The sequence below is a fragment of the Hydra vulgaris genome, chromosome 01 (assembly GCF_038396675.1).
Source record: "Hydra vulgaris chromosome 01, alternate assembly HydraT2T_AEP".
In the NCBI taxonomy this organism is placed as follows: Eukaryota; Metazoa; Cnidaria; class Hydrozoa; order Anthoathecata; family Hydridae; genus Hydra; species Hydra vulgaris.
In genome coordinates, this window is record NC_088920.1 from 5,857,061 (window position 1) to 5,929,149 (window position 72,089).

Genomic DNA, 72,089 nt, shown 5'->3' on the forward strand with positions numbered 1-72,089 from the left:
GCACTTTTGACTCCTGTTAAAGCCACTGTGGAAGCACTTTGTCGACGAGACGCAACTTTAATGACAGCTGACATTGCATTAGAGTTTATGTTGACCAAAATAAAACAAAAAAAATCTGAAATCGGGAATAAACTGTATGCTGCTTTGAGTCACCGAATTAAAGAGACGAGAACACCATTAAGTAGCTTAGTTTATTATCTTCATAATGGCCAGGTTACATCAACAAAAATTACAGATGTTTTTGTACCAAATACAAGTAATCAAAATAAAAAGATTATAGTAAGCATGATAAAGCGTTTTCATCCCGCAGATATAGCATCAGCAGCAGACAGCAGTTGTGATGTTCAGCTAAACCAGGTTTTAAGAAGCGACGAAGGTGATAAGAAAGTCAAAACAATTAGTGAACAATTAAACGAAGTTATGGAAAAAGGATTGATAGCTATACAAACAACACCTATAAGGGTAGAAAGTATAACTTCTAAGATTCTAAAAGAAATGTTTTTATTTGAAAGTGGTGGCACAAGAGGTGATCACCTTCAAAAAGTGTATAACTATATTCTATCTATACGACCAACAAGTGTAGAGTCTGAACGAGCATTCTCAGCCGCTGGGTTTTTATGCTCTAAATATCGATCACGATTAAACGATGAAATGATGGACGCTTTGAGTTTTTTAAGGTGGAGCTTTTAAAACGAATTATAACACTTATATATTAATGTATACTTATATTATTTTTAAACATTGTTGTTTTGTGTTTTCGTTTAAAGGTGTTATTTATAGTTTAAATTACTTTACTTCATCAGTTAAATTAATCATATAATAGTGTTTGATAATTAAAAGTTCTTCGCAGGCTTTATCTTCTATGATTGTAAGTTTTTCATTCAATCCCGGGATTTCCCGGGATTTCCCGGGGACAAATTTGTAATCCCGAAATCCCGGGATTGAGAATTTCCGGGATTTTCGCCATCCCTAATCACAGTTTTGGAGCTCCCCATTTAACTTTACTTAAGCTACGAGAGTTTTAAATTATAATAGTTATAAAAATAAAAAGAAAACAAAGTTACTGATCTAACATGTATAATGTTGCTAAAATGCTTTGTAACTAAGTAGAGAACAGATTTAGTTTCCATATATATTTATCATGTGTATTAATAATGAAAATATAGTAATAGTTATTGTGATATTAATATAATGATTGTGTAAAATATTACTCACTTTTCAATTTGTTCACTGGTTATACTGACTATCAAATCACAAGACACAGGTTCGTTTAGATGTTTTTAAGTAAAGTTATTTTTGCTTTAGGTTTTTTTGAAACAATTTTTTGTTCATCTACAATTTATATGTTTTTTATCTGTTATGTGCCAAAATTCAATTTGATGAAATCAATTATGATTATATATTTATAAATTATGACCTTGTGAAAGCAATTTATTTATTTATTTTTTTTTTTGTAATTTATCTTAAGCAGAGATAAATACTTTTATAAAGATTTTTTTGTTTTTAAATTAACTTGTGTGCCTCAAACAGATCTCAGTTTGACTTTTAATTTGTGTCTTAAATAAATGTTTTGGATCTGATCACAAACCATCAACTGCAAAAGCACAAATACATCATAGTTCAGATAAGTTATTCCTAATAAATTTGTCTGATTAAATTTGACAGAATATTGGTTTATAAAATTAAAAAAATCCTTTGTAAAAATATTAAACAAAAATGTTTTATTTCAAAATATAAATATGCAAAACAGATGCTACATTCAGAAAATAAGAGATTTTTTAAGCATTTTTTGTCAATTAAGACATAAGAGGTCTTTTATTGGATAAGAATAGTTTTTTTGATACTATCAGTGAAGCAATTTGTGGACCATGAATTTAGATGAGATATAAATTCTCCTCCAAATTAAATTTATTGAAGATGCAAGAAACCAAACTTACCAGACAAAGTCATACTTTTAAACAGAAATGTAACGCTATCAGTAAAGCTATAGTTTTACTGATAGCATTACCAGATTACTTTTTGTTTGAATGATTTTTATCAAAGTTAAAAGTTAAAAAGAATAAAACAAGGTGCATATGCTTTTGTAATATATCCTCAATCGAAAAAGTGAAGATAGATTCAATTTTTTAATTATTTTTTTTAAGTTTAAAGCTTTTATAAAAAAAAAACCATTATTATAAAGTTAGTTAATTTATTATGCTTTTTAAGCGAAAATATTTTTTTGTTTAACGTCAGGCTCGCTTTTACATGGAGTGTAAAAGCTGTATAAGGCTAATACGATACCTACAATAAATATCTCGGTGTTTAGGATTTTTTAACGTCGCGGTAAACGAAATATAACATTTTTAAAATTGTAACTGATTGTGTCGACACGCAATAAAAGCAAAATTTATGTCAACACACTATTAAAACAAACTACATGGTTTGAGTTAGTCATCAAAAGTTTAACTTTCTGTCGGGCGCACTTGATCGAAATGATACGCGTCAATCATTTTTATCTTGTACATGTTTTTAAGTAATGACTTAATGTTCTGCTTTTTAGTAGCTTAATTTTTTTCCTTCTTTTATTGTTCTTCATCATCAAACATGTTTAAATCACTTCATATGAATTGATTTTGCGCCATTATATGTTACATTTTATAAGTTTAATTATAATAAAAAAAAACTTATATCTGGTTATAACATTTTTAATTTTGTTGACATAATTTGATATTATATATTGTTCAATTCAACGGGGATGTATTTTTTTTTTAATTAAAATATCAAATTGATACATTGCGCCTTAGAGCATTAATGGTTAAAAAAGTCTTTATTACCAAAAGTTGGATATAAATCTAACCTTTTGTACATAAATTTAAAACATTTTTATTTATATTTTTGAATAATATCTTTTTTGTTCATTTTTTTTAATATATTAGTAATTCCTCCTATTTGCCTCTAAATTGGATGATAGAGTGAGATTGTTTATTCTTGAAAGTTCAAAAGATATAGCGGAATTTATTAGTCAAACAATATCTGAAAATCTAAAAAACAAAGTCTAAAAATCCATTAGTCTAACAAAATACTATATTTTCTCAACTTTTTGTTAGAGGAAATGTTTTCTTAAAGAGATATTCTCATGAATTAGTGATGTCTTAACTTATTTCAAGAAGTTCAAAAAATAATAATTACCAAAAGAACTCAGTGATATTTTACACCGTTTTAGAACAATCCTAAGATAACATAAGAAATGAAAATAAAAGAAAAAGATGCCAGACATTCACAAAATAAACGATTAACAAGGTTTAATGCCATCCACCTAATTATTTGACACAAAAAGCTATTGCGGAAATTGCGTAAAAACTGTAGCAGGTTTTGAAGTTCAAAAAGATATGTTCGAACATGATGAGAAACATATTAAATTAATATTATATAAATGTTACACTTCTTTTCGAAGAATTCAGAAACTTTTTTTTTTTTTTTTTTTTTTGTTATATATTTTTTTGTTAATTAGCTTTTTAAAATAGTCACTCGAAATTTATATCAATTTGATAAATGCGCCTCTTTTATTTAAAATAGCAATTGTGATGGAATTTTTTAATTATTGTAAATATTTCATATTTGTTTAAAGATTATTAATGCATTTTATAAAAAAAACGGTTACGGTTTAAAACTGATTTAAATAGGAAAACATCAAAAAAACAATAAATACAAGTATTTTACATATATATATATATATCGTTTGCTTGTCTTCGTTACGTTTATATAATAAGAAATTTTTTCTGAAATTATTTATAATATATAACTTTATATTCGCTTCATTTATAGGTATTACTAAAGTAACTGATAATAATTTACAAACTGTAAATTCTGTTATAAAAAAAACGCGTTTTTGCACATTTTTTGTGGCTTTTAAATTATGTTAATGACGTCAGACAAAATAACAGTAACCAAATCTATTTTTTAATTTTTTATTTTCGTTTTATATTCACATCAATAAAATTATTAGTTTATGATCCCCAACGAAAATATATAATTTATTATTCGACATGTTATCAACCTTTTAACGTGATTTAAACCTTATGGTGAAGCCTCAAATAGGGGAGAGTGGGGCCCCATGACACACATTTGGTTTTTGCTTCCTAACAATTTTTTTAATACACTTTTCTTTTAGGCAATTGGTTTAATTTGTAGAATAAATTTATGCCTACAAATTAAATTCTATAAAATACCAAAATATAACAGTTTAAACTTGTAAGACTAGTTAAAGTAAAATTAGAAATTTGTTTCTAGGTACCCCACTCAAGGGGTACCTTGAAACACACTATGCAGGGCCGGTCTTAGGCCGATTTGACCGATTGCTCCAAATAGGGCCCCGCGCTTGGTAGGGGCCGCGCAATTTATAGCATATCATTATAAATGGCAGTAATTTTTTTTTATAAGTTTCTATCAATCTTAATATAATTCGTACAGTTAACGTTGAACGTTTAATACGCATGGTAACGTCTATTGTTATTTTTAGTTTATCTTAGTTATTGCGGTATATGGTATAAAATATATTAGTTTCCAATCTACTTTCGAAAGTTCCAGAAGTACTTTTTTCCGAAAATTCACGAGGCAAGCAATGAACATGGCGGCAGCATTTATATTGTTAAAGATTAAGCTGTATTTACTTTTGAAATGTTTGTAATATATTTTTTGTTTGTTTATGCTATAAATATTTTTCATTTTGTTTACTATTAGTTTTATTTACTTTTGTTTAACGCAAACTTTTCTCGCTTTTCAGTAAATATTTTATATTTAAGACAATATAAATTTTATTGGATAATTTTAAGAGTACTTTTTTTCAAGTCTATAAAAGAATATTAATATTAAATGTTTGTTTATTTATGTTAAGATATTTGCAGTAATCAATTGCTTACATTTTTATTTATGTTTTAATTTGTTGAGCTGTTTAAATACTTAAGATTTATTTTTATTTATGTTTTAATATGTTGAGTTGTTTAGATACTTAAGATTTATTTTTATTTATGTTTTAATTTGTTGAGTTGTTTAGATACTTAAGATTTATTTTTATTTATGTTTTAATTTGTTGAGTTGTTTAGATACTTAAGATTTATTTTTATTTATGTTTTAATTTGTTGAGTTGTTTAGATACTTAAGATTTATTTTTATTTATGTTTTAATTTGTTGAGTTGTTTAGATACTTAAGATTTATTTTTATTTATGTTTTAATTTGTTGAGTTGTTTAGATACTTAAGATTTATTTTTATTTATGTTTTAATTTGTTGAGTTGTTTAGATACTTAAGATTTATTTTTATTTATGTTTTAATTTGTTGAGTTGTTTAGATACTTAAGATTTATTTTTATTTATGTTTTAATTTGTTGAGTTGTTTAGATACTTAAGATTTATTTTTATTTATGTTTTAATTTGTTGAGTTGTTTAAATACTTAAGATTTATTTTTATTTATGTTTTAATTTGTTGAGTTGTTTAGATACTTAAGATTTATTTTTATTTATGTTTTAATTTGTTGAGTTGTTTAGATACTTAAGATTTATTTTTATTTATGTTTTAATTTGTTGAGTTGTTTAGATACTTAAGATTTATTTTTATTTATGTTTTAATTTGTTGAGTTGTTTAAATACTTAAGATTTATTTTTATTTATGTTTTAATATGTTGAGTTGTTTAGATACTTAAGATTTATTTTTATTTATGTTTTAATTTGTTGAGTTGTTTAGATACTTAAGATTTATTTTTATTTATGTTTTAATTTGTTGAGTTGTTTAGATACTTAAGATTTATTTATCTAGACTAGATACTATATTATAGTATCTAGAATCACATAGTCTATATAGTTCAATACTTCAGTAAACATTATATTAACTAAAAACAAAAGAACTTTTATGTTTGTTTTCATGCTTCAAATAAAAAAAGCTATTTTTATGTTTTAATCTTACTATAATTCTAATGGATTTATTTATTTATTATCTCTTTATCAATATGTTTTATTATATTTTATCTCTATATTGTTTTAGCTAATTGAAGGGAAAATGTTTATATTAGTTTTGTTAATTTTACTTTTAATTTTGTAAGGGGGATTTTTTGTTTAATTTAGTTTAATTAAACTATTTTATTTTATTGTGCAATTTAGTAGTAAAAAAAGAGATAAGTTTTTAGTTTTGAAGAACACAAGCCAAAATATGAGTAAAAGACAAAGGGACGTCGGTAAAAAATATCTAAGTGGTAACATGAAGAGAACCTTAGCTAAGGTAAAGAAAACTGAAGCAGAAAAAGAAAAAGGTGCGTTAGATAAATATTTGAGTAAATCAGTAGATCTGTTTGAAACTGAAAATTCAGACAAACAAGTCGAGTCAGACGACATTGAAACAAATATTTCTAAAGAAATTACATCAGAAGCTAGTAGTAGTTTTCTTTCTGGATGTAATGCTCAACAAAATTCATCTGAATTATGTATAAATATATCTGTTAACACACACAAGGATGATGAGGATATTTCAGAATCAAGAGAAGAAAATTCAAACCCAGCACTATGTGATATTTTAAAGATAAAAGATGACCCTGCTACATGGTCAAATAAAATAAATCAAAATGTCAGAGATTATTTAGTGAACAAAGGACCCCCTAACATCATTGTAGAAAATTTTCCGCAAAATGAAAAAGGGTTACATTTTTCGAAATTTCATTGTAAAAGAAAATTAAAAAATGGGGAAGTTATAGAACGACCATGGCTAATATATTCTGAATCATTTGATAAAGTTTACTGTTACTATTGCAAACTTTTTGACACAAATTCTGATTCTGCACTTGCTACTTCTGGATTTGACAGCTGGTCAAATATTTATACAAGATTAGAGGATCATGAAAAATCAAAAAAACATTTGCAATGTACGCTTAATTGCTATGATCTGCAGCAAAGGTTATCTACTGGATTAACTGTTGATACATTAAATGAAAAATTAATAAGACAGGAAACAAAACGCTGGAATCAAGTCTATGAGCGACTTGTTGCTTCTGTACAGTTTTTGGCAGAAAGGAACTTGGCATTTCGTGGGTCTGAAGAACAAATTGGAAATCCACATAATGGCAATTTTCTAGGCGTCATTGAATTGCTAGGAAAATTTGATCCAGTTATGCAAGATCATATACAGAAAATTATTAACAAAGACATTCATGATCCCTATTTAGGCAAGACCATACAAAATGAAATTATTGATACTATAGGCCAAGCTGTTCTACAGGAAATTATTGCTAAAATTAAGTCGGCAAAGTATTTTGCAGTGATTCTTGACTGCACTCCTGATATCAGCCATCAGGAACAGATGTCAATGGTGCTAAGATATGTCGCTGATGGCACACACTCAGATGTCCCAGCAGGAATTTATGAACATTTTATAAAGTTTATTATAGCTGAGAGCAGCACTGGTGAAAATTTATTTAACACTCTTGTGAAAGAAATTGAAATGCTAGGACTAGATGTTGAAAACATCAGAGGACAAGGGTATGACAATGGAGCTAATATGAAAGGGCACAATTCTGGAGTGCAAGCACGACTTTTGGAAAGAAATTCACGAGCTTTCTATACTCTTTGTGTGTGCCATAATTATAATCTTGTTCTAGGAGATATGGCTAAAACGTGTTCAGATGCCATGACATTTTTTGGAACCCTGCAGCGTATTTACACCCTTTTTGCTTCATCTACAAAAAGATGAACTGTTTTTAAAAAGCATGTGAAATGCCTGTCTGTTAAACCATTATCAGAAACAAGATGGGAATGTAGAATGGAAAGTGTTAAAGCTGTACGATTTCAAGCCGCAGAAGTGTGTGTTATGCTTTAGAAGAACTAGCAAAAAGCACAAATTATGCTCAAGGGAAAAGTGAGGCTGAATCATTAGTAAGCCAAATGACAAATTATAGGTTTCTGATTGCACTATGTTTTTGGCACTCTTTATTGTTTCAAGTAAATTTTACTAGCAAGGAACTTCAAAGCAATACCATAAACATTGCCGCGGGGCTAACATCTTTTGAAAAATTGTTTGATTGGTTGAAGACATACCGAGAGACAGGCTTTGTAGCAGCATTGATTGATGCCATAGAGCTTGCAAATGAGTTAGAAGTTGAACCCATATTTCAACAGAAGCGCTGTTACAAGAAAAAGAAAATGTTTCTTTATGAATCTTCTGACGAACCAATTTCAGACCCCAAGACAGAATTACGGGTAAATTTTTTCAATCAAGTTGTAGACAAAGCATTGCAATCTCTTCAACCACGGTTTATGCAGCTGAAAGAACACCATAAACTTTTTGGATTTCTATATAATTTTCAAAATATGTCTAAAGAAGATCTCAGAAAACATTCAGCCTACCTAGAAATTGCTTTGACAGACATTACAAAAGATATAGAAGGGTTCATGCTTTCCGAAGAAATGGAGGCAATTAAGCCAATACTGCCCGTTCAACAACAAAAACCCAAAGAACTCTTTAAATATTTGGCTTGTAATGATAGATCGACTGCATTTCCAAATTTGTTCATAGCCCTAAAAATACTGATGACAATTCCAGTTACAGTCGCTTCCGGTGAAAGAAATTTTTCAAAACTAAAATTAATTAAAACCTACCTTAGGTCAGTAATTAACCAAGAACGACTAAACAATTTGGCACTAATATCAATTGAATCTCCTATAAGTAGAGAAATTAATTATGAAAAAATTCTAAAAGATTTCGCAAGCAAAAAAGCAAGAAAGATCCACTTTAACTTATAGATTATTTGTCTATTATGACAATAACAAGAACTGTTTTATTTAAATTCATTGTAATATTTTTATTATTGTTTATTGATTTGTTTGTGGAGTTATGTTTTTTTGTATAATAAACTTGTTTCAATAATTTTATTAATAGTAGTTATTGTATAAAAAAATGAGATGGGCCCCGTAAGCATTCGTTAAATTGGGCCCCGCAATCCGTAAGGCCGGCCCTGACACTATGAGCATCATTAAAAAAGTAAATAAAAAGTATAAAACATAAAAGAAAAAGCAGAATTTTTTTTTATATATAAACAAAATAATATTTTTAACCCAAATAATGCATCCAGTTGTCCAAGTAAAATTTCAGAAGACCAGATAATATATTGTTTTAAATGTCATTTTTAAGCGTCAATAAATAATGACTTTGTATTGAAATGGGATCTCTTAGTGTTTTATTTACATAAATCTTTTTAAAATTGGCTATAAATATTAAAAGAAATGATTTTAAAAACTGTTTTTGACACAGTGGAGTACTATTCTACAGTTTTAGGGCCCCCCACAAATGCTGTATCAAGTTACCCCAGACTTGCTAAAAGAAAACAGTTGCTTTATTTTTAGTATCAACTTGTTATTTTAATGATTTTGTTTAATAAAGTAAAACGCTTATGTATTGAAGTTTACAAAATAATGTTACTTACTGATAGACACAATAAATAAGGTACCTTAAAACTTATGAGCTTTAAAAAGTAATGAATTACTTTGTCATCAAAAAAACACAAATTTCGACCCCTCGCAGGCCTAAAATTGTCAAATGCTATAATTTTTTTTCGATACATAGCTCTAGTAGTAACTGTTTTACGATATAAAAGTGGTTGTCACAACTCTTAAAATGCCTCCACAATTACAATGTTTCGTGGTGCCCCATGTATCATGGTGCCCCACTCTCCCCTACTTTCTTTTCAAATATAATTAAACTAACAACTTTAAACGCTATAAATATACCCTAATTAATGAAATAAAACTGAGTAAATTAAATATACCATAATTAATGTAATAAAACTGAATAAATAAATATACCTTAAATAATGTAATAAAACTTAGCAAATTAAATATACCATAATTAATGTAATAAAACTGGGTAAATAAATATACCATAAATAATCTAATAAAACTGAGTAAATAAATACATTTCAAAAAATTCTTTTCAGAAAATATAAAAAATCTTCGTGAGACCTGGAAAGGCATAATTAGATTAAATTTGGTTCAGTTAGCTTATGTTTGTTTAATTAATGTATGTTTTGTTAACTTCTAAGCAATTTGGAGGTACATTATTGACATTTTTGACATTTATTAGACTTTATATCTCATAAAAACGGTTGCGATAGTTACGATATCATTCTATAAAACTAAACGGTTGATTCAAATTTTGTTCGAATTTGTGAAAAGATTTTTTTAAAGTTCGATCGTCGAGTTTTAAGTATATACAATCTAGCTTTTTTTTTTTCTTAAAAAGTTTTACGAACTCACCATCGTTTATTAAAATATACACGGGTAACAAAACTTCCTAAAATTCGTAAGTAATTTATATATAGTAATATATATTCGTAAGTAAATTATTCATTTATTTGTTTTTATTAAAAAAGTTTTTGTTTTTAAACTAAATTTTTATATTTCTAAAACAATAACTTAGGACGACTGTCTTTTGTATAGGATTGATGATAATAAGTATTTTTTTGTGTGGATATATTAGTTAAATTATATTATAAATATGCAAGATTAAATTGCTAAAATATATAAACCTTTCAATTTAATGTAACATTTTTTATAATATTTTGATTTCTATCTCTAAGCTTATTCTTTTTAATATAACATAGCACATAGATACGTGTTTATAATTTTCAAAGTATTTATATATTTAATAGTTATATGTTAACGCAAAGAGTTTTAAATTAATATGAAAATGGTGAAATATTTTATAAAAACGAACGGTTTTATAGTTTCATCTCCATTTGTGTATGAAAATTCTTTATAACAATATTGCAACTTGAAAATAACGCTTTCACGAAATTGAAGTTTTGTATTCGTTAATTTTTTTTTTTTTTCATCGTATGAAAATATAATTTTCCTCTTGAAAATACGATAATTGAGTATGAATAAGTAAGTTTTTCAATTAAAAGGTAGATTGTAAATAGATGTAAAAAAATAAATAAATATGTTGAAAAAGAAAACATAAGTGGTGCAAAAAAAAAATGCATATTTATAAACCTTAAAAAATTCTTAAGTTTTATCAACAATTGATTTTATTTCATCAGTAAATGATGAAATAAAATCAATTGTTGATGAACTTAAGAATTAAGTTTCATCAACAATTGATGAAACTTAATTCTTAATAAAAAACATCATCTCGCCACAAAAACTCTACACTGCAAAAAGTATGTTATCGTCGCGTGGAAAACATTGTTTTTACAAATTTTTTACTTTAAAAAATGTTTGCCATACTTTTGTATGCCAAAAACTAGTACATTATGATAAATATGTGTACGTATTTATGTCATACTACTTTTATAACATAATGAAGTATTATTCAATTGCATTTTCAACTGACTGTTTTTATTTGTTTCTTTTTCGTTTTATATGTTTACAACATTTGTTCAATATGGTACTGTTTTTAATGTAAGTCGACAGTTCGTCTAAGTTAAATATTCTGGCATGAACCTGTGTTTCTTTTGCAAAAAGTTTCAGAGAAATACTGTTTTTATGAAAAAGTTGTGAAGGAGGAATTATTTTCTTGTTTACGTTAAAATGTTTGTTACATGGACTTATTTTTTACTTTTTAAAACAATATGTCATTTGATGCGATTTTATGGTAAATTTTAAATTTAATCGATTATCGGTTTATCTAAGGTATGTTTGTTGCTTGTTTTTATATATTATATATATATATTACATTTTGTAGCTATGCTTTAATGATGAAATAATGTTAAATATGATGTGTAAATGTCGCTTTATTATGAATCTTTCTAATTTCTTTGTAATTCACCATGACAGCCTTTTTTCATGTCTTGCGTATTTCTGTTTAGACTTTAATCGCTCAGTATAAATCAAGAAACGCAGTTTGTATCGCATATTATATTTTATCTTATAAAATTTCTAAAAATATATCATTTGGAAGACAGATAAAATGCGAAAATGCGGGTATTTTGAACGGGTTAGTTATGTGAATAAAGTGCGAAATATTTTTCCTAACTTTATTTTCTGCATTTTATTCCTGCACTTGACCTGTTGAAAGTTGCAGTATTTTACGAACTCATTATAAATCGTCCTTAGAGAAATAAATTCGTCAAAGTTTTTAAACGTCGAAATCGAATGAACAATATTCTTTTTACAAAATTTCTTTTGAGACTTGATTTATAAAAAACATTCACTTGTTTAATAAAATGTTTTATGTTTTATTAAACAACCGAACGACGAAATTTTCTTGGAATATATGAATAAAAGAAAGTATTTTTAAGTTATCTAAATGAATAATTTTTGTTATGTTATTTTAAATATATTTAATTTATAACTTATATTTAAATTATTTCGTTTTAAAAATGTGATAAAATGTTTAAATTAACAAAATTTAAAAATTGTCTATATTTTTATAATTTTTTTTAAAGAATTATTTTATTTAAAAGTTTTACTATTTTAATATTTTTGTATATCATTTTAATTGAATATTTATTTGTGTATATAATATTATTATGTAAAAATAATCTATTTAATAAAAATAAATAATATATATGATTTTTTATTCAATCATTAAGTTCATAAAAATTAATAAAATTATATGTATGAATATGTAGAATATTATAATGTTATAATTTTGATTATTATTTTAATAATTTATTTGTTTATTTTTATAATTAATATTTTATTTTACTTTAGATCGTCTGAAAAGTAAAATTGTTCGAAAAAAAGTATTCATTTCCAAAGATTACCTTGAATGTCATAATTTTGATTATTATTTTTAATTTTTATTTTTATTCAAGTAAAATTTAATTTTACTTTAGATCGTCTATATAAAAGTTATGATATGAACAAATTCCGTGTTTTATTCATTGAATGTTTTTATGAAAGTCAATCATCATTTGATGAATTTACTGATGAAATTAAATCAATTGTTGATAAAGTAGAGTGGATTATTTTGATTAACAATGGAAAAACTTCTTACGAAACTTCTTGCGAAAATTATTTCGTAAATCATTACTTAAATTCTGGAAGAAAGTTAACGCTGTTAAGTGTTGATAAAAATATATTAAGTGATGAAGAAAAAAAACTTTTAATTCGATGTTCAACTAATGTTTACAATGTCTGCTTTATTAGTCCGATTAATTTCAAAGAATGGAAACCGAACGATAAGATTGAAGTGTTGAATTTAATTAAATTGTTGGAAATATGGATCCCAGAATATTTTATAGAAAAAAAAGATTTTGAGAATTTTCTTCCGTATATTAATTTTTGTAAAGAATTAGACCTTGACCTTCACAGAGACATTTTATTAAATTTTATTAAAGAAATTTATAAATGGATCAGTTGTTCGAAAATCAACAAGTTTAGGATCGCGTACCATGAAAAAGATATTAGTAACCTCGATGAATTAAAAAAATTAAAAAACACCATTTATATTTAATACCTTAAATATATTAAATAAAAACAATAATTACAAATAACTAATGAAATATTTTAAGTAATATTTTACAATAGATATTTTTTTAAATACACGAATTAATTTCTCCGGTTTATTTAAAAGTTTAAATTTTTATTAATAAAATATCATAAAATAATTCGTTTTAACATATATTAATAGTAATAATTATAATATAAATTATTAAATATAACTATTAATATGGTTTATAAATTTATATATATATATATATATATATATATATATATATATATATATATATATATATATATATATATATATATATTTAATTTTATTGCTATTATTATTAGTAATATTATACTAATAATTATAGTGATAAATTACGGTACATAATTATTGTTTTTTTTTTTATATTTTTATATTTTCAGTTTTTAATTATTATGTTATTAATAAATAATTTTTTCAATAATATTGTTAATAAATATTTGATAAATATTTTATGTATACTTTTATTTTTTATTATGTTTAAGAATTTTTACTAAATATGCAAATTAAATATATTTTTTTTAATTTTGTTATTAATTTCTTTTCAAATAGTATCGTACTATATTTAAGATAAAGTCATAAGTTTTCGATTTGATTAAATTTTGCTCAAACATAATTTTATAATTTTAAAAAAAAATGTTTTTATGTTAGATTTGCACTTTTTAAGCACTTTTTACACAAATTTATGTTTATAAGAAATAATTTGTTAAGGTTTTCGCCATTCTTTATTTAAGAGATATGTGTCTTCGAGAAAATAAAAAAATTCGATGGTTTAGAAGAATTTTTCTTTAAAGCTTTTTAGTTCGAAATTTCATGTTTCATCTGACGTTTTTACTTTATTTTAAATCGTCTTCAAATTTTACTTAATCGATCAAAATGTTATAAAATAGAAAATGTTTTTTATTTATTTATTTACACTTTTGCCGATAAAAAAAAATTTACAGTCGTAACTTATAAAAAAAGAATTACATGACCGGGGCTAGAAGAAGACAAATTTAGTCTTATCATTAAGCCCCAAAAAATGCGTCATTACTAGACAAAATATAGTTTGACAATAAAATATAGTTTCAATGTATATATCTCTGATATATATTATGAAAAGAAAATTTAAATATATCGCATATCGTTTAAAATTAATAGTTTTTCAAAAAATAAGATATAACAGTTGCCTTGTAAAATAAAAGAAACAAAATTTATTAAAATATTAAATTACAAAAATAACATTCAAGAATTGGTTTGAAAAATAAGAAGATATGATTTTATATGAAAACATTTTATTGGTAGAGTATTTTATAGTTTAACTTATTTAATTATATTTATAATACTTTTCATTGCCAATTAAGTAAAAGCAAATAAACAGTATAAAATAAAAGTAAAAGATTAATAAATAACGCAAAATAAAAAATAAATTTCTCAAAAAGAAGATTATCATTTAAAATGATAAAAATATATGTACAATTATTGATTAATTATGTATTAATAATACAAAGTAATTAATTAATTAACTATTAATTATTGATTTCTAATATAAAGAAGTTTTATTAGAAAAAATTTAATTCATTTTCAGTTAACAAAAGTAATTGCTTAAGTTTTGTTTTGAATTGGTTTAGAGAATAATTAGTTTTCATTTCATTATTTAATATTATGTTCCACAACTTTGGTCCTCTGTTTACAATAGAGAATTTAGTAGCGAAATAATATGTTTTGGATTGAATGTAGTTGTATTTTGAAAATCTGGTAGGGTATATGTGATTTATTTTTTCAAAAATTGAATAAAATAAGATTGGTAATATATTTTTATCAAGTTTGAACATGAAAATAAGAACTTGATAGAGGTTTAGTTTATATACATTTAGGATATTGAGTTCATTAAATAGTGTTTGTGTGTGTGAGAAGCGATCTACGTTTGAAATTATCCTTATAGCCTGTTTTTGTTTGCTAAGCAATTTTTTTATTTTCGTCGCGTTAGTGCTACACCAAGCATTGTTAATAAATATTTTAAGTTAATATATTTTTTTTTAAAAATGCTTTTCAATTTTTTTGTGAAAAGTTTTGTTTAAAAATTAATTTAAACATTTTTTTTACGACTAATAAATAGACCTTAAAGGCGCTTATACACTAGTCGAATTAAAGTCGCCATGCGCGATATTTGTCGCTGCTCCACATGCGCAGATGAATCAAACTTGTGTACCGCGAAAATGTGTCAATCTCCACATGAAAACAAAAGCTTTTGTTGCTTTATAAAAATTTGCGATAAAAAATAAGATGGAAAAGTTAAGATTTTTACTTTTTGTCAGAAAGTAATACATGAATATTTATATATGGCAAAGAGAAAAAAATAATACGTTTTTGGATAAGAAAGATTTACAAAGAGAGAAAGTTAAAGGGGGAATATCCGACTCTTTTTAATGATTTGACACTTTATAATCATGAGATTTTTTAAAAATTTTCGAATGTACCCTTCAACTATTGCAATAACAAAGGCTGTAGTCGCTTTACATAATTTTCTAATGACTGAAAATATAAATAACAATAATAGTTACTGCCTTTAAAACTTTGATCAGGAATGGAATGGACCGAATGGAATACAACTTGATGATTGGAGAAAAGAGGCGCCAAGTGTAAATGGTTTAGTTATAAATAGTACATCAAATTACTACACTGACACTGCAAAAAAAATAAGGGACTCCTTTAAAGAATTGTTTAATCAAGAAGGTGCAGTCGATTGGTAGTTAGATATCGTAATGCAAGTAAAATAAAATTAAAACTATTAATATTATATTATGTGTAAAAGTATTATATATTAATTTATAATAATTACTTTTTTGTTTTTTATCTTTGAGAGAAAAATAAGTACAACTTCTAAATGTCCTCATATTCGACTCCAAATTCTATTTCAAAAAAAAGTCGATTTATTTTTAACTTGGCTAATCTTGTCTTTTTTATCGGCAATCCTTGCAACACAGGAATAAGACTATTACAAAAAGATGACAGTTCACAGATTGTTTTATTTTTTTCTACCAAAGAATCAACTATGCGATTGTCAAGATCTTTCGTTTGCTTTAAAAAAAAGGTTATCTGATTTGACTATAAATGATTTTCCCTTCTTATTTACATGTATATCTATACATTTCTCACTTGAATTATCTGCAGGTATAAACGAATGAGAAATAGTAGGTGGGGTTGTCAATTCTGTAGTCAAACTAGTATTACTCTCAGTCAGGTTTTTAGCATTTGTCAACTCAGTAGTCAATTTTAAAATACTGTCAGTTGGTTTGTTGGAACTTTTTTCATAAAGGAAAACCATTTGATCAAAGTGTAAACTTTGGTAGGAAAGTGCTCCAGCTCCAGATCTTGTAAGAGCTCGTCTTCGATCTAAACATTTTTTAAGGTTATCTTTCAAATTCTTCAACCACGGCGTTAATTTTTGTTGAAGAATTTCCCTATCGCCAGTTTGCGCGTGTTTTCCCACTTACAGTCATAGTAAGTAAAAGCCATGTAAAATAACGGTAAAAATTTATTAGACCAATCAAAATTAAAAAATTTTGCAATTGTTTTCTATTGGTACAGACATTTTGCGCAAAACCTGAATTTTATTAGCAAACAAAGCGTATGTTTATGTACCTCGTCGTACCATTTTTTTAATTATATCTTGAGATTATACTTTCACATTGATAACATAATATCAAATTGATATTTACAGAAAAAATATTACAAAATGTTGGATACTACAATTATAATTGTACTTCTGAATAAAAGTTAATTATTAAAAAACTAAAAATCAAAATGTAAATATTATTTTTTAAACTAAAACTTTGTAAAACATCAAAATTAAACATCTCGAAAAAGAACTTAAAGAAATTATGAAATATAAGTTATCTGATAAGTAAATAAAATAAAGGGAAAATTCTTCTAAAAAAATGCTGCTATGAAAATTTTTTAAATTGGTTTGTAGTTGGAGGTTCTTTTGATTTCGTTGCAGGAAAGTAAGTTGTCAAGTAGAGCCTGCCAATACTTAAAAAAAAAACATAAGAAATTACTACTACCCTACCAATTTATCATACATGCTCTATTTTCATTCAATTTTTAAATTCTATTTCATAAATCTACGCACACTGTAGTTTGCATAGCTTGTTGAACAGCCAAGCTATAGATTTGTTGTGGTTGTAATAGCTAAACTTAAGTTAATCTTAAACCAATATAATAACTTAACCTTAAACCAATAAAATTATAAACTATAATAAAATAATCTTAAACCAATAGAACTACTATACACATCTACACCTTAATTTATTAAAAAAAAATCAAAAGCATAACATTAAGAAAGGTGTCATCTTATTGATATTTTTATAACAGATAATATTTATAAAAACTAATAGAAATAAATTATTTTCATATTTTGAATATCTTATCTTTTTTGTAAAGGTTATATAAAAATATCTTGAAATGATATGAATAAAATCCAAGTCTAAAAAAATATATTAATTAAATGAACAAATATAATTTGTTCAAATTATTTAAATTGAGATATAATTAAAATGTAAAAGGATTTTCAGAAATAAAATAAAACCAAAAACTTTATTGCTTGTAAATCCTTTTTAATGTTCGCCAGCACAAATTTTTTAATATAAAGCCATAAAACTGAGCAGCCTTGCAAGTCATTACATCTGTGATACCTATTTTGAAATTCACAATACTTGAAATAATCTTATTGTGACATACAAATCCGGAGTCCTTTTGGGACTCCACATCCCTGCTTGGATTATGGCTTTACTTAGATATCCTTAACACAAACATCAAGGTTTTTAATAATCTGATAACTTGCATCAGTTTACTATAACCTCATAATAAGTTTATCCGATACCTTGTATCAGATGCTTATCAACTTTGAAAAACAAACTACAAATTTCTTTTGTTTTTGAGCATGCAACATATAAATGGATATTATTAAATATAAATCAGAGAAACACAGTTTTTTAAAATATACATCAACGTTTGTATGAAAAATTATTATTGTAAAACATTTATATATGTAAAAATAAAAACTTTGTGAACACTTTAGTTCATTACTTATATAATGTAACATATTCAAATAGTCGTTTGAATATACTAATTATGATTCCTAAAAGACTTTTTTTGTAGTTGTTTATACATTATATTCGCATTAGTACCAGTCTTTACATTCCTTCAATAATAACATTGTTGTAATCAATAATAAACTTTTTTTACCAACTTAATAAGAACTTAATAATAAGTTAATAATATGTAACCAAGTAAAATATTTACCTCTTTATAATATATATGATAATAGAGTGCTCAATGTTATTAAAGAACAGAGCAATAATAAATTAGTAAAAAACACTTATCTAACTTTTATGTTCTACTTTAAGTTTCACCATTGCTGGATCATCAGGAAGAGTTATATTGTGCACTCTTCCTGATGATCCAGCAATGGTGAAACTTAAAGTAGAACATAAAAGTTAGATAAGTGTTTTTTACTAGTTTATATATATATATATATATATATATATATATATATATATATATATATATATATATATATATATATATATATATATATATATATATATATATATGTATATAATATATATATAATATAAGCCTGGATGAGCCTAAAGTCGACGCTGCTATGTTTAAATACTACAGGTCGACAGAATAAAATTTCTTTTAAACTATCTATTTATATTTTTTTTTCTATTTACCATTTTCTAAAGTTGATGTATTTCTCATTTGAAGAAGAATAGAGTGTTTTTTAAAAGAAAAATTTTGATTTGTCAACATAGCGTTTTGCATTGCACAATGTGTTGTCCTAACGTAAATGAAACATTGGATCAACCCTAAGTCGACATAATAAAGAATTTCATATTTCGTAAGCAAGTAAGTGCTGATGTCGCGTGAAAAATGTTCCTAAAAAATTCATATCCCTTAGGAAAGTACGTACCGAGACAAACTTTTTCCCCGAATATATATTTAAGAATAAACATTCTGGGGAGATACATTGCTTCTTCTTCACGCGTAATAAAGATTTCCCCGGTAATTTTTTCACTAACTTTTTTTTACTATAAAACATTTAAAGGCTACAGGGGAAAAAGGCACATGTCACACATTTCCACTTTAAAGATAAATGAAATTTGGTCTTTGAAAGTGTTATGTTTTTCTCCTGTATGCCTTTTATTTGGGTGTTTCTGTAGCATTAAATAGGCCTTATTTGGGTTAGATTTTACTATTTTGCTAACCTTTAGGCTAATATTTATATAGTAGGGGCCATAACTCAAATAATTGGAAAATGTAACATGTGCCCTTTTTCCCCTGTGGTTTTCATATGTAATTATTGTTACGCTATTTTAGCTATTTAAATAAATTATACTAAAAAGTGATAATATGCGTGGTTTGATGCAAAAATTTTCACATGGCCCTTAGTATTTTGATTAAAAAGATAAAAAATAAATAAAAACTCAATTCAGCAGTTAAAATACAGTTAAAAAATGTTGTTTAACTTGTTTTAGATGTTGATAATTTCCATCTCCTTCTTACGCCCATATTCACGTGAAAATTTACTTTATTTCATAAAACGAATCTCAGTTATATAAATTTATTTAACTAACCATAACAAAAAATACACACAGAGTTTGGATAACTAGTTAATAAATATTCCGAAAAAATACGTATGTTTTAAATGTTTTAAAAAATTAGTAAGCTTTGTTTGTTTTGTTAAAAAAAAAAAAAAATTCAAACACGTTTTAAACTTGTTTGCAGTTATTTTGTTATTTATCAAAAAAAACAAATTTAGTAAATTGTTTTCGGATTGTAAAACAATGTTTAAACTAATGTCTCTTTTCTTTACAATTGATGCATTTGATTCAATTGAAACTTTTTTTTTTATGAAGGTTTATTTAGTTAAGGTAGCAGATCCCCATAAAAATCAAAAAAATTCTGAAAATTGTTTTTAGTCAATTTTAATGATGAACTTAACAGAGATTAGTAGTGTAAAAACAGTTTGTTGTAGACTAATTTAGTTTTTTAAATATGTACACTATAGTTTTTCAAACTTCTCTAGCAACCGCCATAGCAACAAATTTGTTTATTAGTTTTTTAGCTTTATAGTCAAGTTTTTAGAGAAAACTTGTGAGACGAAATAAATTTGAAAGTAGAAAAACAACTAGAACAAAGTACTCCTCAATTTTTATTTCGAACCAAGTAATAGTTTTAATACAATAGTATAAGAAGATCAAATCAATTAATTATTCCTTTTGTAATCTAACAAAATTACGAGCTTTTGCTTTAGTGGTACCCATAAGCTAGCGCACATAATAAGAATCAAAACTATTTGGTGCTTTTTTAAATAATATTTTAATATCTTTATTGTTTCTGCAAAGCTATTAAATGATATTTTAATATCTTTATTGTTTCTGCAAAGGTTTTTTGTTTTTTTCATTTTTCTTTTAATAATAGCCCAGTAATTTTCAATAACTCTCAATTCTGGTCAATTTGGAGGGTTTTCTGTTTTCGGCACAACCTTCACATTATTCTTTTTATACCATTCCATAGCTAGTTTACAATAATTAGTTAAAGCTAAATCAGAACACAGGTCTGTTATTGTGTGATTTAATGAGAGGTAAAAGGCGTTTTTGTAAACATTCTTTAACATATATTTGACCAGAAAGTGTGGACTGAGAAATATAAGGTGCTGATTTTTTGCCACAACTGCAAATAGCTTGCCAAATCAAAGCTTTTTTAGCAAACTTGTCATGTTTTGTGTATTTAAATTTCTTAACTGCTTTTCCTCTATATATGGCAATATAATAAACAGCACCAGGAATTTTTTGATGATCGTACTTGATATTAGTTTAATCGCCTTCAATAAAACAGAAACTTTCAGAAATAAAATTGTCATACAACTTTCTGCCGCGGGTTCTTGCAGTTTTTTGTTGAGTTTCAGAACGGCTGGGCACTTTTTGTGCTTTGAAAGAATGAAAACTATGTTTGTTTCTAACTTTTGCCACAAAACTATGAGAAAATCTATATATTTTTGCGCGTTACCTTAGTGAAAGGCTTGGGTTATTCTTAAAACTGTTAACCAGTTTTCTAACTAGTTTTATATCTTTAAAATCTTCCACCACCAGATTTGCGTTTGATCGATTTTGTTTGAGAAAAACGTTGAATAACACGACTAACGGTGTATGGATGTATTTGCAACGATTTTGCTGTTGACTTGTAGCTACTATTAGGATTTTGTAAATATTTGTGCATAACTTTTTCTCTTACGTCTTCTTCTTTTGTCATTTTTAAAACTAATTTCAAGTTAAATCCAAAAACAAACATATTTTTTTGAAACCGCAACACGTTGTAAACAAAATACAAAACAATTAAAAAGATTTTCATACAAACACTAAAAAAAATGACGTGCTTATTCTTTCAGATTTATCCTGTCAGCCTAATATTTTACCAATGCTCAAAAAATTGAAGATAAGTTTCACAACTTAAAGTATACTAATAATACCACATATTTTGGTTATATTTGCTTGCTTGCTTAAAAACTATTTTTATTAGAAGTTTGTTTGTATCTTTCAAATAAAAAATAACTTCTTGCACAATTAGAAAACGTAAATATAAATTTAAAACAGTTATTACACATCAAAAAAAAAAAAAAAAAAAACTACAGCCTCATTTTCGATTGCAAGTTTTTCAAGTGCAATGAATGTTTTTTTGATAACGAATATAAGACTTTCACAGCAGGTATAAACAAAAAAATTTCTTCTGCCGATACTTTATACCAAATAAGGTTAGTAAAAGTTATGAAAAAAAGTGTGTTGACAAAAAATATGAAGAAGAGGCATCATACTTTGCTAGTGACTTTTAGAATAATAACAATTCTATACTTTTTTTTATTAGGCAATCTTTAGATTTTTTAGTAAATGTTCCTGGGGTTTGTACCACAATGAAAGTTCAGTTTTTATTTTAAGTACATTTTTTTTTTTTTATGGGAACTTCAAATTACTACTTTTTGGAAAAAAATTGAATAACTTAAAAAATAATTATCCGTTTTTCTCATACGTGATAGCAAACTCAGTTGATGGTACTCTAAATATACACTGAAAATTTGGAGTTTCTGGCATTTGTAAATCTTTTACAATCACGTTTGAAAATTTTTCAAAATGGCAGATTCAATGCGTAACTAGTCCTTATTTACTTTTTTTTTAATTTTATAAATAAGAAAAAGAAGCTTAATTAATTTAAAATAAAACTTAATTGCAACTAATGTTCCATAACAAAAATTTAAGCAACTATATTTTAAGGGGATTTGCTAATTTAATTTAGCATTTAAACAGGTTGTTTATTTATACAGATTTATTACTTGATTATCATTTATTTAAATGATCTATTTTATAATATTTAATTGCGCAATAACGTTAGTTTGTATACATTAAAGTATATATTACGTAAGTATTTAGGGGAAAATAAAGTCACGGAAAAAATTTCATTTTGCAGATAGGGGGAAAAATTATAAAAGGGGGAAATTATTTCAAAATAAATTTTTCCCCTAAAAGGACGTTTCCGCCCAGAAGAAATTTCATTATGTAATAAGCAATAATGGCTGTTTTCAACTAGACGAATATACTAGCACAAAGCGAATTTTTTGCAGACCCCTCTTCCCCTTCAAGCGTACGTACTTTATGAACGATCGCTTACCAAAGACTTTGCATAAAAATAAAATTAAAAAATTAAAAAAAGAAATTAAAAAATTGACTTTTGCGTACTTTTGAAGCATAAGATTTAAACAAGCCATTTGCTTGATTTTAGTAGTAGTTTCATTTATTTCGCCGTTAAGAATATATACAACGTACAAATATATCAAAAGGAAATGGCTGGAGCAAGAAGAAGGCATCAATTAGCCTTATCACCGAGCCCCATTACAATCGTATTTTACAAGACCGTAAAATATTAAAAAATCTTCACAAAACGTCAAGTATAAGAAGTTAAGAAACAAAAAAGTGCTAAAAAATTAAAAGTAAACCTAGTTAAAAAAGATATAAAATCTATAAATATATATGTGTATATACATACACACATACGCACATGACACATACACACATACATATATATATACATGCTGCCTCGTATCGTCGTTTTTATAATAAAATGAATAATATTCCATCCACAACAACATAAAATATATAAAAGTGTCAAAAGTAAAATAAATATAAGATAATTTACAAAAAGATGCATGTTTAGATTAAATGAAACAAGAATTAAAACTTTTTAAACTTCAAGACTAAATATTCAAAAGTAAACATTTTTAAAGAAGTGTGATAAAGACATTGATATTCATATTAATAATAGTTGATCTTCTTATTAATTTTAGTTTTTTGTTAGTTAACTTGTTAAAGTTCTTTAAGTTAATGTATCATTATAAATTTATTTTGATAACTTCAAAAAAAGACTGGCGATATTAAGAATATTACAATCCATATTTACTAAATGATATTTTAAATTAGCTTTGAATTGCGGAAGTGTTTTTTTATATTATGAACAATCTGTTTAAAACTTTTCCATAAATTGAAATTTTCCCCGATACTAAATAGAATAAGAACATAACTTAAGATTAAATTTTGGAGTTACACAATAGTTTCCGGATAATCTGGTGGGGTATTTATGGCTTATTTTACTAAAATAGTGATTAAATATTGTTGGAGATAGTTCGTGTTTTATTTTATACATGAATTGTAAGATTAAGTATATATTAATTTCGTACACGTTTTGATTTATTTGATTTAAACTTATTTTTTATAAGATGTTTTTTATAAGATTTTTCATAAGAAGATAAACAAGCCGAATGTACTTTATCTATTTTATGTCTTAACAAGCTAATATATTGTAGGACAGGTCAATTTTTAACTTTTTTCGGAAAATGGACATTGGACTAGTTGAGATAAGTGCACTTTATAACCATTAAAAATGTTATAAAAATTTTAGCTTCCCATTCTGCAACATTTTTTTGAGAAAACTGTAATATAAGTGAAAAAAAAATTTATACTAACTTACTTAAGTTTATTTCGCAGTTAAAAATGTTTACAATGTACAACAATATAAAAAAGAACAATTAAATATAGCCTTATCACCCAGCCCCAATAGTAACGCTTATAAATATCCGTAATACATAAGCAACACCATTAAAAAAAAAAACAGTTTTAATATCTTAAGTAACAAAAAAAGTAATAAAATAATTTTTTTAAGAAAAGAAATGATTAAAATAAAGTAATAAAATTATATTCAAACTACCTGGTCTACCTGGGTCTTAAAATATAGGAAGTCTAAAAAAAAACGGCCAAAAAAAGATTTTATTTTCCATTTTTAGTGACCAACAATATTAAAAAACCCAAATAGCTGGGCTTTTTGACATTGTTTGCCCAAAATATTGTTTTTTATTTGATAAAAACAATGAAATTGAATTCAGCATTTGATTTCAACGACTTTTTTAAAATCGGGCTGATTCGATTTAGAGAAATAATTACATTTACAAATCAGGACTTTTAGACTCAAAACACGCTAAAAAGTGAATTTCCGCTAACTGTATTTCCTATTTGTTAGATTTTTGATTTAACTAGAGTTACTTACCCGCGCATTTGTTTAAGTAACTGAGTTAGTTAGGACAAAATAAAATAAAATCGTTACTCTATGTCATTTTAAGTTCAAAAAACTTATCTATTTTGATAATCATTATTACAAAAAAATATAAAACATTATTAGTTAATAGGACATATATAAAAGTAAAATAAAAACTATTTTTATTTAAAAAATATTTTAAACCTTATAAATTTAAAAAAATTAATCTTTCAAAAGATTATTTTTAACGTGTTTTTATTTGAAACTTTTTTGAAAATTTTTTTATACAATAAAATGTATGAAAATTTAGCGTTCCTTCAAAAACTAAGCAATTGTCAAAAATTCCTTCAGAATGATACTTTAACTTAAAATAGTACAACTATATTTTTTTAATTTTTTTTTTACAATAATCATTATTATATAATTGAAAAAACCTGACTCAACTTGTCCAATAGCTCAGTTTGAAAATTGACCTTCCCTAATATAGATCTATAAATTGAACTATCGGAATTTATAGACTTACTTTTAATATTTGAAAATTATTGCTTGAAAATTCGTTTAGCACCATATGGTTACAACTTATAGGTCCCGTACAGGGAATAAAAAATATTTTTTGAAAAATACTTTTAAATTGATCTTCTAGTATAAATAGCAACAACATGTTAACAATTTTCCCATTTCTTAATATAAATAGTACAACAATAAAGTAAACATTTCAAATGAGAAAACTTAGTTATATTTTTAAAATTTAAAAACCTACAATACTTTAGATCCATACGCCATAAAAGAATCCCCTCGTTTAGCTATTTGGATAAAAATAATAATGGGAGAATTTATTAATAATTAATTGGATTTTGCAACTAAGTGGCTGCTCTTAAAATATGAAATGCTTTTTGTGAACCTTTTGACCATACTTTCCCTTTGTCACAAATCCTAACCTACTTCCCACTCTCCTACAACGTTATTTTTTAACAACCATAACCCTTAACTTACCCACGGATGTTTTTATATTTTTAGATTTTTTACAAGTTAAAGCTTCATTTTTAAAATTTTTTTCTTGTTTTTAGGTATAACATAAAAAATACATTTTTTAAAAAGTGAAAAAGAAAATACAAATACAAAATTATTACGGATCACATTGAAAAAGTATATTAATAAATTATTGATACAAATTTTAGTATTAACTTTGCTGTAAAAACTGTTGTACATATTTATTTTTCCAAAATAAAAGATTATTCAGAGAATTTAGGAGTATAATGCCTAAAAAAAAGTAAATAAAAGATTAGAATTATTTTGCATTATATTCACAGTTTTGAGTTTTAAGACTTTTTAAAAAAATAAAAGCTTTAGGAGACATTACATAATGTTTATGTTTTCTCCGCAATTTTTAATTTTTAATTTAGGTTTCAATACAGTAGAAAAATATAATTCTGATGACATCCTCAGAATTGTTTTACAAATCTATCAAAAATGTCTAAAAAGGATTATAGTACCATATTATTTTTATATTTAAACATAAAAATAAAAATCTAAATTATGTTTTTCCAAGTTTAACACTTTTATATTTGTCATCATTAGAAGGATTATCTATTTTACTTAGACATTGAATTGCTCTACAAGCATGGTTTTCCAAGCATTGCACTTTAACTAATTTTGTTTTGTGTGTATTAGCATATATTGTATTAGCATATGTGAGATGGATATGAATTAAACTGAAATATAGTTTTTTCTTGAAGAGAAGTCAAGAAATTAGGGAGAATCAAATAAAATACCTATTACAGTTAAGATTTTTATTTCATTGTGGCCAATATAATTTCTTCATTACAAATTTTTATTCATTTGAACGCCAAGTAACTTAGCAAATTTTCCCCATATTTATACATTAGTAAAATAGTTTTTATTTAGAATAATACTTTTGAATTGATCTCCTATTATAGATAGAAACAGCAAATAAAAATAATAATAACAATCTTAAAGAGAGTCATTTTAACAACTGTTTTAAAAAGTCATTAAGTCAGAGTAATGAGGTCTATCTAATCCTTAGAGAGGGCTGCCCTTGATCAAAAAAGAAATCTTCATATATATTATTTTTTCTCACTATTGCAATACCACATAGGTATTTTTTAAAAAAAATGTTAGATGAAAGGTCAATACACATATTTGAAAATAAACTTTCACTGAAAACTGCGGGCTTAGGCCATTATGAGGTTAGGAAAATTGCGTTTATCGCTTAAACTACGTAATTGAGTTAGACTATAAGACATACCCTTAATTTATTATAAATGTTTGTGTTTTTAGATACTATGCTAGACAAAAATGACAAATAAAAAAAAATTAATTTTCGCGTACTTTTGAAGTATCGAAAAGTATCAACTTTGTTCTATTTTTAAGCTGAAATGTTTTCGACACCATTTGTCAATATTTCTAAAATATTTGTCAAACTTTGAAGTCCAATATCTAGTGAACAAATAAATATTCTAAGTAATTTTAAAATATACCATCTTTTATAAATAGTATCAACATACTAAAAAAAAGAAGCAATTTTAAAAAAGACTACTATATATAAAAAACTCAGCCTTAATATTACAGAAAGTTTTCCTTAACATTATACCAAGTAAATTCAAAGTTTTTCGGTTTATCTCTCACCCAACTATATTACGCTAAACAAGACATTTTTTGGTGGTTACGCGTTGTTTTGTTTACGTAGTTTTTTTCAAATGTTATGGAAAATTTTTTATAAAATTCTATCTTTAATTGTCTAAGGTAGATTACGCCATCGCTTAGGAAAAGTGTTTTGCCTGTAAGGTGCATACTGAGGGTATTAAATAAAACAAAAACAAAGCAAAAATACAATATCATAGCAATATGCTTCTTAAGATTTACATTTTCTCGCTCGTTTATAATACGCATTCGAATGCGATTACGAGGAATTTCGTTCTATCAGCAAAAAGGTTCATTTCATAACGACCTAAAAATAAAATAAGAAATTAATTAGCCTACTTGCAAAATTATTATTTTCTAATACCATAAGACACATAAGCCTATTATACAGGTTTTACGTTAAAGCCTGTTATACGTTTATCGGTCTTTTATTTTGTGAGTTTTTCCTTACATAGTGTATAGTATAAACCAAACTGAACTATATATATTAGAATCCCGTTAACTCGGACTCTGAACCGGTATATATACTTTGTCCAACTTAGTGAATTTCTGAGTTGAGCAAAGCTTATGGTAGGTAAAGAGAATTCAAGGGAATTGAAAATTTGTCCAACTTATCAAGGGTCCGAGTTAACGGGATTCTACTGTAGTATAAACTAAACTTACATAAATAATTTTTTTTCAGAAAAGAGGAGCTGCAACAAATTTGAGATAATGTTGTTTTTTGCAAAAATTATATAAATTTATTAGGCAAACTAGTAAAATATATGTCAACATGATTTGAAAAACGTAAAGTTTAATAAATATATATTTTTATTTAAATAATAAGTTCTGGATATCCAGAAAAAATCAATACAGGATGTGATTTTAGAAACAATTCACCGCAAAACAGACAAAAAAAATTATATACGGAATTAATTTTCAAATGAGACAAACTTTTAGAAAAGAATGAAAATGAAGACAAAGAAGCAAAAAATAATTAATACGTCAATTATAAAGTAGACTAAAAAAAAAAATTCTCTAAGAAAAAAACATAATACAAGAGTTAATAAAAAATAATACAAGACCACAAAATTAATTAAGTTGCAATTCTTACAATGCAAATGAAAAATCCACAATCAAATAATAAAACATACTCGGGAATCCTTTATCGCGAGCAATGAAGCACTGAAAGGTAGCTGCAAATAATCTCTTTTGACATTCCGTCCATTCAAAATAAATTTTTTCTAAAAGTCAAAAATATTATAATAATAACACTAAAACATTAGTATCAAACATTAAAACATTTTATTTATAAATTAGTAACATTATTTAACAACAATTAACAAAATTTAATTTAAAGCACAAGTTACCAGATTCTTATTATTTTGAACGCTATGAATGTATTCCTCCTTTTCTTCCTTGTCCTCATCCTTCTCTTCCACATCCTCCACTTCATTTTTAGATAAACTAGCGTATTCTTAGAAAAATTTTTTAGATGCAATATAAATTACAAATTTTAGTAAAAATTTAAACGATTGCTTTGCTAAACATTAAACATTCATAAAGTAAAAAAAAATTATTTTACATGTTATTTCTGAGATTATTAAATAAGTTTACTTTTAACCTCTCTTGATTTTACTGGGTTTAAATCTGCAATCGCAGACAATTTTCTTATCTTTAAATCTCTATTCAGGGAACTAGAAGTATCAGAGAGACCTGGTTAGTGGATCTTCGAAACTGTCCTGAAGATTAAAAAAAAAAAAAAAATATTTTCAACAAAAACATTAATTACAAAAATCAAATTTTTTATAAATTTTTAATAAAATTTATAACAAATACTGTGTTTCCTTAAAATGAAATACCCAGTTTTAATCAAGCATGGTATTATATATATATATATATATATATATATATATATATATATATATATATATATATATATATATATATATATATATATATATATATATATATAAATATATGTAAATATATATATATATATATATATAATATATGTAAATATTTATATATATATATATATATATATATATATATATATATATATATATATATATATATATATATATATATATATATGTATATAAATATATATATATATATGTTAAAAACAAAAACCTGTTAGTCGTTAATACTGTTCGTTAATACTGTTCTGCTTGGGGCACTTGATATATGTTTTGTTTAGATCACCACTGTGTCCAAAGTGGTCATATAAAAGCTGTTGATTTGACTCTGTGCCAGTTAGCCTTCCGTCCACATTAGCTTTTTTGCAAGAAGAAACTAACACATGCCAGCCAGAAACATGGTTATCACTTACATTTGTAGATGGAAACAAGTATTGATTTTCAAAAGCTATTCCAGAACCTTTTCTTGCTGCTTATGAGCTTACAAATTTAATTGCAGATAAAAGAGGAAAAAACACAGGAACTAGCTTATTTCCTTTTCCTTCCTGAAAAAGTAAATCGATTTACAGTTGATATTTCATCAATGTATGATCTTCTAGTTGCTTCTCCCAACTATGTTCCAACGATAGGTTCCTTCCATTGGTAAATAAAAAGTCTAGCTGGTTCACCACCACAAAGACCATTAAAAATTGTTAGCCTCATACATGCAACATCTTACATCCACAAACACAGAATTTGGAAATTTTAAGGAAAAAAAAAACAACTGTAGTTTTGTAATAACTTTAATGCTTGATTATCAGGTAAATTTGCTGGTTTTCGAGTTGATTTTTTTTTTGTGAATTTGGTATAAAGCGTCGCCAAAAAGTTCTTGCTGATTTACAAAATATATTGATATAAAATCCCTAACCATCTCAGCCTCTTTGTTTCGAGATTCTACCATAAAAAGAACTCGTACCATATTAGCAACTCGTTTAATAACATTTTGCAGATGAACTTTTAAGCCTGACTTCATTCCATTTATACCTTCAGCTAGTTAACGTATAGCATTATTTAAATAACTAATGTTGTTTTTTTTAAACATATCCGATGCATCACATGATGAAACCAGTGAATTTTTAAAAGTACTATAAAGTCGAGCAAGCTGCCGCATAGTTCCCTTGACACGTTTTTCAACTTCAAACTTTTTCTCTTTTTTACACTCATTAGCTTTAAATATACGTGCCCCTATCATAATAATGATAGGATCACTTTTAGCTAAAGCAGATATATCATCCTAGATCATCTTATTGATAACTGTTTTAAAGTCGTTATCTAGACTGTCAATCTTGACCATTGCTTCAATTGGCATTAATGGAATCGTAACTTAGCCATTATCTTGACCACAACAAATTTGGTGTCTAGCCTTGTATGGTTTTGCATAACAACCCTTACACACAGCACAAATCACAAGATTATAACCATCAGCATTGTGATCGTTAGCTTTTCTTTCTCTAATAAATTTTGGAATCTCTTTTTTCATTTCGAGTAAATTATGGTGTATACTATTTTTGCACTATAATTTTTAAAAGTAGATTGTCATCTTCTAACTTAAATAATTCTTTAAGTTCTTAAGATAAAACATTTTCTACAAGCTCATTTTCAATCTTAAAAAATTTAACATTAAAAAAGCAAAAATCTGCAAGCAACTCAAGAAAACAAATCAGAATAATATTATAAAAGAAAAAGAAAAAAAGGCATAAAAAATTTTATATTGAAATTACCTCGCTTGAACTAACAGCAAAAAAATCAACATGAGACAAATTTGTAACTAGAAAACTTTCGATCTATGCAAAGTATGATTTTTAAATAAATTAAAAGCTAAGAAAATTTTGAAACTTAAGTCAAATAAAAAAAAAATGAATTAGTTAAAATATAATTATGTTAAATAAAAATATTTATCACAATCAAAAAAAAACCACTCAATATAAAGTGCATTTTTATTCAAAAAGTAATAATTTTCTTTTACATTATATACTACCTCAGTGCAGCTTGAGGATGGTTGTTAATTTTTAACCTATAAATTATTAACACTTTAAATAATTTTTAATATATTATAATCATTAAAAGTATGTAAATAAAGCGGTACAAATAGTTAAAACATAATAAATATATTAAATAATATTTTCTAGAAATGTGTTTAAAACGGTAAACATTTATAGAACTTTTTATAACACTGATAAACATATAAAATTTTATTGTGCACATCTTGCTAACTAGGTGGTTTTTTAAAACAAATTAAATATGCTGATTTCAACTATGCAAATCATTTTTTGCCATCACGTCAAGTTGTAAAGATATTTGGGTTCAAATCTTTAGTATTTAAGGTAAAGTCCCTAATATTGTTGAAAAAAAAGTTTTTCAAAAGTATGTCAACCTGGGTCTCAAAAGAAGCGTATTTTCATAGAGATTTAAGAAAAGATAAATATTTTTACTTAAAATTTATTGACAAAAAAAATTATGTAAAAAAATGCTTAAGACTTTTAAAAAAATTTTAACAAAATGTTTCTCAGTAATAATAGAAAAAGGACTTATTTTTATTACGAACAAATACCATTTTCAAAATCTCTATGAAAATACGCTTCTTTTGAGACCCAGGTTGACATACTTTTGAATAACTTTTTTTTCGACAATATTATTTAGGACTTTACCTTAAATACTTTACCTTAATTACGACTTACCTTAAATACTAAAGATTTGAACCCAAATATCTTTACAACTTGACGTGATGGTGAAAAATGGTTTGCATATTTGAAATCAGCATATTTAATTTGTTTTAACAAACCACCTAGTTAACAAGATGTGCACAATAAAATTTTATTTGTTTATCAGTATAATCAGTTAATTTTTGTCTTTACTCTACTTAAAGTAGTGCTCAATTAAAAAAATTTGGCTCGCTTTACCGATTTAAAAATTAGCAAAGCTTTTTAGGTAAAATTTAGGTATAATGTACAAAGCAAAGCAGTTATTACATCGATCTTGTTTAAAAAACATTTACTTTTCTTTTATTCATTGCTACTTAAGTTATGCGAACATTGCTTGGTGTAGCACTAACGCGACGAAAATAAAAAAATTGCTTAGCAAACAAAAACAGGCTATAAGGATAATTTCAAACGTAGATCGCTTCTCACACACACAAACACTATTTAATGAACTCAATATCCTAAATGTATATAAACTAAACCTCTATCAAGTTCTTATTTTCATGTTCAAACTTGATAAAAATATATTACCAATCTTATTTTATTCAATTTTTGAAAAAATAAATCACATATACCCTACCAGATTTTCAAAATACAACTACATTCAATCCAAAACTTATTATTCCGCTACTAAATTCTCTATTGTAAACAGAGGACCAAAGTTGTGGAACATAATATTAAATAATGAAATGAAAACTAATTATTCTCTAAGCCAATTCAAAACAAAACTTAAGCAATTACTTTTGTTAACTGAAAATAAATTAAATTTTTTCTAATAAAACTTCTTTATATTAGAAATCAATAATTAATAGTTAATTAATTAATTACTTTAGATTATTAATACATAATTAATCAATAATTGTACATATATTTTTATCATTTTAAATGATAATCTTCTTTTTGAGAAATTTATTTTTTATTTTGCCTTATTTATTAATCTTTTACTTTTATTTTATACTGTTTATTTGCTTTTACTTAATTGGCAATGAAAAGTATTATAAATATAATTAAATAAGTTAAACTATAAAATACTCTACCAATAAAATGTTTTTATATACAATCATATCTTCTTATTTTTCAAACCAATTCTTAAATGTTATATTTGTCATTTAATATTTTAATAAATTTTGTTTCTTTTATTTTACAAGGCAACTGCTATATCTTATTTTTTTAAAAAACTATAAATTTTAAACGATATGCGATATATTTAAATTTTCTTTTCATAATATATATCAGAGATATATACATTGAAACTATATTTTATTGTCAAACTATATTTTGTCTAGTAATGACGCACTTTTTGGGGCTTATTGATAAGACTAAATTTGTCTTCTTCTAGCCCCGGTCATGTAATTTTTTTTTTATAAGTTACGACTGTAAATTTTTTTTTATCGGCAAAAGTGTAAATAAAAAAAAAAAAAAAAAAAAAAAAAGCTCTTACTTCATAGGCAAGAGGTTTATAGATCGATACCCACCATAACCCTGGCAGTACCGCTCTTAACTTCTTTCAAGACGCAGCAACTGTGTTGGTCAAGGTTGTGCTAATTAGTTAAAGAGTTAAAAGAGAGTTGTAACTAAAATTAAGTAGCCTCCTTAGCTGTAGTGATATTCATGGCCTTGGGGAGGTGAATTAAAATTTAAAAAAATGTAGTAAAACAAACAAAATTCTTTTCAAATCGTGTCGTGTTTACTTATGGTATGAAAAAATAATATATATATTTTAAATAATATATTCTAGAAATTGTGACTACTTTAAATATATATACCCCATAGTTAAAAAAAAACTAAAAAAAAAAAAAACGTCAGTAATTGAAAGTAATGAGATAAAACTTATATTTACAGTGGTGTACACTAGGATTTTGGTCGGTCGTCCAGCGGGTGACTGAGAGTAATAATTTAGTTAATCTTGGTTGCCCGCTATTATGTTGAGTCGTCAGTTAACATTAAAAAAAAAAAAAATTATTTATCTTCTAAATATGAGTTAAATGAGTTTTTTAAAGTGTGTGTTTTCACTATGAATAAAATTATATTTTTATATTTGATGAATATAAAGTTACAAAAAAGATTATTTATCTTTTTTCAATTTCAGCGGTTACGAATTGTTATATTTATTATAAAAAAACTATAGTTTATAACTAGCATTTATAAAGTATAACAAGAGCATTTATAAACTATAGCATTTATACAGTAGCAATTAAAATGTATTGGTATTTTTATTTGCGCCACCTTTTATGTAATTAAACTTTAAATGAATGAGAATTGTAAAAAAACTATTGACACATTTATATAATAGTGTTTAAAATGTTTTGGTATTTATATTTGCGTCACGTATTATGTAATAAACCTTTGATTGAATGAAAAATGTGACTTAATGAACTTTTTAAAGAAACGTTTTTTGAAAAACATTTAAACTAGCGTTTTATCTTGATATTTTTATTGCGCACTCACTCTTTTTTAAAGAGAGAAAAAAAAGTGGCATTTGCCATCGGGCGACCGCAAGTGTACAATACTGATTTATATATGTATATATAAATATATATATATATATATATATATATATATATATATATATATATATATATATATATATATATATATATATTATATATATATATATATATATATATATATATATATATATATATATATATATATATATTCATATATATAAAACCATATATATTAATGAAAATGTCTACTAAATTAGATGTTTATACCACAAAGGTATACCTATGGCATATTTTGACATCTTACAAAAACAAAACGAACTATTTAACTTATTGTAAGTAGTGTTGACTTAAAGTATGGGAAAACAATAGTTATATGTGGATAAATATATTCTAGAAATTGTGTCTTTTTTAAATAAATATATATACCATATGGTAAAACAGAAAAAGGGTAATAAAAAAAAAAGTCTATATATATATATATGTATATAATATATATATATATATATATATATATATATATATATATATATATATATATATATATATATATATATATATATATATATATATATATATATATTTATATATACATATATAAATCAGTGGTGTACATTTGCGGTCGCCCGATGGCAAATGCCACTCAAATCTTCTGAAGGGCTACTGGAAACAATGTTTTGATGCATTAGATTTGTCCGGCCGGGCGACTTTTAAACTTCGTTCATTCTTTAACTTTATGTTACTCATTATTCAAATTTATTTTTTCCGCAGTTGGAATTTCTACATTTAGTAACATTTTTGCCACTAAAGGTAAATTTGTTCTTTTGTTTTCGAAAAACTATCACTTTTTATCAACGAAATATTAATTTTTATTAATGAAACAGCTTTTGATAATTACTTTTTAATTCAACGTAACAATTAAGCAATATTTTTAAAGTCTTACTATTGAAGTTTATTTCCATTCTTTTCTATTAACTTACGTCATTCTGTTTAAATTAGAACGCCAGTTTTTGTTTTTTATTAAGAATGAATAAAAGTTTGCAAGTCATAACTGCTGTTAATTATATAGCAAACATTTTTACATAACTAAATTATAAAAATTTCTTATGTTAAAAGTTTATTTATCAAACACTTTTAACTAAATAATAAACTTTTTTTATTTAATTTTGTTAAAACGCTTGTTGAAAACACCTTTAAATAATATAATATAATTTTAATATACAAATAAAGTTTTAACTAAATAATAAACTTTTTTTATTTAATTTTGTTAAAACGCTTGTTGAAAACACCTTTAAATAATATAATATAATTTTAATATACAAATAAAGTTTCTCTCTTTAAAAAAGAGTTATTATAAGCTCCATAATAGTAAACATTCCATTGTTACATTATTAAAAAAAGTTTAAAATAACTTCAAAAAAACTTTGTTTGAAAGGTATTTTATCTTTCAAATATTGTTCATTAAAAGTTTAATTATAAAAAAACTTTTTTTTCTCTCTTTAAAAAAGAGTCAGTGCGCAATAAAAATACCAAGATGAAACGCCAGTTTAATGTTTTTTAAAAAACGTCTTTTTAAAAAGTTCATTAAGTCGCATTTTTCATTCAATCAAAGGTTTATTACATAAAACGTGACGCAAATATAAATACCAAAACATTTCAAACACTATTATATAAATGTGTCAATAGTTTTTTCACAATTCTCATTCATTTAAAGTTTAATTACATATAAGGTGGCGCAAATAAACATACCAATACATTTTAATTGCTACTATATAAATGCTATAGTTTATAAATGCTATAGTTATACTTTATAAATGCTAGTTATAAACTATAGTTTTCTTATAATAAATATAACAATTCGTAACCGCTGAAATTGAAAAAAAAAAAATAATCTTTTTTGTAACTTTATATTCATCAAATATGAAAATATAATTTTATTCATAGTGAAAACACACACTTTAAAAAACTCATTTAACGCATATTTAGGTGATGAATACAACTTTTTTTTTTAATGTTAACGGACGACTCAACATAATAGCGGGCGACCAAGATTAACTTTATTATTACTCTCAGTCGCCTGCCGGACGACCGACCAAAATCCTAGTGTACACCACTGTAAATATAAGTTTTTTCTAATTACTTTCAATTACTGAATATATATATATATATATATATATATATATATATATATATATATATATATATATATATATATATATATATATATATATATATATATATATATATACTAAATTTGTATTATAGAAACTGTCTACGTAAGTTAAATTTTATTACTATAGGGCAAAAAAATTTATACATTATAAGTGTTGACTTAAAGGTAGTAATTTAAAAAACCCTAAATATTTTAGATCAAGTGCTTTTATCTAAGGTATATGTTGCTATCACATAAAAGAAAAACAACCTATATAACTTATTGTAAGTAGTGTTGACTTAAAGTATGGAAAAACAATTATTATATATGGATAAATATATTCTAGAAACTGTGCCTACTATAAAAATGCATACCATATGGTTAAAAAAAAACAAAAAAACATATCAGTAATCGAAAGTAGATAGAAAAAAACTTATATATATATATATATATATATTTAAAACTATATATATTAATAAAATTATTTACTTAAGCTAGATGTTTATACCGCTGGGCAAAAAAAAATTATATCAGTAGTGTTGAGAAATTATATCAGTAGAGAAACTTATTAAAAATCTTCAAAATTTTTAGAATAAATGTGTCTACATAAGGTATATTTTGATATTACAAAAAAGAAAAAGAAAATTTCTAACTTATTGTAAGTATTGTTGACTTATAGAATGGAAAAATAATACTTATATAATGAATAAATTATTTTAGAAATTGCTTCTTTTTTAAATAAATATGTATACCATATAGTAAAAAAAATATATATATTTTTTAAATAAATGGTGAAAAAAAACAAATTCTTTTTTAAATAAATATGTATACCATATAGTAAATAAAAAAAAACAAAAAAATAACATACCAGTAAAAGAAAGTAGCGATGAAAAAGTCTATATTTACATATATATATATAAATAAAACTATATATCTATTTATACAGGGCCGTAGTGAGATCAAAAATCCTTTTGTGCAAGGAGAAAAAATGCCGCCTCAAATTCAATAATTTTTTAATGTTTAATTTGATTCAAATTTTGATAAACCTACTTAAAGCACATTTAAAATCAACTTTAATTCGTGCTTTGTGGTTAAAAGTCATTGAAAAAATTACCAGGCATTAGTTTTTTTAATAAATAATAAAATTAGACACATTTAAACAAAATTTATTTTTCTAGTTTTCAATGATGCAAAGTTATCAATATTTTCATTGTAACACAGAGATTTTGCCAGGGGATTTTCAATTAAAAAAATGGCAAGATTAGTCAAACGTTCTTGACCTATGGAGGATCTTAGATAATTTTTCAAAAGCTTAAGTTTGCTAAAGCTACGTTCACATAATGCCACAGCGACTGGTAGTGTGAGAAAGATTCTAAGAGCAATTTCAATGAAAGGGTAAGCTTCAGTCAAAGGATATGTGTGCATAAATTGCAAGATTTTCAATTGATTTGCGTTTTTTAAATCTGGAATAGTACACTGGCTTGAAACTTCAAGCTTTCAATATCAGAGAGAAATTCACTAGCACTAAGATCACGAACATATTTTTGACAAAGTTTATCTCCACATTTCTTCAGATCTTTAACTGACATACTTGCAAGAGAGTTACCATTTAGAACTCAAAAGCTAAATTGCCGCCCATGGCTGTGGCCTCGTTCGCCACCCCTTCACTACGGCTCTGTATATATATTATTGAAACTGTCTACTTAAGGTAGATATTTATACCATAGAGCAAAAAAAACTGCGTCTACCTAAGATATATTCTAATATCACACAAAAGAAAAACAAACTATATAACTTATTGTAAGTAGTGTTGACTTAAAGTATGGAAAAACAATGATTATATGATGAATAATATATTCTAGAAATTGTGTCTACTATAAAAATATATACCATGTGGTTAAAAGGCATATCAGTAAATGAAAGTAGTGAGAAAATCTTAAATATACATATATAGAAACTATATATATTAATGAAACTATCTACTAATTGGTAGATGTTTATGCCACAGGGTGAAAAAAAATTATATCAGTAGTGTTGTGAAATTATATCGGTAGGGGTACTAATTAAAAATTTAAAAAAATTGAACTTTTTGAAGAATTCAAACTAATTTTTGTGTTTCTGCTTGGCAAAAAATAAACCAACGATATCCCGCCTTCCCTCCTTCCCATAACTTTCATTTTAAAATCAAGTTTATTTGAGTTTCCTGTAAAAAAATAATGCTTTTTTCAGTCAGCTTATTTTTAAAAATGCGTAGCCATTTTTAACAAATATTTTTAAAAACTCCTTAAAGGTGTAATAGATAAATAAAAATTCCTAAAAGATTAAAAAGAGATATAATATAGATAAAAAGAAATGAAAAAAACTAAAATAAATGATAAAAAAAAACAATGATAAAAACCAAAACTTTAAAAAACTTAGTTTCTGTGCGTCAATTAATAATTGCACTTCGGTTAACTTCTACATTTTCATGCGTCGCGTTAACAACTGAAGAGTACACGAGGAAAAACGGCATAGTTGCATTTAAAAAGTTTCAAGAAAGTATGAATCATTTATGAAAGTCTTTGTTTAATATCAGGAAAAAAGTTTTTTTTTTTTAAATTTACAAATATTTTATTAAAAATGTAAAGATGAATTATCCAAGAAATAGTTTTTTATAAATACACTTTAATCAAAGTTTGTATTTTTTTACAGTATAATGTGAAATTTTTGAGTAAACTCAGTTTTTAAAGTTAAATAGGTAACGAACATTATGTAAACTTATTTTAAAAGTTGAATTATTTTTTTATGTATATATATATATATATATATATATATATATATATATATATATAAATATATATATATATATTCATATATATATATATATATATGTATATATATATATATATATATATATATATATATATATATATATATATATATATATATATATATATATATACATATATATATATATATGTATATTTATGTATATATATATATGTATATATATTTCTCAACTTATACTATATTTCTTGACTATGATAAAAAAATCTAAAAATAGTGAATCTCAACTATTCGTTGTAGCGCAGTGGAAAGAGCGCCAGTTTTCAACTCTTTTCGAGAGATTTATGACCGGATATGATTTTTTACTTACTATCCGGATATATTAAATATTGTAGAAGAAAAGGAGGGTGAGTGTTTCTAGAGGTACCCAATAGGTAGAAATTGGTGCCGTGACTGATATTTTTAAATATAACTTATGTTTGAGTTTACCTTGTTAACTTATCCAAAGCTAAATTGGTTTAAAATAGCATCTCTTTGTAAAAGGCAATTTTTTGAATACACGAAATTCGCGATGGGCGCTTAAAAAAACATTTTTTTTTAAAACAACTTTATTTAAGATTTTAATAAACTTTTAATTTGCAAATATTAGGGGCCATCAATAAAGGACCTCATGCAAAAAGGGGAGTGGGTTGAGATAAAACGGTCAAAAAAGGACCAGGGAGGGTTAGGGTTATCAGAAAAAGATGTCAGCATAGAATTTTACTTAATACTTATTTTGTTTTAAAAACATGTTCGAAGGTAGTTAAAAATAGCATTTTAAATTTGCTAATAAAGTTTTATAACAACGCTTATACAACACTTTCTTTTAAATGACAATCGGCGATCGTCATTTAGGAGTAAGTGTAAGTGAGAATGCCAATTGCTATTTATTATATTAAACAAAAGTATTGGGGGAAACATTTTTGTGATATCAATTTAAAAAAGGGGAAGGGGTATGAGAAGAAAAGACAACCAGTGAAAAGCAGGGTCTGTTTACTCAAGAGGCATAAAAAAGCCGACCTTAACAGACGGAAAAATGGGGAGCATGGATCTTGAATAGAAATAAAAATTACAATAGTTTAAAATAGAAAAAAAAACTCAGTATTCATGAAAAAATATATATATATATCTATTTTCTAACTACAGATTCATAGCTTTAATACGCTCTTTTGCCGAATTCTCAGACTTTATCTTAGCGCTCCTCTTCTTTAGTCGCTCGTTTGTCAACTTTGTTCGCACCCTGCCGTATTTAAATGGTATTTCGCATTCGGATCTAAATTTTTCTTTATATCTTCGATCTAAGAGTAAAATAGAATTACGTAATATCATTTAGTTATAGATAATAGAAATATTATTACAAATTAATAAAATAAATTTTAAAAGGGTTATTTTACGTCAAGCGGCTACGCCAGGGTTTGACAACCTATTTTAAATAGAATCATTTTTCTTATATATTTTATAAAAATATTTCAAAGAGTTTAAAGGACGGTAGTATTATTATGCTTTATGATTATTATGCTTTTATGATTAAGTCTTAAATTAAGTATCTAATTAAGGTATATATAAATTATGTCAGTGTATTTCTGATGAACCTACTGATGGAGAAACAAGCGGTTAAAGATAAATAAAAATTAGATGTGTTTTTACTAAATAATTAGGATATATACAAATATGATAAAGGATGCATGCGACTCGTTTTTTGAAATATGTGCTATAACGTCACAAGTTGCCGAATCCTGGGTGAAGTGATCCCCTTGTATTATATCAGATTTTGATAAAATTTTCAAAACGTGGATAAGCATGTTCCATGAGAAACATTGATTATTTAAGATTACACTAATTCTGATATCGAACAAAAATAAACATTTGTGTGATTTTTTAATTTGGCAATGAAACGTAGCATAACTTTGAAAAAGTATTTAGCGAGGGGGCAGATTACGGAATAATTATTATATGCTAAATACTATTTATACATATTTTTCTAGTATACCCTTAAGGATAATATTCTTTATTAAAATGAACATTAAATTAGTTGAACCAAAGTATCAAAGTTTTAAAAATTCTTTTTATAGTATTAAAAGGATAATAAACAATTAAGATTTAAGTTACCAGGCCATTCACGTTCTTTGTCATTCAAAAAAGAAGCGAACCATTCCAGAAGATCATTGGTTTGCTTCTTGCTCCACTGTGTGTAAAAACGATTATTATCTATAGTGAATAAAAATGTTCACTTTAAATAGATTTCACTCAAACATAATAACTAAAAAGTTTTTAATTTAGGTAAAAACGTTAAAAAAAAAGTAAAAAAGTTCATTTCAGATATCGAGTTTTAAATAATATTATAAAACTATTTAAATTAAGGACAACTATTTTGATTTTATAAAAAAAAAATTATATAGTTTATTCTTATAAATAATTTAGTCTATAATTGTACCAAAATCATTAAGCGCTGTTGTAGATAGTTCTTCCTCCTTTTCATAATCACTGTTTTCATCTGGAAAAAAACTCTCTGAAAAAAATTTCCTGAAATATTTCCAATATTTCAGGAAATTTTTTTTCATCAAATGCTTTGATGATAAATCGTGATAACACTTTTATTTATTTACATATCTTAAAAATAGTGATTAAAAACCTCTGAAAACATTTTTACTTAAGTTAAAAAAAAACAATTTATAAAATCGCACACATCAGCCTAATAACGACCATTCGGCCAGCGCTTTTTTGTGCACTTGCATTAATATTAAATTTTCAACAATGACAATTTCTCACCACTAGACAATTTTAAACGTGTTTTGTATTTTTTTGCAGAAGAAAACTGAATATTTTCTTCATCCTCTATCTCATCTTTTTCCAATATTTTTCTCTTTTAAGAGTTTATCACTGGAAAATCAAATTAAATTTAAATCACATGAGAATGTAACAACCAAATGAAAGAATTTAAATTATTTCAACTTTTTTTAATATTACTAAAATCCCTATGGTTGAAGGGGCCACTAAAAAAGTTACTTTTTTCAAATATATATAAATATATATTTTTATATAACTTTTAAATTTATTAGTTAATGCAGATTTGAATAAAACAGTAAGTATACCTCGTTCCGAATATATTGAAGGTCCAGTTTCACCTGAATATATTGAATATAATATTGAATATAATATTGAATATAATATTGAATATAATATTGAATATAATATTGAATATAATATTGAATATAATATTGAATATAATATTGAATATATTATTGAATATAATATTGAATATAATATTGAATATAATATGAATATATTGAAGGTCCAGTCTCACCTGAAAATATTGAAGGTCCAGTTTCACCTGAAAATATTGAAGGTCCAGTTTCACTTGAAAATATTGAAGGTCCAGTTTTACCTGAATATATTCTCCTGAAAATATATACTCAAAGAACAAGGTTTAAAAACTATTGTATGATTAAAAGCAAATAAATAAAAAGCAAAGAAAGATATATAATGAAAACCTTCCCATCCAATGTATACTAAATTTGATATATCTATTTAAAAATCAATTTATTCACTGAGCTTTGAAGAATAGAAGAAATAAAGTTAAAAAATATTGAATACATGTTGAATGTTTCATTATTACCAAACAGAAAAAGTATTATTAAGAGTTGCTGTTAAAACTACAGCTGACATATTTCTTGGTAGGTTTAGAAGCTGTCTTTTAAATCTGCCATGAAAAATGAAATTAGGAATTTCATAATTTTGTTTTTTCTTAATATCATTTTTTTAAATCAAATTTAATTATAAAGGACAACTTGATACAGAACTCAAAAAACAAAGAAATTAATGTTTTTTTCCAATTTTTTTAACTCATCGTCCTTTCTTTCACAGCTGACTTTACATTTATATAGTACAGACTTGCTTCTCTTATGCACAGAGAAACAAGTTGAGTGCAGCAGATAAGTATTTCCCCATATATTTACTAAAGTTTAACTTTTTACAGTTGTAAAAAGTTTTCTTAAATATGTGTAAAATTAATTTGTAAGTTTTATCAATACTCAGATATAATAAAAAACAATACAAAAAGTTAGACTAACTAATCATAAATCAAACAAATCATTACCTGCATCAATGGCTAATAGATGCTTTCCAAATTTTGTAATTTCTTACAAAGCTAGAGGGGCTTGGTAGAAATTAATATTCATTTGTTCGGAATGCCCCATGTGAGAATAAAACAACTCCCTGTCACGTTTAGGAACATCCAAAGAAGCAAATAAAGTACTAATTCAATGGCGATTATTTGTAGCTATAATGTCATTGGGATTTTTTAAAGAGAGACCATTACATAGTTCATGGACAACATGCCATGTGAGCATCAAAATCTTGAGCACTCGCAAAGAGAAATTTATTTTCAGATGATACTCCTGCTAGTTCTCGCAACTCATTACTAGCAATTTTAATAATGGCACCAACAGTATCTTGTGGTATCAGGACAGGGACAAGATGGTTATTTCCCTTACCTGTCATATAAGCTATTTTCATTGTTTTAAAAAGAATATTTTCAAGTTTATCAAGCTTAAAAACTCTTTCACTGTCAATCCATTCATTGTTATACTATTCATTGTTATAGGCTTGATTCCAATCCGTTAATAGCATGCGCGCGGGCTCACCACCACGCCTGCCACATAACAAAGTTAATCTGGCGCAAGCACAATTTCTGAGTTTTACATAACTATGCAAATTATGAAATTCATAATCATCACATAACAGTTTCATAGTTTCCAAAATATATTTCTGCAGTATGAGTAAATCTTCCTCTAAAGGCAGTTTTGCAGATTTTCGGAAGTTGACTTGACTTCTAATGTTCAGCTTATAAGTTGCATCGCCAAAAAGATATTCTTGCCAACATTTTAAAGTATAAACAAATTTCTGGGCATCTTCAGCTTCAGCATCCATGCCTTTGCTATAAAAAATGAACTGCATTACAGTAGCACTCTTTTTTAACAAATAGTACAAATTCAGTTTTAGTCCTGCTTTAATATCTGAATTATCTTTTTTAGTATAAATTTCAATAACATTGGCTAGCATATCAAAGTTCACTCGATTAAACATATCTAATGAGTTATTATGTTTTTGTGTAACTACCACTTGTTTTAGGAACAAAATGTGCTAAACGACGCATTTCATTGCGTATACTTCGATACACTTCTACAGATTTGTCTTGCTTTTTGTTTAACTTCCAAAAAACTTTGAACCAATTTTTAGAATGGTTTGATCTGTTCTACATACCTTACCAATTTTATCATTTCAAAACTTTGCTATAATATGAGTTTTGAATAAATTATTGTACTGTGACGATTCAGGTAATTCTGAAACAGTCAACGGAACTTGCAAAACGTGATCATTAGCTCCTAACTGACATATTTTTTTGTGCCTCGAGAATGTTCTTTTCACGATAACAATTTTACAAAAACTACATTTCGTTAAGTCCTTTGGTTTTTTTAAGGCTCTTTCTGAGACATACTTAGGAAAATCTAAAATTGGTTTTTGTTGTATTTCACTATTCCCTATCGTCTAAGTTGAGCAAAAGCCTTGACTTGGGATTCATATGGAAGTAAGAGAGCCTCTTGTACACCAATCTCATCTTTATGTTTTCGCTTCATGTGCCGTGTCAATTTAAATAAAGATTTTTTACAGTAGACACAATAGCGTTGAGGTCTATGACTTTTCTTTTTCTGGGTCTAATGATAAACTTTATTTAAATCCTTTTTTTAAATCAAGAAGATTCACAATCCATTCATAATATATTTAAATTAATAATTTATTAAATTAAGCAATAGTTTAAAATAAATTTTTCGTCTTACCATGAAACTCAAAAACCATAACTTAATTAGACACAACTATTTTAAACTGTGGTGCTTAAACAGCATTTTTACTACTCCACATAAAATAAATAATTTTTTAACGCCTTTTTGTATTTTTAACCTGAGCTAACTTAATTAAATTTAACTACAAATTTGTATGAGATTGTTATGAGAAAGATCTTAATTGTGTAGAAAAAATGTCTTGTCATGACCTCTAAGAAAAAAAGAATGATGGGAATTAGGTATAACATGAAGACTAAAAGGTAATTTAAATCAGAAAAGTTTGAGTATTTGGAAGTTACAGGAACTTTTTTTGATTGGCATAGAAACATTTTTTAACCAAATAAGCCGTTTATGCATGTGTTTTTTAATAATTTAGAACAATTTCTATAGTTTTTTCCACACTTTTTATCTCAAATTAAATTCGCACTTTAACTTTAAATTTTTTCATTTTAAGTTAGCTCTCTGTTTTCTGTAACTCCCAAATTAAATAGTGGTTGTTTGGAACTTTGTTGGCAGTAAATAAGTTAAAATAATAATAATATTTGAATAAACACCTATTAAAGGTTGGAGATAAAGGAAAATATGAACATTATTCAAACAAATCATCAGCTAAGAAGATATTAGGTGATGACTCAAATGGATACCTGTAAAAAAAAGTCATTATTTTTGCAACAAATGATAATCATTCCACCATGCTGTGAACAATAATATTTTACATTACAAACCTATGATGGTATTTTTTATACGTAAAAAATTAATTTTCTTTAATTTTTAAAAATCAAATAGATAATTGCAATAATAACAAAGTAGTTTAAAAAAATAAAATATTTCATTATAATTCTTTAAAATATATCAGATAGCACTCCGAACAAATCTCTCTTCAAAGAATCAACGCAACTTGAGGTAACCCATTGTCTAAATAATAAAAATTTCAATTCCTGAATTTTCCAACACAATGCAACCTTATGAAATAAAACTTATAAAACTATTTTGTTATGTGTATAACATTACTTACTCAACATGGGGTTCTCCCTCATCAACCAATTGCATTAAATCAAACTAAGAACGCAGAATTCAGTAATGCATTGCGAAACAATAAAAAATGACATTTCAATTGGAAAAACAAATTACTATCATTATTATTTTTTTTTTTTACATAAATGAATCTACACTACTATGGAACAGAACAGAGAACTTTTATTGTAACACCATCTTAAAGAAAATAACCATCTTAAGCTTATAAGCAACCTCAACAAGCAACCCCTCTATTTTTCATAGCAAAAGCAACTCTACCAATTTAAAAAAAGTTTTTTCTAAATTGGTAATGGTTTAAATTTTTTTTCTTAATTCTTTATTTTGCTTGCAAGTTTTAAAAAATTAAATGTTGTTAGAAAATTTATTGTGTATAACTTTCTTAAAATTCAATGATATCACTGATGGTATATTTCATATCTAGAAAATTTTATACCTCTACATCACATTTTGTTTCCTGGCTTTGAATTGGTTTGTTCACTTGAATAATAAACTTATCCAATATAGCATCCTATAAACAAAAAGAAGAGAAAAAATCTTTTTTGCATCACTTTAATTTATAAATTAAATAGAATTAAAAATTTCATGAACTTACACTTTCCAAATCTGAATCAGATTCAGAAATAAATAAATCATTCATCATAACACCAGAATCTTTGATCACAGAAACCTAGAGTTTTATATGTATAAAAAATATATATTAATAACATTAAAAATTTTCTGCTTCTGTCTTAAAAATCTGATAAATAAAACTTTTCTTCAAATAATTATACCTGATCCGGAATTGCCGAAACAACATGAAAATCGATATTCTAATAGAAAAAAATATATAATAAATATAAAACTTTAAAAAAATAATTTAGTCATAAAACTTATTTTATATTACAAAAGTAAAACAAAGCAATCAAATTATTTTTATCAAAGACTCCAAATCCAAAAAAACAAATATGATAAGTATATTCTGACCAATTCTTATAATTAAATTACATTATTATTCTATATTAATTATATTATTATAATATATATTATTATATAAAAAATCGTAGTAATTTTAAACACTCTTATTACAAATAATGATTAACATAAATATAAAAACAATTACAATAAATATTATTTATCAAATTAAAACATAATATATTAAATGCACACAAACAAAAAATGATACAGATTATTATAAATAGAAAAAAATACAGATTACATGCTGGGTTCCATATATCAGGTAAACTTTTTTTCTCCTAAAGTATACCAACCTATACTTTATGTATACTATACTCAAAGGAACCAAAATTTTATAAAAATTTGATAAATAGTAATGGTTTTTGATAAATAAAATTTTGTTAAAGTATATTGTTTTTTTATATATAAAAATTAAGTTATTGATTTTAATTAAAAACTATTGTTATTTCTGAAACCTCTATAAAATTTTAGTTCTTTTCAGAACCAGGATAATATTCTTTAAGGAAAAAAAATGTCATTGATACATGGGACCTAATATGCAAGTGTAATAGTTTCATTTTCTTTTTTAAAAAGGAAAACTTGACTTTTTAATTAGTTTCAAACCAAAGTTCATTTAATTTTCTAATGGCCAAATGAAAGTACCAAATCAAACTATAAACCATCTATAAACCAATAAAACTTTAAAGGTTGTTATGCAGCAAAAAAAAAGCTCCTTTAAAATCAAATACATTATACAGAAATTATTTCAAAAAATCGAAAGAAACTGCAAAATAAAATACTAAAGTTACTATACTATAGTAACTATAGCTATAGTATAGCATACCTTTAGATTCTTTATATATATATATATATATATATATATATATATATATATATATATATATATATATATATATATATATATATATATATATATATATATAAATATATATATATATATATATAAATATATATATATATATATATATATATATATATATATATATATATATATATATATATATATATATATATATATATATATAAAGAATCTAAAGGTATGCTATACTATAGCTATAGTTACTATAGTATAGTAACTTTAGTATTTTATTTTGCAGTTTATATATATATATATATATATATATATATATATATATATATATATATATATATATATATATATATATATATATATATATATATATTTATATATTTCATTTAAAAAAAAATACATTTGCATCATATAATACACCACAAAAATCGCTACACAAATTGCCATTCAACAAACCATAGTAGCTTGAAGCCAGCCATTGTCTAAATGCAAAAAATTAAATTTTGACTTACAATGCATATTACCCCTGAAATCCATAAATGAAGCTTTATCAGTACATTTGATAAAATTTAATACTAATTTATATATGTATTAATTACTCAGTTTGGGAATGATATGGACTTAAAACATTATTTTTCTTTTCGACAAACTGCAATGACTAAAATATAAGCAAAGATATAAAAATAAAATACTTATTTTCAGGTTTAACAGGAAGTTTACGCCTCTTATCTAATTCGCAAAATTTGCCTAGATTTGCGTTTGAATTAGGGGTCTCTTGTTTCTGAGGCAAGCACAATAACGGCTGTGCTATATTATCATAACTCAAAATAGTTACAAGTTATGAGTTAATGAAAATGTGATTGAGTGTGATAAAATGTGATAAAATCATGTCTGTTAAATACTTTGGAACTGCTAATTACTTAGGTTAAAAAATTTATAATTATTTATATAAGTAATAAAATAATTTCTAACTTACCTTTTTCATACAAACTTCAGGGAAAACCGGAGATGAACAAGTAACATCAATATGCTCATCAATTGATATCTATGAACCATAATAATTCAGTATGCAGCGTATTAAGCGTTACTTAAAACATAATATTTCTAAAACTTTAATTTTTAAATATTATAAAACATTTATAAATTTTAATCCTACTTATTCATAAAAAACTGAAGAAAAGTCTAAAAAAATAATTATTTACATTCTTGTTATTTTCTGTGGAAAGTTCCTTTGACAATTTGTTTGAAACATTGATTACTATATTGCTACTTGCCTCAACAGCACAATCCCAATCCTTGTCAAGTGACTAAAGAATTTTTTTGTTATTTAAATTTTCTAGTGCTTTATAAATAATTATAAATACAAACGATTTTAATTTCTCTGGTATCACAAAGTATATATTACATTTATTTAAATAGATATATGTAATTAATTTATTTAAATAGATATATGTATTTAAATAGAAAATATAAATAGCCTAAAAAATATAGAAATTACAAATATACTACTTACAGACTGACTTGCTTTTTTCAAATCATCTATTTTAAAGCTTTCTCTTGTTGAATTTAACTAATAGAATAACATTTTTTAATAAAAAACTAACTTTTAATTAGTAATTTTTGAATAAGTAATAGGACTTCATATATCTTAATTTAATTTTCACAGGCAAAAAAGATATAGTATAAAACACTTTTAAAATATACAAACCTTTCTCCACCATAAATTTACTGAATTATAGTTGTACCGCAACTCAGTGCCCTTTTCTATGTCTTTACGTGCATACAACCATAAATGAGGCATGTTGCCAAAAACCTTTATATGCATTGCACAATTTCCTGCTTTTGAGTCATTAACAAAAACTCCCAAATTTGTGTCTTCAGTTCCATCAATGCTATTTTAAAAATATCTAATAATTAAAAACTAAGTGATTCTTTGTTTGCAGAAAAAAAAATCACATGCTATATTTATTTTTATATACTATTTATTATAGATTTATATTATTTTTCACATATATTTATTACAGATTATCAACTTTTAAATATGTTGGCTCCACGTGGGGACTCCACGTAAGGGACTATAGTCCCTTAAGTCCCCACGTATAGCTTCGGTAGGGCCCTTAGAAAAAATTGGGCCCTTTAAAAAAAAAGAAAAAATTATTTGAGGCATTATTGCCTTATTTTTTCTTATTCAAAGGAGCCCAAAATTTACAATATTTGTTCTAATTCAAAGGAACTCATAATGCCATATGCCGGCGCTGACTTTCAACGCTGACTTTCAGATTGAGTCAATAAAAAAACACTAAAAGAAAGTTATTTAACTTACCATTATTTTTTACCTTGAAAAGTAAAAAAGTAATGGTAACAACCATTTCCACGATTTTTATGATTTTCTTCCAGTAACTTCCCTTCTTGAGCTGTCATTTTTTTATCACGATATTCCAATAGAAACTTACCTTTCTTTCTTGGCAAAAGTGTGAAAACTCCAAATCCTGTTTACATTAATATCCAAAAGCTTTCAATAATAAAATTTAACATTTTAACATTTCTTATGGTTTATCAGTCAAACTTTCGAATCGTTCTTTAAGCTGAAGTTTTTTGTTAAATATAAATAGTCATTTTTTAAAATAATTTTCGAAATATACACTAAAATTACTATATAATTAAAAAAAATATAGATATTATTTTTTCAATTAAACAACATTTTTTCAAATCTTGTACAGGTAAGACAACTTTTTATGATATTGCTTTATTATTTAAAAATAAAAATTAATTTCACCATCTCTGATGTTGGTCGTTTCGTAAAATCAGAATCCCAACATTCAATTATAGCTAAAGAAACATGTTCACATTCTTTTGATGTGTATAATTTTTCCAGTTTTTTTATGTTTGGTCTTTTTCCGTGAAGGAGACCATTTAATAGCATTGTATCATTTAGCAATGGAAGAACTTCATCCCAAGCAAAGCATCAGATAGTATTTCAAAAGCAGAAACTCCAAAAGAGTAAATATCACTTTCCTTAGATGGTTTTAGAACAATACACTGACAAAGTTCAGGTGCAGTATAATTTAACGTCATTCCTCTAAAATGAGAATACGTTGTACAACTAGATGTGAATGTTTGTTTAAACCTCAAAAGCTCATCGAAGTCAGCTATTTTAATTACTAAATCTTTTTCAGATTTTCCTTTAACTAGCATATTGCAGGGTTTTAGATCGCAATGAATAATGTTTTCTTGGTGAAGGTATGCTAGTCCATTCAAAACTTGAGAAATGTAATTTAATCGATCATTTAACTCAAAAATATTATCACTATTTAACACAGCAATAAGCTGCGAAAAGTTATTTACGTCATCTCCATCTAACTTGACACAACAATATTCAAATCCAATAATTGAAGGCCTTAAACAATAGCCCTTAAATTGAACAACATTGCCATGCTTGAGCTTTTTGAGGTTTATGCACATTTGTATCATTTTTTTTTTGGTAAACTTGCCTTGAAAATTTTTAAAGTGACAGGTTTTTCACGTATAGTGTGCAAATAGATATTGGCAAAAGAACCTTCGTCAATTTTATTTGAAAAATTGAGAGGTAAATTTGGAAATTCGTAATGCTTCACCAGATCTTCCATTTTCTTTCCTCCTTTTTTTTTGGAGCTTAAATCGGAAATGTTTAAGCGAAGAAACAAAAAATACAATATTTAGTGGATTTGCGAGAACATTTACTATAAGTGCATTTTCTTAGACACCTTTCTTAAACGAAAACGACATTATGAATTTACGGGGACATTTCCTAAAGGATCATTTTCGCGGACACTAAGGTGCTATAAACACACCATACGATATATGGTGAATTTACGGGGACATTTCCTTTATAAGCATATTTCATAGGTGCTAAAAACACGCTATACGAAATATGGTGAATTTACGGGGACATTTTCTATAAGAGTATTTTTGGGTCAACTTTTTTTATGTGCTATAGATAAATTTTAAGAATCCAATATACGAAAAACGCAGATTTTACGGGGATATTTCCTATAAGAGTATTTTTCGGGACAAGTTTCGGATAAGATAAAAACACACTATACGAAAAATTCTGAATTTACGCGTACATTTCCTGTAAGAGCATTTACGAGGACTTGTTTTTCTAACTTATTTTGAACACAGATTTAAAAAGCCGTCGATTCAAACAACTTTTTTGTTACTAATTGCAGGTGGCTAGTATTAAAAGTAAATATAAACAAATTTTTCAAAGATTTCTTAGTGGTGATTACCAAAGCTAAAAAGTCAAATGCCGGTTGTTTTTCAAAATTATGCCAAATAACTTTTTAATTTCAATTTTTTAAGAAAACGTTTTGCCTTTTTGGTCCCAATTCAACTTAAAAGTTGCTAAACATAAAAACGACATCTAGCGCACAATTATGGATTGCAAAAATACTTCGGCCACACAACACAAAAATGCTTATGAATTTAAAAGTTCACTGTACTGTATTATAATTATGTTGAATTGTTTTTCCCAATTATATAAATTATGATTCCATTATATAATTTATTAGTAAAAAAAAGTTCTGATTTAAGAAAACAATTTTTAAACCATTCATCATGTACGAACGCAGTAAAACCACTGATTTAGGACTCCCTCTCCTTCCTTGGATGCACCTGTTGCTTTCAACAGCCCCCTCCTCTGCGTACGTACTCATATATTACAAAATCAAGCCCCTTCCTTCCCTAATGCTTGAATATTTCAAAACATTAAAAAAAATTCTTTTTTAACTATTTATAAAGAAATATAAAAAACAGTTGTGACCATAGTCAGAAAAAAAACATTAATATTTTACACTCATAAAATTCAATGTTTTCATTTTTTTTGAAAAACCACTATAACACCCCCTTCCCCCACTCCTAGGTACGTACCTTATGAGTTACCCCATATTCAAAAAAATGTAGGAAAAAATGGTTTAACAAAAGGTAGTTTTGTTAAATTATTTAAAAATTTATTGAACAATTTTCAATTTAAATAATAAAGACAACATCCTTGGGTAGAAAAATAATCAATAGAAGTAAAATCTCAATATTTTTTATTTTTTAATTTTACTCATCTTAATTTCTAAATTTATGAAAAATTTGCCAAAATGAAAAACAACATAAAACCTGAACTAAAACTAGATGTGTCCATAAAATATATTCTATTCTATGTGTTAATAAAAAAAGCCTTCATTGAAGAATGAAGATTAATGGATGCATACTTTTTTTTTCTTTCTGAGATATTGATGATCAAAATAAAAAAAGCCTTCGTTGAAGAATTAAGATTTTTAGAATAAACTAATTTGGTTCAATTACACATTTCTGTCGTGATCAGTCCAATCAAATAGATAGTTTGAAAAATGTACAAATTGAAATAGTTAAATGAATACAGTTCTGCTTTAAATCACTTTTGATACTTGAACAAATTTATTTTTTCAGGTAAATAATTATTCTGAAAACTTTATTCATTCCATCACCTTTTCTATTTTTTGTTTTGATATGTATATTCAACACATAGTCTACATGTATAAAAGAGAATCATCGAGCAATGATTTTTTTAAGAAATTATATCTATCGCCAATGTAAAGCTAAATATTTTGAATGAACCTTTAATAATTAGAATTTCTATTTACTTTTATCATTATTCACTTCATAGGCATGCTGTACTATAAAAAGCATATATCAACATAACTGGCTGGTAAACTTGCTATAAATTTCACTATACATGGTCTTTATTAGTTCAAAGTTCCTAAACATGTAAAAAATTAGTTTCTCCATTGTTTACTTTTATAAATAAAAGATGGAAGAATAAACAACTTCGTCCAATTTAGCAATGTTTAAAGAGCAATTAGTTTAATTGAAATAAAAACTATCTTGACAAATATTTTTTTATTTTAATTTTATTTCTTTGGCATCAAATCTAAAATAACAAAAGAACATTTCAAAATAAGATAACACCATAGCAATTAAAAAAACAAAGTCTTTAAACGATTAAAAAAATTACATATGTTTCCACGTTATGTGGAAACATCTACATTATTGCATAATAAGTTTGTTTTTTAAGTCCTAATTTAAAGCCTATGTATTTATACATAGGCTTTAAATTAGGACTTTAGCTTTATACACGACTTATAATCAACATGACTACATTCAAAAACTTAATAATAAGAGTAAAATAAACAAAAAACAACAAAACTTATTACCAGTTTCGTACCAGTCCTTTTTTATATAACCCGTATAAAGGCGCGTTTAGATAATGTTAACATTACTATTTCAAATAAAAACTAGAAAACTAAAAAGCTACTTAAGTAATAAACTTTAAAAGTATATATTTATTCTAACCTTATTAGGTAATTTTACAACCCTACCAGGATTTAGGGATAAGTAAATACTTTTGGATACACTAAATAGTTAAAAATCTTTCAGAGGCCTTGCAAATTGAAAGAAAATTTATAAGAAATTTATTTTTCTACCTGGTTTTCAAAAAAGCTTTATGTAGTCAACTTGACCTGTTAAATCTTATGTCAAATCACATAAAGTTCTAATAAATATTTCTCACAAACTTTGAATTGTTTATTTGTATCAAACTTTAGACAGTTGTAAATAAGTGAGTAATGTACACCAAATTATCTGAAATATCTTTTAACTTAGTTACTATCAATATCATAATATGATATTGATAGTAACTACGTTAAAAGATATTTCTGATATAATCTTATATCAGATATTATCAGATATCTTACAAAATAGAACAACAAACTTTGTTGTTATATTTTGGTACTGTTTGTGATAGTAACTATTCTATATAGTTACTATCATATCTTAAAATGATAGTAACTATGTATAAAAATATTTCAGATAGATTGATGTACATAACTATTTAACTTGATGTACATAACTATGTATACTGATTTACATAACTATAAATCATATATAGTTACGTAAATCCGTATATTATATAGTATAGTTATAGTATCTTATTTAGTATATTATATAGTGTATTATTCAGTATATTATATAGTACAGTTATGTAAATCATATATTATTTTTACAAAACTATACTTTAACATATATATTAATCATACTAATGTAATAAATATATGCAAAAAGTAATAAATAAAAATTCCATTTTGAAAATTTAATTTTTATTTCTTATTATATCTTAAGCATTTATATTTCATTAATAAAAGAAAAACTAATTGACATTTCTACTGTAAAGCATTTAAAATTTAGGGCAGCAAATAAAACAATACAAACGAATCTTAATATTATGAAGAAAAAGTCAATGAAGAAATTAAAATAAAAATTACTTTCATTCGTTTACATTTATAAATGCGATGTTTTCTAGTTTTGGAGTAACTACGCTCAAAATTTACGCAGCTTCGATAAATATTTAAGCAGAAAACAATTCTTAGAGTAAAAAAAAAGAATTTTAAAAAACTCATAATTGATTATAGTTTAATAGTTGCTTTGATTTTTATTTAAATTTACTAAGAAAATACAAAAATTTCCAAAAATAAAAATTGAGATATAGATTCAAGACATATGAAAAATATCATTTTTTAGATTGTGCCCGCAAGTGCACGTTTCAATCAACTTCGGTTTTTGTTAAATATACGTACCCGAAATTTGAAGGCCAATTACTTCTAAAATAATGTTTTTAAACCACATAAATATAATTATTCACATAAATATTATAGTCTTTTTTATATACAATGCCAAATTAAATACGTTTTACTGCTCTTAAAGTAATAATCCGAGTCTGAAATTAACGGGGACAGAATTATGTCCCCGTAAGCAAACTGTCCCCGCAAACAATACTTTTTCTGCTTAAAAAGTCCCCGTAAGAAAGCATTAGTAATATACATATATATAAATATATATTTATATATATATATATATATATATATATATATATATATATATATTATATATATGTATATATATATGTGTATATATTTCTCAACTTATATTATATTTCTTGACGATGATAAAAAATTTTCTGAAAAAATAATTTATTAAAGTTTGCTGTTTATATTTAATTATTATGTAATTTTTTCTATAAGTCAATGCTTTTTTAATCGCTGAAAGTATTTGCTTTTTTGTTTTTTGTAATAACAATGCAGCCCTTGGAATTAAGAAAAATAAGAGACCTTAAACTGTCAGAATTTAGCAGCAAGTCGGCAAAAAAATATTTACACAAATGCTATACCATAAAACATAGAAACAAGGTCAGCAATTTTTTGCTAACCTCAAACACTTTGAGATCACTATTCTCGAATGCCGAATCTAATTCTAAGGGCTGTTTATGGTAATATCATAATAACCTAATATTGAAAAAATTGAAACAGGGTAAATATATATCAAGTAAAGACATTATATAAATATCTATGTGCAAAAGTTAAATAATAAGTATTATAAGTAAAATGAAATTTGATTTGATTGATACTGATATTGATATTGATATCATACTGTTTTACTTTCATAGTTTTAATAAATATAAATTATTAAATGATATTAAAATTAAGTATTTTAAATTTTAAAATTAAAAATCTTAGCTTTTATTGATAAAACAGTTGTAAATAAGTTAGGTTTACTTTTTTATAAATAATAATGATATTGACTGCTTCAAAATAATATTGACTGCTTTTTTATAATTATAAAAAATATACTGTTTAGTTTATTTTAATTTTACTAAAAATTGCCATTAAATTGTCTTAATATTTAATTTTTAAAAAAATCATACTTTGCATAGTTCACCGCTTAGTTTACATTTGACTGTTTTTTTTTTTTTATTAATTTAATGATATATGTATGAATTTAAAGCAGAAACTTTTTAAAATATATTATATATATATATATATATATATATATATATATACATATATATATATATATATATATATATATATATATTATTAGTATCTTACTTCCTTCTAGTCAACATAAATATTAATCACTGATATACCTTTTTTACTTAATGCTATAAATATCAACCATTAATAAACTTTAGAAATTTTAGAAACTTAATATGTCTAATGTTACTATAGATATACATGATATTTAATACATAATTACTGTCAAGCACACTAAAGGTACTACATCTAATACTCTTTCCATAGTCACTGCTTTTTTTTACTATATATATTTATCATACCTATAACGCAAACAACACCACACTAACTATATATAAAACGAATCATTCCACTCCAAATATTCTACTCCAGCTCTGTTACATACACCCTCTGATATCTACTTAAAAAACAAATAATTATACTCCAATTCTGTGACATGCACCCATACACATCCCTCTATAAAAGATAAGTAACAAAACTTAAATTATATTTAAATATAAACACATTTTATTGTTAATGTACCATTCTAACACAATTAAAATACTATAATAATGCTAATAAAGAGTTATTAAGCTAATGAGGAATAAAAAAACACAAATTCACATTATTTATAGATACCACATGACTTATTTTTAATAACTAGCTTCTAACCACTAATATTATTTTGAGACTAAAAACTCAAACTAAAGACACAAGTTACCATGAATATAAGTAAGCACTATCTCAACCATACTATACATACAGTTTGTTTAACTGACAAGAGGCTAGCTATTACCTAGTTTCTAAAACGAATAAATCTTCTCCACTTCAGATACTTCTGGTAACATTACAGTCACATGAGATATTCACAGTTACTCTTATAACTTATACAAAATTCCACATAATCTTAGATTATTAGTTGTAAAATGTATATACAGATTAGTTGTTTGTTAAATATATATATATATATATATAAGTTATTGCTACTATAATGGTGTAATTCTATTTTGAATTTTCCAGATTATTAAGTTGCAATAGTCTGTTATTTTTAAAATATATCTTATTGGACTTCTAGTATTCACGTCTTGCTTACGTTACACCAGTTTTAATGACTTTCAATCAATTTCATACTTCACAGCTTATACCATCGAGACATTCTATTACAGTAGACACACACAAGTACACTGCATTGACGGTCTACATTACATACACATCTATAAGACTCAAAACAGTTCACAACTCACACTGACCCTCGTTATACTGCAAAAAAGCACTGCACTAATCAACACTCATGCCAAAAAAGTGACTTACAATGCTATGCAAGTTGTACTGAGCCCCACTAAGTGTCCTCTGGTTCCAGTGTCCTCTGGTTCCAGTATAAATTATATTTTAATCAAAAGTTATCTTACCAATAGATAAAAATGTGTATGTATTTTACAATCTGGAGTACTAAATGTTTTATGTTGAGTCGCTCAAGTTTCTATCCTTGGTCTATTTCTGTTTTTAGTATATGTGAATGATTTTTGCAGTGCATCGCAATAATTATCGTTCAACCATGTTTACTGATCATACAAATCTCTTACTAACAATAATATCAAGAAATTATAGGCAGACATAAGTACTTAACAAAATAAAGTAAAAAATTGGTTTAAGGGCTAATAAACTCTCGCTTAACTCAGAGAAAACAAACTTTATATAATTCTATTAAAACGAAAAAAGGTGAAAAACTTTTCTCTAAAATTGTTTTGCTAAATTTAAATCATAAATAAAATAAAAAAAAGAATAAAAAGTCAGTATAAAATTTTAAGGAACTTTTGTTGATAAGAATATATACTGACAAGTTGAATATTCAATCTAATACTATCAATATAATTGGCATATAATCTTACCAATTATATTGGTAATTTTATTATATACCAATATATGGTATATTGGTATGTTTCAAGTTCGTTCTTATATCAATAAACAAACTCCTAATATAATATGATAATAACAAAAATATTTTATATATAACAGACGGTCATTTAAAATAAATTATACAATAATCTAATGACTTTAAATATATATATATATATATATATATATATATATATATATATATATATATATATATATATATATATATAAAATATATATATATATATATATATATATATATATATATATATATATATATATATACATAAATGATTGAAATACATGTTTATATATCTCTATATGTACATACCAAAATAAAGGTAATTCATTGTAGTTTCATGTTTTGAGCCTGAATTTAAATGAATGAGAAGTGTTTATAGCAAATTATTTATTGAAACAAAATGTCAGATGTAAACAGTTTTGTCGCGATTTATGCTATTATTAATTTTAATGCGAAATTATTACTTTGTGTAGCCTCCACGACTTCTAAAGACTGCTGCAATTCTCGCAGGCATGCTACCAATCGACTTCTTGCATTCTTCAACAATTATCGAACTCCAAACATACTCAACTCGTTCCCATAAATCTTGTCGACTGGCTGCTCTTGTTTCATAATTATAAACTCAATTCTTCACAATAGACCAATAATTCTCGATCGGGTTAAGATTGGGACTTTGCGCAGGCCACTCAAGAATCTTAAATTTCTTCGAATTTAAGAATTCTAATATGATTTTTGCCTTGTGCTTTGGATCATTGTCTTGCATAAAAAGTGTCGAACGAATTTGCTTTCGCCATCCTTGTAAACTAGGCTAATAGCCATTGTTTAAAATGTCAATATAATGTTTCGCGTCCATTATTCCATCAATTTTTACGATTTTACCAACACCAGACGAAGAGAAACATCCCTAAAACAACAACTTTCCGCCGCCATATTTTACTGTTGGAATAAAGTCACGATCAGAAATACCTTCTCCAGCTTTTTCAATACATATAGAATGCCATCAGAGCCGATCAAGTTAATCTTGCTTTCGTCTGTCCAAATCACCTTACTCCACTCAGCAAAAGCCCAGTTTTTGTACTTCTTTGCAAATTCCAATCATTGTTTACGATATTTCGGTGTTAGTAGTGGTTTCTTGATCTTCTGTTTTGCCCTGAATCCAATTCTCCTGAGTTCTCTCTGCACTGCTCGAGTACTTACTTACTGTACCTTGAGCATTACTTAATTGTTTCTTTACATCGTGTGCTGATTTTGCTTTATTCGTCATGATTAATCTAGAAATTGTTCTCTAATCGAGTAGTGAAAATTTTCTTGCGTCCATTTTTGTTGCATTTCTCCTCTATATCGTTTCGCTTATTAATTTTTTAGACTAAACAATAAGATATATTAAGTTCTCTTTCTATCTCACGAAGAGACAATCCTGATTTAAATTTCTGAAGAGCTAAGCTTTCAATTTCTTTCGACACTTTCTTCATTCTTTCAATTATAATTTTTCTGTTGTTTACATTACGAATTTTAAGTTTAAATAAACCGTTTATTACTAATTGAGATATGTTTTATTTAAACAAATTAAAAATATAGCCATAAAGTATTAATTTCGCATTAAAATTAATAATAGCATAAATCCCGACAAAACTGTTTACATCTGACATTTTGTTTCAATAAATAATTTGCTATAAACACTTCTTATTCATTTAAATTCAGGCTCAAAACATAAATCTACAATGAATTACCTTTATTTTGGAATATATATATTGATATATAAACATGTATTTCAATCATTTATTTTAAAAAGAATATTTTTAAAAAACATGTAAACACTTTTGTCGCATACTGTATTTATAAATCGTTAAAGTACTCTAGAAACTGAAAGTGAAATTTATTATTTTAAATTTGTTTATTGTTAATATCTTTTTCCAAAAGTTTTTTTTTTTATTTAATTATATGTTACTATTTAATAATTGTTTTATTAAAGTAACCTAATATTTTTTACTTCATTTCAAACATAAAAATAAATTTTTATGTTTTAAATGAAGTAAAATAAACTCACAATGCTTTTGATGATAAATACTATATATTCTTGTATTGCTAAAGTTTACTTATTCAAGATTCACTATTTTTTCTTATATATAAATATGAAAAATTAAAGTTTAATTCAACTAAAAAAGGAAGCGCATAAACTTCATTTTAATAAACTTTATATTGATTCATATTGGAGAATAGAAATTTTTAGTTTTTTTTAAGATAAAGCAATAACGAAAAAGATTTCGGTTTAGTTTTTTTTCTAGTTATTAGATAAATACATACAGATTACAAAATTTAAAAACATTTGCAAAAAAAATACAAATACTAAGTAATAATTAACTACATGGTACTAAAAAAATAAGGCAAAAAATGAAGTGATTCAAAAATTTAGACGCACGGTACATAGGAGGCGTATTTTATGAACCAATCAATATTTTCTTTATCCACGTTTTGCTTTAATAAAACTAAGACGTTTTCTAGACATAGACTTAACAAGATTTTCACACATCGCTTCTGGGACTCTATACCAGTCTCCTTAAGGACGTCTTTCAGCAGGCCAAGTGTGGATATTTGAACCTTTACCAATTCACGGTCAATCCAAGCCCAAATGTTTTCAATCGGGTTTAAATCAGGTGAGTATGGAGGCCACTGTATTGTCTTGATATTATTTTCGTTGAACCACTCCTTTGTATAGTATGCAGTATGTGCAGTAGCGCCGTCTTGTTGAAGTTTCTATGTTTATCATTGAGTATAAGCAGGTCAACTGATGGAATTAAGTTGTTTTCAAGTACTTCTACGTATATTCTGTAGTTGATTCTTTAAGTGTATATTTGACACATACCAACAACTTTGTAATTGAAGCATAACCAAATTCCTATCGAACCTTCTCCACTTTGAACATTTGGTCTAATGTACCTGGCGTAATACTTTTCGTGAGCCACTCATTTGACTGTTATGTTAGATTTGCGATTGATAAGCTCAAAGTTACTCTTTTCACTCCACATAATTTTTTTCCATTGTTCTATTGTCCAATACCTTCTTTCACGACATTTTATTTTCCTTTGTTTATTATATGGACGCAGGAGCGTTTCTTCAAAGCAGAGAAGACTCCAATCTTGCATTTGATGAGCATTCGGCAGACTGTGCTTTGAGAAATAGATGTATTTCGCGTTGTATTGAATTCTGTGGTCAGTTCCTTGTAACAAATTCTTGGATTAGCTCTGTCAGCTCTAAAAAGGACACTATCATTCTATCTGGTGGTTGACAAGGGTCTACCTGGCCTCGTTTTCTTTCTGGCACCACCAGTGCAAAGAAAGTTTTGCTTCGTTGTCCGAACGCATTTCTCAGAAACTCCAATCAACCTGGCAATTTCTCTTTTACATTTTTGTTCCTTCTTTGATGTGAGCAATAATTTGTCAACTTTCACTTTGAGTGATACGTCATTTGCCCATTTTGCGCGTCTATTTAGTGCAAAACTAACTTATGTTTATTTATTAAATAATGAATAAATAATTCCAGGTAAGTCATATTTATAGAAGATTTTTTAACAAAATCAATTAATTTAGGTCTATTAATGAGAAAAATGGGGAAAAAAAACTATTAATTAACTATCAATTAACAAGATTTAAGACTTTTTTGATTGTGCGTCTAAATTTATGAATAAAATAAAATCAAACTTATCAATTAACTTTTTTGTGTTAATTGGTATAGAATGAGTAATAAACATTTTGTAAAAAAAATTAAGGCACTCTATAATAGATTTTGACTTCCTCTATTAAATTACATATCATACATAGCGGTAGCACTTTTATTTTATTTTTATTTAGAGTATTTTCTTACATATATGTAAAAAATAAATGAATGCGTCTAAATTTATGAAAACCACTGTATAATATGATATGAGTTAGTATAAATATTGAGTTAAAACACTCACAAGCAGCCACTATTTAAATTACTACATAAAAATCCATGCAAGACATACGTTTTTTTTGTTTCGTGCGTTATTCTGCTTAAAACCTAATTTATTTTTTGCGAAAATATATTTTTATACAAATTAACATATACAGTATGCGACAAAAGTGTTTACATGTTTTTTTAAAATATTCTTTTTTAAAATAAATAATTGAAATACATGTTTATATATCAATATATATATACAAAAATAAAGGTAATTCATTGTAGTTTCATGTTTTGAGCATGAATTTAAATGAATAAGAAGTGTTTATAGCAAATTATTTATTGAAACAAAATGTCAGATGAAATCAGTTTTGTCGCGATTTACGCTATTATTAATTTTAATGCGAAATTAATACTTTATGGCTATATTTTTAATTTGTTTAAATAAAACATATCTCAATTAGTAATAAACGGTTTATTTAAACTTAAAATTCGTAATGTAAACAACAGTAAAATTATAATTGAAAGAATGAAGAAAGTGTCGAAAGAAATTGAAAGCTTAGCTGATCAGAAGCTTAAATCAGGATTGTCTCTTCGTGAGATAAAAAGAGAACTTAATATATTTTATTGTTTAGTCTAAAAAATTAATAAGCGAAACGATATAGTGGAGAAATGCAACAAAAATGGACGCAACAAAATTTTCACTACTCGATTAGAGAACAATTTCTAGATTAATCATGACGAATAAAGCAAAATCAGCACACGATGTAAAGAAACAATTAAATAATGCTCAAGGTACAGTGGTAAGTACTCGAACAGTGCAGAGAAAACTCAAGAAAATTGGAATCAGGGCAAAAAAGAAGATCAAGAAACCACTACTAACACCAAAATATCGTAAACAATGATTGGAATTTGCAAAGAAGTACAAAAACTGGGCTTTTGCTGAGTGAAGTAAGATGATTTGGACAGACGAAAGCAAGATTAACTTGATTGGCTCTGATGGCATTTGATATGTATGGAAAAAGCTGGAGAAGGTATTTCTGATCGTGACTTTATTCCAACAGTAAAATATTGCGGCGGAAAGTTGTTGTTTTAGGGATGTTTCTCTTCGTCTGGTGTTGGTAAAATCGTAAAAATTGATAGAATAATGGACGCGAAACATTATATTGACATTTTAAACAATGGCTATTAGCCTAGTTTACAAGGATGGCGAAAGCAAATTCGTTCGACACTTTTTATGCAAGACAATGATCCAAAGCACAAGGCAAAAATCATATTAGAATTCTTAAATTCGAAGAAATTTAAGATTCTTGAGTGGCCTGCGCAAAGTCCCAATCTTAACCCGATCGAGAATTATTGGTCTATTGTGAAGAATTGAGTTTATAATTATGAAACAAGAGCAGCCAGTCGACAAGATTTATGGGAACGAGTTGAGTATGTTTGGAGTTCGATAATTGTTGAAGAATGCAAGAAGTCGATTGGTAGCATGCCTGCGAGAATTGCAGCAGTCTTTAGAAGTCGTGGAGGCTACACAAAGTAATAATTTCGCATTAAAATTAATAATAGCATAAATCGCGACAAAACTGTTTACATCTGACATTTTGTTTCAATAAATAATTTGCTATAAACACTTCTCATTCATTTAAATTCAGGCTCAAAACATGAAACTACAATGAATTACCTTTATTTTGGTATGTACATATAGAGATATATAAACATGTATTTCAGTCATTCATTTTAAAAAAGAATATTTTTAAAAAACATGTAAACACCTTTGTCGCATACTGTATAGGATCGTTTCCAAACCTACCGTGAGTCGACACTTATCGTTGGTTTTAAATACTAACATAAACTTTGCAAAAAGTTGTAATTATTACAATTTTTTTTTATACTTTGTGTATCAACAACATCGTCATGCACTTCTGTTAAAATACATAGAAACCGCAATACATAGTTACTTATATGAACTTAATGGTTTGAAACGTCAGCCTATGAAAAATTATTTTTTTTAAGTACCAGCTGTTAGAAGCGTTTCAACCCAGTGAAAAATAAAACCGCGTCCCACATTGGTTCCGCGTGGGTTCCGTGAGGGATTTATGGGATTTACGTGTGACAGATTTTCCCATGTGGTATCCGTATGGAAGTTTGTCACCTTAAACCCATGTGGGTACTTCGACATGGGTTACATGTGGGAACCATATGGTATTTACACACATGGGAAATCCCACGTGGGTTTCATGTGGGATTTGCATGGGAATTAATTTGAAAGCTGGAAAATAAAAAAAACTTTTTAAAAAAAACTAAATAAAATTTTTAAATTTTATTTAGTTTAATCGACATTGCATTTGCGTTACGTTTATATTGTGTAAAAATATTTTATATTAATATAGAGAATGGCAAGCAAGTATGTAAGTACCACGAATAATGTTTATCTTTCTTTATAGAAAAAAGATTTGTGCAAATAGACGTATTATTAGGATAAAATAATTGTTATTTTAATATAGATCTTGAGTATATTATCTGCAAACAATTAACTGATGAAAGTTCAAATGTTGTCAAAAACCATGCATGCATGGGACTCTACAGTGTCCCACAAAGAAATGCAGTTTTGAAAGTCAAAAAGTTCCCAATTTTCTTTGTTAAAAAATAAAAAAATAGGGTGGTGGTGGTGGGGGAGATAAGTTTCTGTAACTTTTTTTATGCTCTAAACTTTTAACTTTAGATATAATAAGGTCCTTATGACTTATTGGACTTACAAACTACATTGAGGAACAAAAACAGGATATTAACAGAAACTTTTCAATTTTTAATCTGCAGTACCACAGTGTTATTGGGAATAAAGCCTCTGGGTCCAGTTTTCAAAGTAATATAATCAAAATTAATGTTTAAATAAAATAGTATACTTTAAAATGCATATAGTTATACATATCACTCCTGATATAGTTATACATATAACTCCTGATATAGTTATACATATAACTCCTGATATAGTTATACATATTACTCCTGATATAGTTATACATATAATTCCTGATAGTTAACTATATGTATAACTAGTTATACATATAATTTGTTATAGAAACTTATTTTTTAAGGTTATGCTTGAACAAATTAGTACCAATTATATTAAATTTAAGACATAGTTAAAGTTCAAGTTAAAGTTCTTATTTATTCATTGTTTTTGTTAATTTTATAGTTATTTGTTCAAATTTGTTAATTAGTACTATTTCTTACTACAGTAAGAATGTTTATCATTGTTGAACGTGATTTTATATTTTAATTTTATTTTCAACATATTTTGACAACACCCTTTACATTTTAAATGATGACAGCTTTACTTTTCTGTTGACGTTAAATTTATTACGTTTAATTAACTCAGATTGTATCATAACTGAATTATTGTAAGCTTTGTAGGGGTTTGTTGTATATCAAATGGTATTTTAAATAAAGTAAAAATAATATATATATATATATATGTATATATATATATATATATATATATATAAATATATATATATATATATATATATATATATATATATATATATATATATATATATATATATATATATATATATATATACAACATTAAAACAATAAAATTGATACAAAATTTCACTTTAAAACGAAAACCATTAACATTGTGATGATAATAGCATTAGGAAACTAGTATTTATGTATTAATATTATACTATAAATAAATAGTTTTTTAATTCATTTTATAAAATAGAAACTGACAACTGATAATTAATGGAAATAAATACAAATTATAAAAATCATCTAAACTTCATTTATTATTTCTAAATACTATATTAATGTTAGTCTACAAAGTTAAAATCAATTTAGAGCATTGTTATTAGTTCTTTTGCGATTCGCACTTCCACTTCTGTCTCTCAAATTTATAAAATAGGCGGTCAAAGCTTGCTCAATAGGTAGGTTCTCAGCATAACAATGCTTTTTTCTTACACTTTCTAAAGAGAAATATGGCAAATTGATTACTTATTTTGCCTAAATCATAGGATCATCTATGCAAAATGATGTCAGATGATGACCCGGTTTATTGAACACCTTCACCCTTTATCAAACTCAGTCAATTTTTTGCCATCACCCATTGAAAATGATGTCAGTTTTTGTTATCATATTATGATGGTATATCTGAATTGTTAATATAATATAAAAAATTTATATACCATCAATTTTTTTCTGGTTCAATTATACATTTATTCTCAACAATACTAAAAGTTAAAAAAAAAAAATGGTTTTTTCAGATAAGCAAGCAAATTTCTGAATTTAAATTGTTTTTCCAATGATCCTCTACAGTTTTAAGCAACAAAAGCAAGAAGTTTTTAGACCACATTGTTGGTGTAAATACCTCTAAATCCTGCTCATAGCTAGCATAAATTGTTTTACTTTTTTTTAAATAAAATAATTTACTTTTTTTTTTAATTCAATTTTTTATTTTACATTATTTTGGTCTCAGCATTCCCTCCCCATTGTTAATTATTGTTAAACTCACACTGCCCCTCTATCTACTGGCATCATTTATGGATGATCCCATAGCCTAAATACTATATATATATATATATATATATATATATATATATATATATATATATATATATATATATATATACATATATATATATATATATATATATATATATATATATATATATATATATATATATATAATTTTTACTTTATTTACAACACCATTTGATATACAACAAATTCTTACAAAGCTTACAATAGTTCAGTAAAATTCAATCTGAGTTATTGAAACGGAATAAATTTAACATCAATAGAAAAGTAAAGCTGTCATCATTTAAAATGTAAAGGGTGTTGTCAAAATATGTTGAAAGTAAAATTAAGTTACTAATAAAATCACGTTCAATAATGATAAATATTCTTACTACAGTAAGAATTAGTACTTGTTAACAAATGTGAACAAATAAATATAAAATAGTGAAAGAATAATGAACAAATAAGAACTTGAACTTGAACTAAATCTTGAATTTGAATCAATTGGTACTAATTTGTTCAAGCATAACCTCAAAAAATAAGTTTATATAATAAATTTTATGTATAATTAGTTATACATATAGTTAACTATAAGGAGTTTTATGTATAACTGCATGCATTTTAAAGCATTTTATTCAATTTATATATTACTTTAGATCATATTAGTTTGAATACTGGACCTAGCGACTTTATTCCCAATTACACTGTGGTACTCCATATTAAAAATTAAAAAGTTTCTGTAAATATCCGGTTTTTGTTCCTCAATTTACTTCGTAAGTGCCTTAAGTTTTATGAACCTTATTATATATAAAGTTAAAAGTTTTGGAGCCTAAAACAAATTACGGAAACCTCCCTATCTCCCCCCTATTTTAGTTTTTGACAACATTTGCATCAGTCAATTGTTTGCAGATAATATACTCAAGAACTATATTCAAATATCATATGAACATGTTAGATTATGTTCGTATGATATTTGAACATCACAAGTTTAACAATATTGTTGTGATATGTTATATTAATAATACCATAATAGATTATGATATGAAAATAAGATAGGATATAAAGGCAATGATCAAAGAATAAATTTACTTATAGAAATTTAGATGTTTGTTTATTAGTTTCAGAATATTATATTATGTGTGACCGCGGCCTTCTATAATAACAGGCCTTGACATCGCGCAACAAATTTGTTAAACTGAAGGCCAATTCCTAATACTGTGTTTACATTTTCATCTTTTAACATTAGAAGAAAGTTTGCGTTCGCGCTTTTTTAATAAATCTTTAAAATTTGATTGGTTTATAAATAAGATAGCGCAACTTCAAGACAATTTCGTTGTAAGTTTCAAGGCGTTAACATTGTAAGGTTATAATATTGTCAAACTAACAATTAGTTTTTTTAAATGCATTAAAAATGCCTTTGAAATTCTGTGTATCTCTTTGCAATTCGAACTATCTCAGCTACAACAAAAATATCAATTTATACAACTACTACTACAATATCAATTACAACTACAACGAAGTTTATATGATTGTTTGTGAATTGACTACAAGTTGCCAAGTATAAAGACTTTAACACGATTGACTTCAAAAATAAGCTCAATGGAGGACCTAAGTTTCATAAATAGTATTTTTTTATGAATTTAAATCCATTAAAAGAATTTCTATACTACTAATTGATGAGGTCTATGTCAAAGCTTCATTACTTTACCAAAGAGGTGCTCAGCTTGTTTGCTCAAGCAGTAAACTTCCCTGAAAAGTTAGCTAAAACAATTTTATCATTTATGATTAAATGTCTTTTTGGAGGTCCAGAATTTATATGTAGAGCTCAACCTGTTGCAAATCTTTTCTCTGAATTTCAGTTTGCTCAATGTCAACAAATTGTCTATACAATAAATAACATTGAAAATAGTAAGACACTGGTAATAATTACTGATGGTAATTGTGTAATTCAAAGATATTTTGGAATGTTTAAAACAGTTGATAGTAAACCATGGTTAACAACATCAGGTATATATTTATTGTATGATTATGTGCATCTACTAAAATCTATACGAAACAATTGGTTGACAAAAAGGACTGGGGAACTTCAATTTTGAGCAATAAAGAACTGGCTTTGGCTAAGTAGAGTGATTTAGAAACTATATATAAAACTGAGTGCAATAGTCTTTTTAAACTCTCTAAAATTACAGCTAAATCAGTTTATCCAAAACCAATAGAGAGACAATCTGTAAAGTTTTGTTTATCTGTTTTTTGCAATGAAACAGTAGCTGCATTAAGAACGCATCCAGAGATTGAAAATAAAGCATTTGAAGGTACTGCTGCATTTATTGAAAAAATATTTTTTTTCGAATGTTGTAAATGTCAAAGCACCTGGTGCTGGCATTCGGTTTAGAAATGAATTATGCAAAGAAATCCACTCAGTTGGTGATCAACAGTTACAACTGCTACGAGATATTGCTGAACTGTCAAATTTTATGAAACCTACAGGTAAGCGTGTAGAACAGCTTACCCTGTTGAGATATATTGATAAAACTTTTTTTTTGCTTGAATCAACTTTTGTTAGTGTTTTTTTATTGTTGGTGATTTTTATTGTTACCATTTTTAGCAAAAAAAAATTAAAAATACAGTTATCTTTTTAATATATAGATATATACTTTGTTATGGTTCTGCTTGTTATTGATACTATTTAATATTACATAAATATTCTTAATGAAGTTTGAAATACAAAAAATATGATTATCTTTTAACAACTTTTTTGTTTTCTTTTTATATTTCCGTCTTTACTAGAGATTATTATTAGAAAACATAGACTGCCATTACACTCTACCTAATATAAAAACATATCAATATAAGTAAAAGTGAAAGTTTAATCGGCCTTCAGTTTTTACGGCTGTTTGCGCGATGTCAATGCCTGTTATTATAGAAGGCCGTGTGTGTGACGAAAAAGTAAAGATACTTTTGCATCCAGTGGCTATTGCACCCAACGTCTACATCATTGAAAAAGTAGGTTTTTACATTTTTGTTTTTGTTTTTTTGTTTAACTACTTATCCTAATTGATCACTTTTTTTCAGGATTCTCCTCATGGGTTCAAGCTCATTACGCATAATATGTGTTCAATTACCCATAATACGTTAGTTATTGTAAATAATAAATTAGGAAATAATTATTGGTGAAATATTGTAGTCATTAATGACTTTAACCTGGCTAATAATTAAAACTGCTCGACTAATAAGGTTCCTTATTAAAATTGCTCTCTCTCTCTCTGTCTCTGTCTCTCTCTCTCTCTCTCTCTCTCTGTCCCTCTCTCTCTCTCTCTCTCTCTCTCTCTATATATATATATATATATATATATATATATATATATATATATATTTATATTTATATATATTTGTATTTATATTTTTTGTTTTAGAAAATGTTTGAAGAAAGTTAGATGATACTAAAAACCTTGGTATTATGCGAGCCGAAGCGATTTAATTAATTCAATGGACAAAAAATGGCATGTAAATCGCAAAAGAAAGAATAATTTTTTTAATATTCATTTTGGATGTATTGATTAATAGCATTTATTTTAAAATAAATTCATTTTGCAACACGTTTTTTAATTTTATAAAATTTCGTCATAATAGTTTATGGTAAATCCCACATAGGTTATAGGTGAAAAACATCACATGTAAAAGATCAAAAGTGCTACACATTTTGAATACCAAATGGGATAAAGTAGCAAATACCAGATTAAGTTAAGCCTCTGTGAAAGCTTCGATGATTAATTTTGAATTACTATTTAAGTAATTTTTAAATTGAAAGAATTTTAAAAATTATCATAAAAGCGTTCAGACTTTCATTTGTCTTGTATTGACTACTTTTATACCATTTGGATTAAAATATGTGGCATTTAAGATCTATAACATGTTGTATTCTTCACATATATCCCATGTAGGATTTAACACATGAAACCCATGTGGGATTTACCATATGAAACCCACATGTCCCAAAATAATAATCCCCATATGGGTTAAATATGGTAAAAACCCACGCTTATTCCATATGGGATTTACCATATGGAATCCATGTGGGGTTTATCATATAAAACCCACATGGGACAAAGTAATAATCCCCACATGGGTTACATATGGAAAAAATTCACGCGTATCCCATGTGCGCTTTTTCACTGGGAAATAAAACAAGGAAATTTAAGAAGATAACATAACATTTTATTTCTAAATTGACTTAATCAGGTAAATAAAACATGAGTTATTAATAATATTATTAAAACAATTCAATCTTAAAGTATCAATGTAGTATTTTTGAATGTACGATAAGTATGAACTAAAAAAAATGTCTTTCCATACAAATCGTATGTCCAATGAATAATCAATTTGTTTCTTTTTTACTATAAAAATAAATAATATTTTTCTTAGATTATACTAAATACATTTTACTTAGATTTTACAATGGCACGACAAAAATATT

The 72,089-nt window shown here is 25.6% G+C and overlaps 2 protein-coding genes and 2 long non-coding RNA genes across 4 annotated transcripts; 1 reads left to right on the top strand and 3 right to left on the bottom strand.

The window, feature by feature from the left end:
- Nucleotides 1–6,231: 6,231 nt before the first annotated feature.
- Nucleotides 6,232–7,713, top strand: LOC101240385 (zinc finger MYM-type protein 5-like). Its single transcript, XM_065786299.1, has one exon. It carries the CDS (start codon nt 6,232–6,234, stop codon nt 7,711–7,713), a length of 1,482 nt encoding a protein of 493 aa, XP_065642371.1.
- A 34,159-nt stretch (nt 7,714–41,872) lies between these two features.
- LOC136074758 (uncharacterized) lies at nt 41,873–43,162 on the bottom strand. Its single transcript, XR_010635401.1, has 5 exons — nt 43,071–43,162; nt 42,859–42,891; nt 42,536–42,646; nt 42,201–42,260; nt 41,873–41,974 (listed from the first exon to the last, which is right to left on the bottom strand). It is a non-coding gene; the product is annotated as an uncharacterized LOC136074758 (long non-coding RNA).
- A 3,295-nt stretch (nt 43,163–46,457) lies between these two features.
- Nucleotides 46,458–47,113, bottom strand: LOC136074759 (uncharacterized). Its single transcript, XR_010635402.1, has 3 exons — nt 47,075–47,113; nt 46,622–46,665; nt 46,458–46,521 (listed from the first exon to the last, which is right to left on the bottom strand). It is a non-coding gene; the product is annotated as an uncharacterized LOC136074759 (long non-coding RNA).
- A 4,224-nt stretch (nt 47,114–51,337) lies between these two features.
- Nucleotides 51,338–51,877, bottom strand: LOC136074002 (proto-oncogene serine/threonine-protein kinase mos-like). The gene has a single exon (XM_065786300.1). The coding sequence runs from the start codon at nt 51,875–51,877 to the stop codon at nt 51,338–51,340; it is 540 nt and encodes a 179-aa protein (XP_065642372.1).
- Between the last annotated feature and the right edge of the window lie 20,212 nt (nt 51,878–72,089).

Excerpts from the sequence above, each read along its gene's own strand:
- LOC101240385 (XM_065786299.1), top strand. The coding sequence starts at position 6,232 with ATGAAGAGAACCTTAGCTAAGGTAAAGAAAACTGAAGCAGAAAAAGAA.
- LOC136074002 (XM_065786300.1), bottom strand. The coding sequence starts at position 51,877 with ATGATACAAATGTGCATAAACCTCAAAAAGCTCAAGCATGGCAATGTT.